This window comes from Apodemus sylvaticus, chromosome 2 (assembly GCF_947179515.1).
Source record: "Apodemus sylvaticus chromosome 2, mApoSyl1.1, whole genome shotgun sequence".
Classification (NCBI taxonomy): Eukaryota; Metazoa; Chordata; class Mammalia; order Rodentia; family Muridae; genus Apodemus; species Apodemus sylvaticus.
Window position 1 is genome coordinate 122,047,259 of NC_067473.1, and position 55,566 is coordinate 122,102,824.

The 55,566-nt window shown below is 51.3% G+C and overlaps 1 protein-coding gene across 1 annotated transcript; it reads left to right on the top strand.

Moving 5' to 3' along the window:
- Positions 1-1,131: 1,131 nt before the first annotated feature.
- Hdac11 (histone deacetylase 11) lies at positions 1,132-18,190 on the top strand. Its single transcript, XM_052174325.1, has 10 exons — positions 1,132-1,207; positions 1,783-1,931; positions 3,563-3,663; positions 8,158-8,274; positions 8,825-8,867; positions 10,385-10,461; positions 11,991-12,053; positions 12,567-12,663; positions 15,660-15,838; positions 16,546-18,190. Coding segments are annotated over exons 1-10 (1,044 nt in total). The 5' UTR covers positions 1,132-1,205; the 3' UTR covers positions 16,762-18,190.
- The last annotated feature ends 37,376 nt before the right edge of the window (positions 18,191-55,566 follow it).

Sequence of the window (55,566 nt, forward strand, 5' to 3'; positions counted from 1 at the left end):
TGCCACTGTCTTATCTACTATGGTTCAAACTCTGTAACTCCTAGCACATAGGCTAGGTCACATGATATGGAAACACCCCCAAACCTCTAAGAACAAGAAATCATCTTTGTCCCCTGAACTGAAGGCAGTGTCTCCTTGAGTTCGGCTCACTACCCATGGCTGGTACACTAACTCCTGTCTGAGCTCACACTCCTATGGGCAGTTTTTCTCAGCATCTTTCAGAATATGTGTTCTGTTTTCTGAAAATTACCTAACAGTAGGCACATCAAGGCATTCTTCCAAACTGTCAGCCCACGATAGGACTTGGCTAGCAAGTACACATTGTGGGTGCTCATTCCAGAGAGCCTGAGTTCAATCCCTGGAACTTACACAGAGGTGGAGGGAAAAACTTGCCTGACCAGAGCTGACTTCTGATCTTCACATACACACTGTGGCCCTAAAACCCCAAAAACAACCACCAAAAATGTTGCTGGTTCCCTTCACATGACCCTGTGGCCCCTGGGCTCCCAGCTGCCATGTTAGTTCTTGGCTGCTCCTCTGGTCAGCTGCTCCTGTTTGGTTGATCCAGACAGCTGGGCCAACAGAGGCTCATTGTCTCTTCTTCTGACCTCCACTGTTGGGCCTCCTCCCAGGCTTCAGCCATATAGACAGCCCCAGCTGTCCGTCAGCTTCCAGGGTCAGGGTGTAAGGGGTATGGAGACAGGAGAAATGTTCAGATATTCACGACTGGACCCTAAAAATAGGATCACCAGACCTGTTCTACAATAGGGAAACAGGTTCAGGGCATTTTATGACAGGTGGGGGCGTGCTTATACCATGGTGAAATAGCCACAGATGGTACAGGATTGGAGAGCTGCATCCCAGGAAAGAACAGATAGCAGTGTTGGTAGGCCCAGAACAGACCCACCACCACCACATAGTACAGAGAAGCCCTTGGTCACATCACCTAAGCAAGTGACTGTTTATTTCTACCCTGGGAATGCGGGCGGAGCTGTGCATAACCACGCCCTCTAGGCGGCACTCCATTGGGTGCTTCTCCTTGGCCGGCGCCGGTCTGGTCGTTCTGTGACGCAGCAGCAGGCCAGAGCTCCACCCCCAGCTCCCAGCGCCATGGAGGCGTGTTCTGCGTAGGCCCTGCCCCTCTGCACCCCTCCCACCCCTCCCGGTGCGGAGTGGCGTCCAGAGCAGGCAGGGCCGGCTGCGGGATGTGAGTGTGCGGGGTCGCGCATGGGGCTAAGCATGGGTTCCGGGGATCCCCGTGGGCACGGCGGGACAGTTGGGGGCGGGTCGGGTGACCGTGCGGACGAACGGTGGGTCTCCCCCCCTGCAGGGCACCGCGGTGGGCTGCAGGGCTGCGATGAGGGCACAGCCTCCTGCAATCGCGGTTTACGCACTTCCCCCTAACCCCAAGCGCATTTTGTTCCCAGCTTCACAGATGCGTGAGCTAACTCGTGAGACAGCCACATTCCAGCCCCCTACACTATACACCCCGCCTCCCCCCTCCCCTCACCCTCCTCCCCGCCTCCCCGCGCAGGCCTTGGGCCTTGGCTCCAGTACTCCTGAGTACACCTGGCACTGGCATGTGACCTTGGGCACACCTGGTCCCCAGAGCTGCTGTGCGGACTGTGTTGGAAGCTGGTTTAGTCAAACCCAGCCAGGGCTCAGGAAGGAGCTGTTTTCATTCCTGTTGGTTGTCAAGTGACCTGGTGTGAGTGGGGAGGGGGAGACTGCTTTCCACAGGAAGGCTGTCGTCCATATCTGTGTCTCTTCTGCACATTGAAGGCCTCACGCAACACAACTGTACCAGCATGTACCAGAGAAACGCTGGCCCATCGTGTACTCACCACGTTACAACATCACTTTCATGGGCTTGGAGAAGCTGCATCCCTTTGATGCTGGGAAATGGGGCAAGGTGATCAACTTCCTGAAAGGTAAGAGCCCCCGTACCCCCGCACCCCGCACCCCTGCACCTGCCTCCTCCATTCCCCAGCCTCACCACCTCCTCAGACTTGCATCTACCTTCTCCATTTTTTCCTTCGCCCCATCCTTATCACCCCTTTAGACCTTCATCTGCCTCCTCCATCCCTGTGTTCATCCTATCCTCACCTGATTTCAGCCCCCAGACTGCCTTCTGCCCTCCTGTTAAAGGGTCTTCCCAGGCCGTCTGCTAAGCAAGATGGGCCCTGTCTTGTATTCCCTCCAGTTAGATTTCTATCTGCCATTCCTAAAAATCTAGAGCAAACTCCCAGCTCTGCATCGTGCAGAAAATAGGATCAAATTAGACATTAATAACACAGCTGTTTCTCTTGGGTTTGTTTTTGTTCCTCTGGTGACCTCCTACCTACGGCAAGTGGCACAGCTTACCCCTCCCCTGTAGGGAATCTGCCTGACCATCCGAAGGAAATGATGGACTAGAAAGCACACAGGTGGTGCGTGGTGGTGTTGGTGTAAGCCTGGGATGCTGGCCTTGCACATCTGTTGCCTGCACAAATGCTTTCTGGCTGCTGCTCTCCACCCTCACCTGGGCTCCTGCCTCTCCCAGTGGCACAACAGAAGGGCTCCTCATGCCCCTCAGCTGGGAGTGAGCAGCCAGTCTCTCTTACTCCTATGCCTCTGAGGATGAAGAGGGATAGGAGTCAGGACCACAGGGCAGGCTCCTTGGGCGCCCTGGCAGGAAGGGAGCAGGCTGAGTCTGGAGGTGGCCGAGGCCATGGGCTGCTGTGGGAGGGAGCCCTGGCCTGGATCTGTGTATAGATGTGGATGGCTGGTTGGTTTCTGAGCATGACTCATTGAGAATAGACCCTCAATTGGGAATCCTCTAGAACCAGAGCATCATGCCCCAGTCTCACTGTACTGTGGGGGACATTTCTGCTCTCAGCCTCAGTTTCTTTTACAAAATGAAAGGAAGGTGGGTAGCCATATACAAAAACCAGACACTGCAAGCCACTCAGATACCCCGATGCCCCCTATACCACTCCTCCTATGCTGACTGCTCATTTTTAAATGAGCTTTGAGAATTTTGAAAACTTTGTTTTAAAAGGAAACATCAGAATGGGAAAAGGCAGTTTCACTTGCCATAAATAGAAGGTCGTGGCAGGAAGATAGAGCTCTGAAAGCAACAGTTGTTCAGCCCTGGCTTCGGCTGCCTGCGAGCCACTGCTTTCCTTCCGTTAGCAAGGGCGATGAGCAAGGCTCAGGCGGAGGAAAGGCCACACCATCCCCAGCCACCTGTGGCGGGAGAGTTGCTCTGAAGAGCCTTTTCTCCCTGGAGAACATTCCTGGCCTTTGCGCTGTCTGCTTCTGGAAATCATCCAGTTGTACCTGAGCTCACCTGGCGGCTGTCAGCAATACGGAAGATATGGCGGCTGCTGTGTGTTTGGAGATCAACACCCTTGGACAGAGGGCCTAACCTCTGGCCACACTGGCCTAGGGAGGCAGCCATTCTCAGAATACCCACAAGTTCACTGCCAGTGGCTAGCCTGCAGCTCGAGGGAGGGCCTAGGGGCTGGGCCTGCTCTGAGACTGGAAAGGAAGCAGGGTCTTGCTCTGTGGTTCCTTCCAGAGGAGAAGCTTCTGTCTGATGGCATGCTGGTGGAGGCCCGGGAGGCCTCGGAGGAGGACCTGCTGGTGGTGCACACGAGGCGCTATCTCAACGAGCTGAAGGTACGGTGCTGGCATCTTCCAGCTGTGGCCGGGGGAGAAGCCCTAGGAGTACCTACTCCTGTCCCTCGCATGGGGTGGGGGTGGGGGTTCTTAAGATAAGGAGGAGGCAGTAAGAAGATATCTCTGGGTAGTTAGCTCCCCATTTTCAGGGCATGTGCAGACAGAGCCCTTTAGAGGCTTTGGGCATATTAGTGACTTTCAGTCTATGCTCTGGACATGGCTCGAAGACCACTGCTGGCCTTCAGTGGGAAGGGGACATTAGCCCTTATCCTGTCCTCTAGGCCACTTTATTCTGTCCTGTTTTTATAGTGGCCTGAGATGCTATTCCAAGGCCTCCCTGTAAATGAAGACTCTTGGGCTAAAATGGGTTTGAAATGCCCCTAGGGTCTAGAAGGGGACATAAAGATGGTGTTGAGGGGCAGGTGGAGGTGTCTGGGGTGAGCTGCAGAAGACCTTCCCCTCCCATATGGGCCATGTAGTTCGATGCTGCACTGCCGGGCCCGACATGACTACAGGACCTGCTTTTTCAAGAGAAGCCAGAATGCTGCTTATTAAATGATATTCTCAGATCTCTTAATTTTTTCTTTTCTTTTTTCTTTTTTGCCTTGGGCTTTTCAGGGGGTGCTTTTAGTTTTTAGTTTTTATGCTTATTATTGGGATTGAGTCTGTTAGGCAAGCACCCTACCATTGAGCCACAGCCCTATCCCCTGCTCTGATTTTGTATGTGTTAGCTGTAAGCTTTAAACTCCCAACTGTAGGCCACTCTGGGCTACCACTGTCTGCCCATAGAGCCTCTTTACACAGGAGACTGCAAACTCCTATTGGAAGTCAAGGTCTTTAGTACATCCTTTATGTGACAGGTTGGTGTTGGGGGCAGGGTTGCCAGTCTGCCCTGGCTGGAACTGCATCCGAGTGCCATTGATTCTCTGCCTCAAAGAACGGGAGTTCTGGTCCCCAAGTTTCCTGTCAGAGCCCATGGCTTCAGGACTCCACAGATGGCAGAAGTCAACAGGCTGTTTCACTCTGTCTAGAAAGACCTTGGCTCTGAAGTAGTCTGTACCTGCTTAAAATCACTTGGGGGGTGGTGGTGTTAAGTATGGGGAGGAAGGGTCCTTTCGGGCATCTGTTCAGGACTGGGCCACAGCTGCTGCCTCTTTCCCCTCCAGCCATGGCCTGAACTGTGAGAATTCTAGATGGGCCATGGCAGTGTGAGCTTGGGAAAGATTGCCAGGAAGACGCTGAGTCCTGGCTCCCAGGAGAGAGGTGTGAGGCGCTGGCTGGAAGCCCAGTGCCTGGCTGCCCTGGTTTCCTGGGGCCCAGACATGCGTGATTAGTCCACAGCCCAGAAGCCTGGCCAAGAGTCAGAGGGGGAAGGGAAAGCGGGGTAGGATGCTCTGAGTTTGGACATGGAAAGACCAAAACAGAGTGGGGTCAGGATGAGGCAGAGGCTGGGGGATAGTTACTAGGATTCCACCCATTTATAAAACCTTATGGAAAACGTACAGGGCACAGTGTTCTCAAAATCCGGAAGCAGTGTAGTCTGTGATTCCCAGATAGAAAATAAGAGCAGAGCAGGGGTGGGGGGTTGGGGGGGTCAGCTATATCAGCATAACACATAGCTGTTCACCAGGAGCCCCTTGGCTCAGAGCTCCGTGGGAGCCAGATCAAAGGGAGAAACATAATGTTTATAATATAGCAGGTCTCGGGTGGCCAGGCCACAGTGAGTGTGGCAAGCTGAGGAGGAAACATGGGTTTTATCCTGAGTACTACGAACAGGTTTGCAGTGGGGGAGAGATGGATGAGGTGTGGTTGCCATTCAGGTGAGGCCTATCTAATGCACACCCAGGCACACCTCCCCCATCCCATGTCTGCCTTGTCTGTCCCTTTCCTCTACTGGAGACATCCCAAGTGGTGTCTGGCAGATTTTTTAGGGCTCCCAGGGTGGTGGTTCTTGGGTCTTTCTGTGAGTGTTATGTACCATCCCCCCTCCACACTACCTCATCTGCTCTCTCCCACATACCTGTCCAGAATGGGAACCCTGAAGCACTGCAGCCTCCCATCCCAGGGGCCAGGGCACCAAAAGACAAAGACAACATTGGTCTATATTGTACAGCACCTACTGTGTGTACAGCCTAAGGCTGGACCTATTAAGACTGGAACCTTGGCAACATCAGCACTGTCCTTTACTTGCTGTGAACTCTGGGGCCCTGCCCCTGGGAGCAGGTCAGAGCTGGGCAGCTCCCAATGTCTGTCCCTGAGCACCATCAGCAAGTTCATAACCAACGTGCATACTATTTTGAGTCCTACAGGGGAGGGATGGAACCAGAGACCAAGTCCCTCTCCAGTGGAAAGCAAGGAAGAAATGTCACTGGCTGAACATGTATGTGCCAAGCACCTGCAGAAAGGGGAACAGCAAAGTAGGGTGTGGAGGGCAGTGAGCCAGCAGGCCTGAAGGCCTGAAAGTGAGGGAGGGACAGGCTAAGCATGAGCCACAAGTGCAAAGGCCCTGTGGTAGGGAGGGAGACTGATCTCAGGGCACCCAGAAGGCAGAAGATGGGAGAGGATGTAGGGGATGGGAACCTGGGTCTTTGACTTAGTTCTTCCCATCTTCCAAGAGGCCCATCTCTCCTTGAAAAAAATATGGTTAATTACATATTTCCCAATCCACCGTCTTAAGGTTCAGCTGCATCTCCTCCATTCATCTGTGTGATGTCACAATCTAGAGCTGTTCCTTTCACCCTGAGAGGAAACCTGATCCCACAGAGGACTTTCTCCCTGGTATTCCCCGTCCTCTGCCCAGTCTCCTCCCACTTGCTGCGCCTCCACAGACTCATGTACTTTGCACTTGACTTAGTGCAGATGGGATCAAACAGTGTGTGAGCTTTGGCATCTGGCTTGCCTCACTTACCACACAGCATACAGAACAGGTACCATGCAGTTTTCTTCCCCAGTGGCTGGGATTGAGAGCTCGAGTATGCAGGGCAGGCGCTCTGCCAGGAAGCTACACACCACCTGTGTACGTTCCTCTTCATGGATGCATAATACTCTGCCATGTGGTGTACCACATCTTGTTTGTCCATCTATTAGCATGTGCTAATGGCACATGTGGGCCATTTCTCCCATGTAGTGTTGCTATGCAGAGTCTCATACATGTTTGTCTCAATACCTAATTTCGCTTATTGGAGAGTATACACCAGTTCTGTACCAAGAAAATATCTAGCGTAGCCATGTGAATTTTGAATGAATGAGTTTATTAAGTTTCTAGCAAGCAAAATTAAATAACAAATAACAGGCAGAAGCAGGAGAGAGCCCAGGAGGACATCACCCAGCACAAAGCATTGGATTCACCTGATTGGTGGTATAGGAAAAAGTAACAGAGTCCAGGGATCCTGGGAGTTTAGGTTTGTCATCTGTCTAATCTCAGGCAGGCACTCAATTACTAAACTACATCATCAATCTCTCCCTCTTTAAAATATAATTTTAAAAAACTCGTTAATTTTGAGACAAAGTTGGTGTGAGCTGGTGATCTTTATCCTCAACCTCCTAAGCTGATAGTTTACAGGCACTGGCTTCTAGACCCTACAGTTTTATTTTAGATTAAGGATTGATAGTACTTGTGTACCTCTGAAGGGGATAGACACAGATGCCAGGACACCCAAGGATAGAGAGAGAGACTGTTGTCTCCAACGAAAGAGCAAGGAGCAGCAGAGGGAGCCAGATACATTAAAACCTGCCTCTGCAGAGCGAGCAGGATGGATGGAGTCAGGATTGGGAGTGCAGGAAAAATAACAAAGTAACTCACATCAGCTGGAGATGGGGCTGGGGAATCCCTGTAATTTTAGTTTTTAGTCCTGGCTCTCCTGTGCCTCGATACTGCTCTAGCAGTATGCTGTGAACCTGTGCTAGCAGACCAGGTCTTGAACCACAGAAGACCACAGAAGATGCTTCCTTGCCCTGCCCTGTCTCACTTCTGGCATTTTGAACTCAATACTTTGCCCTAAATTGTATCTTTGGCTTAAAGCCTGCATCTGGGGGACTCTTGTTCACTGTTTACCTTTTGTAGTCATTACCTTCTCCATGAGGCCCTCTCCCGTCCCATGAAGACTGGTACTTCTCTGTCATAGCACCTGCTGGCTTGTTAGCTTTAGCTACAAGTATTCCAGCACAAGACAGGACCCCAAGCCCATCTGGCTGTTTCATAGGCCCTAAGTACTTAGAAAGTGTTGACTGGCACTTGGCCTCAGAGACAAGGCTCATCTGTTAGTACTGGGCTGTGGGGAGCAGAGGAACCCCATGTAGTCTCAGCACAGCCTGCAGTTCTTATTCTAGACACAAGAGGGCAGACGAGTGCCTGAGAATGCTGCCATCAACTTCACTGTGCCCCAAGCACAAAGCTGGGACTCAAAGGTGGCTCCCAGCTGTCACTTTCTGAGAGAAAGAGAGGGGAGCCACCATGCCTGGCATCAAGTTTAACATCCACATCTCTTTCCACAGTGGTCCTTCGTGGTGGCTACCATCACTGAGATCCCCCCTGTCATCTTTCTTCCCAACTTCCTTGTGCAGAGGAAGGTGCTGAGGCCCCTGCGGACCCAGACTGGAGGCACCATCATGGTAGGCTGGCTGGGGAGTGCAGCTCCAGGCCCCTCCCCCACTTTTCCCTGTAGGGACGTCTTCCATCCAGTAGCAGCTTAAGTTACTGTGTTTGTAACCCAACAGCATTTGTTCTACAGTAGTGCTGCTGGGGAGCTAGCTGGTTGAGGGACACTTTGTGTCAGAATCAGTGAGGTCTGTCCCAGCCATGGTCACTGCACTCTGGCACTACCACATTTTGTATTTATTGCCATTCACCCCAAATGCCTGCAGGATTGGACGCATCAGCTTGTGGTGTTTCTTCCAGAGACCTTCTCTTTTTCCATTTGAAAAGTCATGTGGGAATCCTCAACTCACCTCACTTGAGTTTCTGATGTTTTCCCTGTAAAACTGGGAGCCCTTACCCACTCGGGCAGTTTGGGTTTTTATCCTGGTCGCCACTGGTCTGTTGAGGAACGAGGTGCTGCCTCGTTCTACCTGTGGCCTATTCCTGCCCCAGAGTTTACGTTGACTGCATGCCTGCCTGCCTCAGGATGAGGCCTGAACTCCTACCCTCTGCTTGTCTCCAAAGGCGGGGAAGCTGGCTGTGGAACGAGGCTGGGCCATCAATGTTGGTGAGTGCTGGCGCTTCAGAATCTCTGGCTGACCTGGTGGAGGTGGGAAGGGTGTGGGGACAGAGGAACAGGGAAGCCCTCAGAGCTGGCTTAGTAGCCTGGAGTAGTATGCAGCCTTTTTGTTCCTGTGTAGGCCCCACGGGTACCTCTATCTACTGTGAGGTAATTGTTCTGAGAATGCCCCCAGCCAACATGTACATATTCCAATGACAGGGAGTTCTCTTCCACCCAGAGAGCCTGTGCCATCCCTCAGGTAGGTTCCTGGACATGTCTGTGTGGAATTAGTTGCCTCCGTGTGGCTCTCCTGAAAGGGTCCATCTTTCTGGGGTCTAGGCCAGTGGACAGGGCTTGGTCATGGGATGAGTGGATAGGCCCAGGCTCGGTGCCACATCAGGGGTTCTGGGGGCTAGTGTTTTCTGCTTCTGTGTGGTCTCTGCAATCTGTCTTCACGGTCCTTGACAGTTGAGGAACCTTTTTCCTAGCAGCCGTTCCTTTGCTGTTGCATAGTTGTCTTATGAGGGAGCTGTTGGCTTATGCAGGACCCTGTAGCAGGATCTGATCCCTTTTGTGAACTCCGCATGGCCAGGAGCCGTGACTCTTCCTGCTTGCATCGCCAGGTACCCAGCATTAGACCTGGCATAGCCATGGTGTTAGGTGCCTGATTGGATAGGCACATGGGTAATTTATGCCATGTGTGTCCACAGCATAGTTCCCAGTCCATGAAGGACCTCAGTGATACTCCTATCATGGAAACTAGGACCTGGTTAGTTGAGCATCTAGGTCCTGATGAAGCCTGGATTTCACTAATGGTGCTGCTGTTTGCTTGTTATATTTTCTGGGCATGTTGTTGGTCCTCTCGGTACCCAGGGAAGCTCATCTATAAAGGTACTAGTGAGGATGAAGTTCTCTTTTGGCCTATAGAGACTTTAGCAAGTTGGGTGCCCTGTTAGGAGTTCCCAGTGAGTAGAAGAGGCAAGTTCTTCATCTGCACAGCCCCAGCCTCACACCGTCAGGGTGGGGATAGTTTTGGACCTCCATTTCGAAGGTTCCTATAACCCAGGATATCCAGGGATACAGGGGCTATAGCAGCTGACTAGTCATTTTAGCAGAAGGCAGGCAACAGCAGTTCTCTGTGGTCCAAAGCAAAAAGGACTCCCAGACTGTCTCAGGGTTTGGGATGGCATGGACAGCTATGACCAGCAGAGGGTGCCCTTCCCAGTCATCTCTGTCCACTATGAGGAAAACCCTCAAATATGCTGCTGCCCCTTTCCTGGCATGGGAACCCCGGGACAGCTCAGCTGGCTAACATGGCTGGGTCTCCTTGAAAAGTGGCTTTTGCTGTGGGGTGGGGTGGTTATGGCGTCGAGCTACGTCCTGGCCTGGAGTGATGACATGCCCAGGTGCTCTGTTTACTTGGCCAACCTGGAATTCCAACAGCAGGGGCATGCAGGGATGGTAGGGAGGTAGAGGGCACTCAGACCTGGTTCTGACCAATGTCGTTGTCTGGCTTTCTGCAGGTGGTGGCTTCCACCACTGCTCCAGTGACCGTGGTGGGGGCTTCTGTGCTTATGCAGACATCACACTGGCTATCAAGGTGTGTCTCTGAACCTGTGGTACCTGACCTCCAAAGACCGCGTCATCCTACTCTAGGGGAGGGAGGTGGGCTCACAATGGGGAGGGTCTTCCTAGCCAAATGGGACCTGGCACATTCCAGCCACTAGAAGGTGTCTGTGGCCGGAGGGAGTCATCACAGCCTCCCCAATGCTAGGAGTAGGTGTGGGTGGAGGGACAGGCAGGTTTCAGGGCACAGTGGGTATAAAGAAGGGTGTGGCTGAAGTGGGGAGAGGGAGGCAAGGACAAGTCAGGATCCTGGTGACAAGAGAGCTCTGCACAGCTGGTGTTGATTTCATACACTGACCTGGACCCAGCTCTGTCATTTGTTCCTCCCCTCTCTGAACCCCTGGGTATCACTCTGAGGAAGCCGGGTGAAGGGAGCTTGCCTACTCTGTGGTTCTGTGGAACCCCTGAGCCCCCAATGTGCTCTCTGCCCAGTCTCCTGGTGGGCACCAGGCTAATGGAGTCTCTGTTTTTTTTTTTTTTTTTGTTTGTTTGTTTTTGTTTCTTTGGGTTTTTGTTTTGTTTTGTTTTGTTTTTCGAGATGGGGTTTCTCTGTTTAGTCCTGGCTGTCCTGGAACTCTCTCTGTAGATCAGGCTGGTCTCAGAAATCCGCCTGTCTCTGTTTCCCGAGTGCTGGGATTAAAGACGTGCACCACCACTGCCCAGCGAGTCTCTGTTCTTATAGGCATGTAGATAGGCTATCAGCAGACCTGGCTGTTAGGACTTGGAGAGGAACAGGGAAGGGGCCTCCTAGTGGAGGAAGAGGCATCAGGATTTAGCATTATAGAATGAAGCAAAGTTTGGAGAGTTAAATTCTAAGACTGTGGGGCTAATCTGTCAACCCCACAATCCCCAGAGGATCCACGACTTGATCTTTTTTTTCTAGACATTATAATCTTTTTTTATTAGATATTTGCTTTATTTACATTTCAAATGGTATCCCCTTTCTGTGTTACCCCTCCAAAACCCCTTATCCCCTCCCCCTCCTCCTGCTCAATCCCCGTCCCAATTTCCTGACTTGCATTCCCCTATTCTGAGGAATCGAGCCTTCACAGAGCCAATGGCCTCTCCTCTCGTTGATGTCTGAAATGGCCATCTTCTGCTACATATGTAGCTGGCGCCATGGATCCTTCCATGTGTACTCTTTGGGTGGTGGTTTAGTCCCTGGGAACTCCGGGGTTACTGGTTCATTCATATTGTTGTCCCTCCTGCAGGGCTGCAAACCCCTTCAGCTCTTTGGGTCCTTTCTCTAGCTGCTCCATTGGGGACCCTCACGACCTGATCTCTTAACCTTCAAGCCATAATACACTCCCTGCCCCCAGAGCCCCCCTCTGTCCCCATCCCTCTCCAACCTTCACTGCCCACCCCCCAGTTCTTCCAGCACCCCAGCACTCCTGGGAAAGTGATGTTTTGTCCATTGTCCTCCCCCTCAACCCCTTTCCTTAGTCTCCAAAGGGTTGGGTCCTCTGGCCTGTCAGGTCCTCACATACCTTCTCTCCCTGTCAGTTCCTGTTTGAACGTGTGGAAGGCATTTCCAGAGCTACCATCATTGATCTCGATGCCCACCAGGTGAGCACTCTGCAGGAGCCCAGGCACCAGCGCCTACCGTAGCCTTCCGTTGGTGAGAGAGTCCCTTTCCCATGTCCCTGGTAGTTTCTGTCCTTGAACCTAAGGGGTCTCCCTGCCTCCTGTTGACACTCATATACCAGGCAGGAGGCTCTTCATAAGCCTGCACTACTCCGTCCCCCTTACTCAGCTCCAAGCCACACATAATCAGTCCTTTGCAGTTTGCTCTCCATGTCCCAATTCCACCGATGCCCCTGCAGAGCCCAGAGGGTCTCGAGGCCAGATCTTGCCCTGTTTCACAGAGAGGGTGAGAGACAGGGCTGGCCATACTACAGATTCTGAAGGAGGCTATGGGGTCATGTCTGGAGTGTGTCTGGCTCTGCTGCCTACCAGCTGTCTGACACTAGATCCCTAAGGTCAAGCCACCTGACAAAGCAGAAGGCAGTTCCTGTGGTGGTTGGAGTCCCCCACCTCCTGAGAGCAACTGCCTGCAGTGATAGTTGTGTCTGCATACAGGGCAACGGGCACGAGCGAGACTTCATGGGTGACAAGCGTGTATACATCATGGATGTTTACAACCGCCACATCTACCCTGGGGATCGCTTTGCGAAAGGTAGGTTTATCCCCGCCTCTGTCCTCAGTGTGTGCCTGGTGGGTACAACTATGCCACTCCTTTATCTGTAGTGTTCCCAGGAAGTGAGTGCTCCCACTATACCCACAAGCACATGGGGACCTAAGGGAGTCATCCACCCCCAGACTCCAAGACAGGAACACACACAAGGGCTCTTCTTCACATTAGAGGTGAGCGAAGATGATGATGATGGTGATGAGAGAGAGAGAGAGAGAGAGAGAGAGAGAGAGAGAGAGAGAGAGAGAGAAAGAGAAAGGGGGAGGAGAGAGTAAGCACAAGCACAGTAGAAACCATAAAGCTGGCAGGAGAATGCTCAGAGGATTTGTGCCTTAGTTAGATTTCTATTGCTGTGATAAAACACCATGACTAAAAGCAATCTGGGGAGGAAAACATTGACTTCAGCTTACCGTCTATATATAGTTCATTATGAGGGAAGTCAGGGAAGGAGCTCCAGGGAGGGTGAAGCAGAGGCCACAGAGGAGTGCTGACCACTGGCTCGCTCCTCCTGACGTGCTTAGTTTCTTTTCTTAAACCCTAGGACCACCTGCCCAGGGGTGGCACCACCTATAGAACACAGCACAATTGCCGCTGTTGTCATATGACGGACAAACATCACTATTCAGCCGCAGTCTTCCTCATTTGTCCCCAGGATGGAATGATAATATCACAGTATTAACTATTCCAACTTTGAAAAGTTCTAGTCTTGAAAAATCCAAGCACTTTAAAAGTCCAGTCTCTTTAAAACATTTAAAATATCTTTCTCAAAGTTCAAAGTTTCTCTACAATATCCAAAGTCTCTCTAAAATATCTGAGTCTCTCAAACTCCAGACTTGTTCTAAAACTCCAAAGTTTCTCTAAACTATCCACAGTCTGATAACTGGGTTCTTACAAGATCAAAATAAACACGTTTAAAAAACTCTTCGAGGGAAGAACCAGAACCAATTCACGTTCACAATCAAACTGAAAGGCCACGGTAAAAAGTTCAGTGCTTGACCCCTGGGATCCACCCACACCTCTCTGGCCGTCTCTCTAGTTCCAGCCTCTGCAGTACACACATCTTGTGTCCTAGGTTCCTGCCAGTTGCACTCCACAGCTGCTGCTGCCCTTGGTGGTCATCCATGGTACTAGGATCTTCAACTTCTGGAGTCTGCACTGGGTGCACCTTCCCTCCTCTGGCCTCTCTTAGGTCTCTTATCCCGCCACAGGGTGCCAAGCCTCAACTTTTCTCCACATACCCTTCATGCCTTTAAAACCAGGACCACGTGGGAGACCCTTACACATTTCAAAACTCAGCTGCCAGCACAGTATACAGCCTTGGCCTCCTCTGCATCCCTGCTCGTGTGTGCTGACCCCGAGTAAACACTTCCCAGAACTTTGCCTTAATGATGCTTGTCTTTTCTTAGTTATCACTAATTCTCAGTCCCACCTGACTAGTGTCAATTGTCCCAGAAAAGCAAGGGTTTTACTTTGGTGTCACTGGCCTCTTGCTAGTCACAGCTGACTCTTCACCTCCAGCTTACCAGAACCAAGACTCTCTTTTACTTTTTTTAAAAGATTTATTTATTTATTTTATGTATATAAGTACACTATAGCTGTCTTCAGACACCAGAAGAAGGCATCAGATCCCATTACAGATGGCTGTGAGCCACCATGTGGTTGCTGGGAATTGAACTCAGGACCTCTGGAAGAGCAGTCAGTGCTCTTAACCACTGAACCATCTCTGCAGCCTGAACCACACATTCTTAATACAAAACAGCACACGAATGGCCCTTGGAGCCCAGATTCTCCATGACACTTCACAACCCAAGCCTCCATTGCCTGCATTACTTTCCCATACTCAGTGGCTTTTCCACCCCTGAGTTCAAATGTTAACATAATATTCCTAAAATCTGTCACAGCCATCCTCCATAACCTAGTACCAAAAATGAAGGCTGGGGGAAATGCTCAGTTTAAAAAGAGCTGAGTTCAAGTCCCAATTCCCATATCAGGTGGCTCACAACCATGTGTAATTCCACCTCCAGGGGATCTGATGCCCTCTTCTGGTCTCTGCAGGCACTATACTAAAGAGTGCACTCCCATATATATGTAATTAAAATAAGATAAAATATAATAAAATGTTTTTTTAAAAACATCAGAAATAGGCTCAAGTGCAACCCAGAGGCTCTGAGACCAAGTTTGAGATCAGCCACCTGCCTGCCCCACTGGAGGACGAGTCTCAGTCAGCTTTCTGTCTCTGCCACAGAATATGTAGGATGGTTTTGAAGAAGCCAGAAACATGGGAGCACTACCGAGGTCAGCAGTAGCCTTGGAATGGAGCTGGCTGACAGCTTGAGAGGAAGAGGGTTTGCCTTGGCCCACGGCTTTAAGGTCCCTGTCTCTTTTCAGTAGGCCCTGTCACCTTGGGCTTATCATGTTGCAGGGTACCACAGCTGCATGTGTGGTAGGAGAAGTGTCTCATCTCATGATGACCGGAGGCAGAGACACATTCAGGGGCGTGGTCCTGATATATCATGGCCAAGGTGCATCACTTCCTTCTCTTGGCTCAGCCTCTTAAAGGTCCAGTCATCAGAAGCAGCATCATACAGTAGCACCATGGGCTGGGAGCCAAGCCTTCAGATGGGCCTCTCAGCACATTTGAGATGAAACATGGCAGGTGGTGCATGTATGCACCGCCACGTATGCACAGGTGGTGAAGTGAGGCTGCTGCTGACTCTGCCTAAGTTCACTCTGGACTATTAGGAGCCTGAGCTTGAATATGTGGGGTCTTCAGGGTTGGTAGGGTTCAAGGATCGGGTCTCTAGGCCCTCAGAGTTAGTGTCAGCTTTAATCACCTGTTCTCCCACAGATGTCCCTTTACCATTCAGCTTTGGCGCGGTGAGAGGCCAGACCGAGATGGAGTCCGTCCTGTTGTGGGTATCAAGTCCCCGCATCTATGCCATCCTCTGCCTCAGTTTCCCTGCTTTGTGTCTCCTTCCCAGAGGCCATCAGGCGGAAGGTGGAGTTGGAGTGGGGTACAGAAGATGAGGAATATCTGGAGAAGGTGGAGAGGAATGTGAGGCGGTCCCTCCAGGAGCACCTGCCTGACGTGGTGGTGTACAACGCGGGCACAGATGTTCTGGAGGGAGACCGCCTCGGAGGGCTGTCCATCAGCCCAGCGGTATGTCCTAGCACGGGGTCACCTGAGCATTCATCTGTAGCCTGGCCACAATCCGACCATATATCAGTCACTTTTCTGTTGCTGTAAGAGAATCCTCTGATAAACGTGGCAACTCGGAACAAAGGGCTCATTTTAACTCACAGTGCCTGAAGGAGTGCAATTGTTCATGGCAGGGAAGACATAGTAGCAGGAACATGGGGTTGGTGGGGTAGTCAGGAAGCAGAGAGGCCACATTTTATCTGCACAAGGGAAGCAGAAAGAGAACAGGAAGTGGGGTCCAGGCATAAAACGTGATGTACCTTCTCCAGCAGACTCTGCCAACTAAAGGTCTAGGACCTTCCCAGACAGCACCCCCAGCCCGGAGCAAATGTTCAAACACTTGCAAGCCTGTGGGGACATTTCATATTCGAGCCACAGAGACCCTAGGGCTGCCTAGGGCATGCATCTAGCAGCTCAGACACACGTGTTGCCCAGCAGAGGGGCATTTTTGGTCATTTGTCTATCTGCCAAGCTCTGTGTCCTGGCCCTGGTGGGGCAAGAAAGCCATGCTCCGAGGATTGGCAAAGTTGGAAAATATGGGCAGCCTTATGTCTGGAGGAGATGCTAAAAGCAGCAGCAATCCACATCAGGGCTAGACTTGCAGTAGTAATTTTTGATACCACAGGAACTCAGACCTATCTGAACTCACTCTCCTTGTCTTCCCCCAGGGCATTGTGAAGAGAGATGAAGTGGTTTTCCGTGTGGTCCGAGCCCATGATATACCCATCCTCATGGTGACCTCGGGTGGGTACCAGAAGCGCACAGCCCGTATTATTGCTGACTCCATCCTCAATTTGCATGACCTGGGGCTCATCGGGCCCGAGTTTCCCTGCGTCTCGGCACAGAGCTCAAGAATGCCCCTGCTTTCCTGTGCTGTGCCGTGACGGCTACTCACAGAACATTATCATACCTGCCCCCCCACCCCATTCACCCGCCCACCCGCCTGTGTTTGTTGCTGTGAAGACAGCTGCCAGTGAGCGTGGAGGGGCAGGAAGAGCAGGAGCCAGCCTTGCCGGCCGCTCCTCCACTCCCCACCAGGTGCCCAGGGGTCTCTGGGCCTTGGGGTGGAAGAGCTGAGTCCCGGGGAGGTGCCCGTGCGGGATGTAGGCGGCAGGCCATTGAGAGTCAGGGAGAACAGCCTAGCTCCAGCCCCAGGGAGGGACCTCTGGAGCAGAGTCGTTTGCTGTCCAGATCAGCCAGAAGACAGGCAGGCCCTCCCTGGCCTGCTTGGCTTACTTTCTCACTTCAGTGTGGGGAGGGTCTCCTCCTGGATGGTGGTGCCCAAGGGTCTGAGGAAAGTTTTCATAGCCAGCCTCCAGGGGGCACTGGGATCTCAGCTAGCAGGCAGTAGTCCCTGGTATGGATTTGGAGGCCTAAGAAAGGAAGCTAGGATTCTCCAGTTTGGGCCTCCCTCAATAAATCAAGGTCTAGACCTGCTTTCCCAAGCACCGCTATGGTGATGGGGTGGGACGTCGAGGATGCCCAAGCCCCCCAACTTTGACAGTCATCTCCTCTGTTCAGCATGGGATGAGTGTTTAGCTCAGGAGTGGCCCTCCAAATTGGAGTTTATAAGGGGCTGCTGACCAGGATGGAGAGGAGAAGGGGAGGCCCAGCAGACAGGAATGAGATGGAGGCTGCTGGCCAAATCAGCCCTAGGTTGGGCTTGCTAGAGGGAGGGCAGCAAAGGTAACATTTAAGTACAGTGGCCGCACAGACCTTGGGTGAGCTGGAGTCTCCATTAGGCTCACCCAAAGCACCCAATTTTCATCTCTGTCTGTGGCCCCAAGGTCTACCTGCTCTCTGGCCATTCTACCCTGAAGGGACAGCCAGGGCCCTCCATGATGTAGGCAGGAAAGCATCCACCCCTAGCCAGTGATTGGCAGCATAACCAAAGGCACAGGGATAAGAGGATGTGGGCCAGCTGGGTTTCCTCCTGCCCTGGATCTGCCCCAACTGCAGGACTCATATTCATTACCATGTGGGGTGTTCCCACAGCCTTCATGGCGTCCTTCATACTCCCGCTGCCGCAGTCGGGAGGATGCCAAAGTCACCAGTTGTCTAAACCACTGACCTGGACCAAACCCCACAGTGCTAAGAATGCAGCTCCACACCCCTCTGCCATGGCCTCTCTGCTTCTGACTGGAGGCCCCTCCCAGGACATTGGGGAGTGGTGGCAGCGCAGTTTGTTGTTGTGGAGTTTGTCTGAGTGCCCCACAGGCTCCAGGTTGTTGCTGTGTGTTCTGAGGTAGACAGACCTGCCTCCTGAGGACCACTGGAAATAAAGATTCAAAATTCACCAATCCAGACACTTAACCAGGGCAGCTGCCCAAGATGAGTGGTTGTTTGTTGTGTGTTGTTGTTTTTGTTTGTTTGTTTTCCATCATCGAAGTTCTGAGGATAACACAATTTCCATTTTAGCAGATAAGGAAATAGGCCCCAGAAGGAGGGTGAGGAGTTTGCCCCTGGTCACACATGTCTCTGAGAAATGAGCAGGGTTACAGCCTTGTTCTATCAGCTGTGGAAGCGTAAGGCTCATCATTTGCTGGGGTGTGGGCTAGGGGTTGCTTACTAATCAAAGGAGGTATGGTATCCTTGACAATAAGATCACCTGGGGTTGGGATCTGGGAAAGTGAGGGGTGACAGACCAGCAGATTTGGGCTGAGATGTTGGCACAGCGGGAGTGGCTTACTCTGCACAGTGGGCGGGGCCCAGCCAGGGCAGCAGGTGGGATCATACAGCTCTGTGAAGCAGTTGAAACACAGGGGGATATATTGTCCCAGGGTGGGCCTCCAGGCAGGCAGGGATGACAGAAACTTGTCAGCTTGGCAGAATGACCAGATGTGTCCCAGTGGCTCAGATGGATGTGACCTGTGATGAAATGCCAAGGGGGCAGGAGGGTGTGAGCACATGACAGAGACTGTCATTGGCAGAACTGCACAAGGTGCCAGGCACTGGTCTGGTGTGTCCTGGTGTCTCAGGATTACCTGAGAGCCTCCGGTTATGGTAAAAATTGTTTGGAGGTGTCTTAGGGTTTCCATTGCTGGGAAGAGGCACCATGACCAAGGCAACTCTTATAAAGGACAACATTTAATTGGGACTGGCTTACAGGTTCAGAGGTTCAGTCTACTATCATCAAGGCAGGAAGCATGGCAGTGTCCGACAGACATGGTGCTGGAGAAGGAGTGGGGAGTTCTGCATCTTGATCTCAAGGCAGCCAGGAGAAGGCTGTCCCAAGGGCAGCTGGGAAGAGGGTCTCAAACCCACCCCCACAGTGACACACTTCCTCCGACCAGGCCACAGCCACTCCAGCAAAGCCACACCTCCTAGTAGTGCCACTCACTGGCTCAAGAATATTCCAACCACCACAGGGGGTTTCTACTTTACCCTAGGTCATTTAGTTGCCAAATAAAAGACACAAAACCTTTATAATAAGCCTTAAACGCACTAGAGCTGTGCAGATGTCAACCTCTGTGCTGTTTTGTCCACTTCTCTGTCAGTAACCCTGCCATATTCTGCCTGGGATGCTCCTACTCCAAAAGCCAGTCCTCATGGCCACACGCTCATGATTCACCTACCCCATGGCGCCTTCTTCCTTCTTCCTGTTCTCTCCTCCTTATCTCTGCCTCAGACCCCAAGCCTGGGACCGAAGGCCCGCCTGCCTCTCCAGCTCAGCTACAGGCTGTAGGCCTCTTTATTCAACCAATGGCTTTAAGTTAAGGAGCAAGGTTTTCACAACAAAAGCTGCCGCACGTGAGTGAGAATTCACTCATCTTGAGGTGACTAGGCCTTGGGATACTGAATTTAGCGTTACAATACATAGCCACAGACCAAACCTCAACAGCTACCTATCACTCTGGAGTTAGAGCCATTTGTGTATCCATTTCACAGACACAGAAAAGGGAGTAGGAAGGGGCGAGTTAGCTCTTTGATGAAAGCACTGAAGTAGAAGAGTGAGGATCTGAACCAAGGTCTCAGCTCAAGTAGTTTGCAAGCTATCTCATTCTCGTAATGGGAGCTATGAAAAAGACTTGTCCAGATACCTCTGCATAAGTCACTGAGTTCTACCGCACCCAGCAGCATGTACTGACAGAAGCATCACGGCTACCGGAGACAAGTGTTCTAGCTGTGAGGCTCATGTACATAACTGTCTTGCTATCCCAGGGGAGGTGTGGGGTACAGCTCTGTCAGTAGAGTACCTACCTAACTAACAGGTGGTAGGTGGTACAGCTCTGTCAGTAGAGTACCTACCTAACTAACAGGTGGTAGGTGGTACAGCTCTGTCAGTAGAGTACCTACCTAACTAACAGGTGGTAGGTGGTACAGCTCTGTCAGTAGAGTACCTACCTAACTAACAGGTGGTAGGTGGTACAGCTCTGTCAGTAGAGTACCTACCTAACTCCCATGAGCCCCTAGGCTCCATTCCCAGTGCTGCACAAAACAAGGGTGGTTGCACACACCTGTAATCTCAGAACTCAAGGTGGAGACAGAAGAACCAGAAGTTCAAGATCATTTGGGTTAGTTCACAAGCTTGTGTGAAGCCAGGCTGGGCTTCAGGAGAACTTGTCTCATAGTAAGCAAAATACGAAATCATTGGGGTTACAGGTCCGTCACTCAGGTCCAGCACTCAGGAGACTCAAGAAGAATTTGATAGTGCAAGGTAAACTGAACTTCTTAGTGAGTGCTACGTCATCCTGGGTTATAGACCAGACCAGGTTGGTTTTTGTTTGTTTGTTTGTTTGTTTGCTTTTTTTTGAGAGAGAGGGGGGCAGGGAGGGAGAGAGGGGGGAGAGAGAGAGAGAGGAGAGAGAGAGAGAGAGAGAGGAGAGAGAGAAAAACAGCCCACAGAGAAACAGCCCACAGTTACATCGAATGCGTTACCTGGAAGGGAAGCTGGGGATGTATGGGAAGGTGGCGAGAGAGGAACAAGACCAAGACAACAGTTGCTGATCAAGGTCCCAAGGTTTAATGGAGGACTCAGAATTTAAAGTTTCAGGCGATACCCTTCCCCTAAATTCCAAGGTCTGTTCAGGAGAACTTGTCTTACTGTTCGGGTGGCTTAGCGGGTCACCTGCTTAATTCAGGGATTTGGAGATGTGGAGGAACAGTGAACTTCACCTTGGTCAGAGTGCTTCACCCTAGGTGGGGGTGATTATGTTAACATAGGTCTTAGAATTCCTGCTCAAGGCCTAGGAGGGGAAGATAGATAGATAGATAGATAGATAGATAGATAGATAGATAGATAGATAGATAGATAGATAGATAGACAGAGACAGACAGAGAGACAGAGACAGACAGAGACAGAGAGACAGAGACAGAGAGACAGAGACAGACAGAGACAGAGACAGACAGAGACAGACATGAGATGGAAATAAGGATTTAAAAGGAAATAATCCGAGGAGAATGTAGACTTTTGCAGAGGCTGATCAAGAGCAGAGACTGGCTGGAGGCCCAGGGCCCTGGGGAGAGAGAGGCCTGGAAAGCCATCAGTCCTTGGCACCCTCAGCTCACGGAGCTCAGATGCCACGTCTACATGTGACTGTAGATCCTGGGACCCCAACCCCAAGCCACACCCCAGTTTGTGGGGTGGAGCCCTCTGTGCCCAAGGGTTGGGCAGGTTTAGAGCCTTGCTCACTACCTGCCAAGTCCTGATGACCTGGGCCTGGTGATGGGGCTGTGGCTCTTGAAGAAGCCACCCTTCCTCAGCTGACTTGGTGTGTCTTTGCCCTAAGCTGGCATGGCTGGAGTAGCTGTGTGAGTCTGGGAGGGTGACGCAGGTGGCAAGCAGGGCCTGGCACTAAGTATGCACTGCCTGTATGCGGCCTCCTTAGACTCATTGCTGCAGCCTCTAGCACAGTGTCCTGCCTGGCTACCAGGCTGTGAGACTGGGAGAAAGGATCTCCTCTTTGGAGTCAGCTCTTTCTTCATATGGGGAGGAACAATAGAGCCCAGCTGTTGGAGCCCCAACAGGGTACCCCAAGTCTATTCTCACATAGCCCTAGTAGAGAGTTCAAAGACAAGAATGCTTCCATATTCCCAAGCCTTATCTGCACCATTTTCAGATGAGAACACAGAGATAAAGTAACTTGTTTAGGAATGGACCCATGTTATCCAACCCTAATATAGAGTCCTGCTCATAGCTGGTCCTCTGGCAAAATGCGTCTTGGTGAAACAAAGTCTCCTCATACTCCCTCTTCTGACCCCACCAGCTCCCAGCTTACCAAACATCCTAAGAAAGGCAGGTGGCAGCACCCCTGTAGTCCAGACCAGATGGGGGACCTGGGAAAATGTCAGTCATGATGGCATTGGGTAGAGATGGGAGTGACAAATCTGAGTGCAGGAGGCTGCCACTTTTGAAAGGTTCATGTGGAAAACATAGCAGTTTCTGAAGAGTGAACTGTCTGTCAGCCAGATGTTTTTCCAGAAATGAAGTAGGCAGCTGTAGGGTGTCCAGAGATGTCTTTTCACTATAATGCATGCGAAAGGTCACTTTCTCTCTACTTCTTTAATGTAGAAATTGGCAGAGTTGTTTCTCAGTTGGTAGCCTGGGCACCCCAGCAGGCTACAGAGCTGGCCAAGACCCCTGCCTCATACTCACCTGGGGTTGGGTAAGGCCTGGGCAGTTAGCAAGGCTGTCAGCTCTGGGGACAAGGACCTGGCCTCTGGCCTCTGGCCTCTGGGATGTGGGGAGCCTCTCTGAAGCCTGTTGTGACAATAACAGTCTCTGCCTCTGGTCCAGAGGACAGCTGTTTTCTGATACCGGTTACTGTGGTCTCAGTGATCCTAGGGGAATTCGAGTCTGAAGTCATACCTGAATTTGAACTTAGTTTTTAACCACTGTGAGCAAATGACATCACTGCCTGTGCCTCTGTCCCTACCCCACGTCCATTCCAGACCTCATCAATGAATGGTAGGTGTTAGCACCTTCATTTCCAGGTGTGCCTTGACAGTAGAGACCAGGCAGGCAACGCTTCAGCCTAGGTCCCTCACCCCATGTGCGGCTGCCATCCCACGCAGAGTCTACCATTCATGCTGCTTGCCCCGAGACAGAGGCTCCCTTTCAGAAGCAGGTGAACAGCGGATGAACATGTTGGGCAGCAGGCTCAAGTCTTTCAGGCAAGTGGGAGAGCTCTTGGTGCCTCACTTTTCCCATTTGTAAAATGGGGTCATGTAAGTGCTAGGTTGACAGGTGAGAAAACCCAGTTAGGTACCCAAACTGCATCGGACACCAGATCTTACTGTCACCAACATCCTAGGTCACTGACAGGTGAATCACTGGTCCTTACTTCTCTCAGTACAGAGATACCAGGCCCTGTGCTGGGTGTTGGGTGCTTGGTGCTTGGTGCTGGGTGCTGGGTGCTGGGTGCTGGACCATAGATGCCAAGTGTCTTCCCACTGTACTTTGTATCTCTTGAGGGCGGGAATCTGTCTGCTGCGTTGCGTTTTTAAGGCAACCCGAGGACAGGACAAGGGTCAGGCAAGAACCTAAACCTCTATGCTGGTTAGGTTTTGTCAGCTTGATTTACCCCGGGAGATGGAGCTCAATTGAGGAATCCTCCACATCAGATCGATCTGTAGATGAATCTATGGGGCCTATAAGTGTGGGAGGGCCTGGCTTACTGTGTGTGGTGCCACTCCTGGGCAGGTGGGCTTGTGAGAACCAGGCTTAGAAAGCCAGTCAGCAACATTCCTCTGTGCTCTCTGCTTCAGTTCTTGCCTCGAGTGTCTGTCTGTCCTGACTTCCCTTGGCATGGGCTGTGGCCTATGAGCTGAAATCAACCTTCTCTTCCTCAGATTCTTTTAGGCCACTGTCTTAGCATAGTGACAGAAATCAAGTGAGGACATTCTGCAAATGGCAACCTGAGACCCAGAGAGGCAGGGAGCCTTGCCCCAGGTAGACACCAGCGACTGACAGGAGGCTGACTCAGGGAAGCAGGGGCTGGGTTCTCCCTCACAGCCACCTGGGCATACCACACTGCAAGGACTCAGTTCTTACCACACTGATCAAGGATATCCTGTTTGGAGTGGGAGGGGCATCCTTATAGCTAGCATTTCCTGGAGATTATCACAAATGGGGTGATCTGGCTTTGATGTACCCCTGAATCTCAGGGGCCATATGAGGTGCCTTTATGCCCACTTAGTGGTAAGCTCTGTCTCACTGATGGGTTTCTGGCCAGGGTGGAAGAGCCCATGTGTCTTAGAGCTGCTGTGCTTGCTTTAGCCCTACCAAATCCCCCCCGCCCCCGGAGAGCATAGTGGGAGGGGGGCACTCCCCCACCCCCACCACCCGTACCACAACAAGCATGTCCCTGGAAGGTTTGGGCGTTTGGACCAATCTGGCTAAGCAGCTTCAAAAGCCTTTCCAGCCCCTTCACAATTGTGACTCTGCTGTTCTCAGGCTATAGTGAGGGGGCCATGACCAGGGGGCTCACACTGGGCAGAGGGGAATGGGCAGGGCCCAGTCAGAGGCTGATCCCCTCCATTCTCCTGCCAAGACACAGCCTGTTGGTCTGTTGTCTCCGTAACTGATATGTGGGCAGCCAGACACAGTTATGGCGTGTGTCTGCAAGGCTATTTTGTCTAATATACTAAACGCCTTTGGAAATTCCCAGAGCCCATCTGGTCCTAGTTACACCACAGTATTGCTGTCTCTTCAGCTCTCAGACAAGGACCACTTTTATTCCTTCCTTCGTAGCTTAGGAATGTACTTAAACACAAGCCGGCAGCCGCCCAATCTGCTCCCCAGTTGCTTGATCGTGGTCACGCCCATCATTGTTTTAAAGGAACTCTGTTTTTCCCTGCAAGGCCCCAGGACCCCAAGAATGCCTAGGGAGGGCAGATGCTTCAAAGGTGGCCCCTTTGGCTCCGGGGTGCTTCAGATCTCTGCCCAGTTTCTCAGGGGGTATCACAAACCTGAACAGGTTGCTTGGCTGGTCCAAGCCAGATCAGGGTAAAGTCACCCGAGGCACGTTAAGCTAATGATTATTCCTTATGCTGGTCATCCACAGCCACCCAAGAACCAGAGGTGCGAGCCAAACCTGGGCTCCATATCTAAAGCATTTGGAGGGGCCAGTGGGCTCCCCTACGCTGCTCTTGGCTGAGGTGTGTGTTTGTTCCTGCCCAGGAATTCTTGTCCCTTTGGGTCCCTTGGGGGTCCAGCTGGCCACAAGGTCCAGAGGCTGGGGAGCTATTCCATGATGTCTCTCATCCAGGCTGACCAACCCTTGGCTGCTGGCCTGGGCAGATGTCTGGGGCCAGCTGGCACCTTGTCCCTTTCTTGAGGAAGTTTCTCTCTGGAGGCCCAGTTTGGTCCCAGTCCCAGCCACCCCTGCTGTCACAGAAGTGTGGTGTAGTTCAAGACTGGTCTGATGTGGCTGGACACTTGTTTTATGAATTGTGAGCTCAGTTTCCCGTGGACACTTTAAGAGCTCGTGCCCAGTCCTGCATGTTCCCCAGTACAGGGCTGGGAGCACAATTCAAGTAGCAGTGCTGGGTACAGTGGGTCTCTGAGATCCCAGGATGAGGAAGCCTTCCAACTGAATCTGGGGACAGTAAAGAAACTGTCTGGGCTAAGGTGTCTAGGCTAAGGAGGCCTTGGGGTGACTTGTTACAGAGCATTATCTTGCCCAGTATGACTGATACATGCTCCTTGATTACAGTTTACAGATACATGGCCTGGACCAGAGTACTTATAAATCTTCTTTTCGAGATGGGAAAGGGGGCCTTGTCTATGGAGTTATTACATTTAGAACAACTATATTTCCTTCCACAAAGAGAAAGTCTGTCTTTGGTATGGATAGGTAAAATGCAAAGAGAAAAGGATACTGGTGATGTCAAGATAATGGCTGCTGTGAACAACTGCACGGGTCACACACTGCACAACTCTAGAAGCTGCTATTACCCAGGAGGCACAGTCCATTCGTGACTAGCACAGCGTTCCAGGAGAGGTTAGGTAAGTGTCTTAAAGAAACCCTCACTACCTGGCCCCAAATTGCTGTTCAGGCTGACAGCCATGCCTGCGAAGCCTGCAGTTTCAATCACTGTATGGCCCCAGAGCTCCCTAGCTTGCTAAGCACTTGCCAGGGTTTATTCGAGTGATAAACACCCTCTGCTGTTTACTCACAGTGGAGATGTTGACCCTCCAGTCACCCCAGGTAGTTTCTGCTGGTGCTCTGCTTTCCAGGGCAAAGAAATAACAGTGCAACAGTAGCAAAGGATGCTGGGCAGCCTCTCAGAACCCAGGGCTTCAGTGACTGGACAGTCTGGTTTGGATGTGGCGATCATCCTCCAGGGCAGCGGTTCTCAATGTGCCCAATATTGTTATCCTTTAATATAGCTCCTCATGTTATGGTGGCCCCCCAACTATAAAATTATTTTCATTGTTACTTCATAACTGTAATCTATCTACTGCTTTGAATCTTAATGTAAGCATATCTGTGCTTTGCTATGGTCTTAGGTGACCACCATGAAAGGGTCAGTTTGAGCCTCAAGGGGTCATGACCCACAGGTTGAGAAATCAAGGGCTCCTGTATAGGAGGTGCTTAGCTGGCTGTATGGATGTGGTGGAACATTTGTAAGGTAGAGTCTTAGCAGGGGAAGCTGAGATTCCTGGAAATGCTGCCCTCAGAAGCAACTGGGGTAGGTCTTATGGGACCCCCAAATGGTTCTTTTGAGAACCTGTCTCCTGAATCACCCTCTGGCTGCCTGGCAGGTGGTGTGACCTCTCTGTATTGTCCTCAGTCATCCCAAAGCTTCAGGACTGTGACCCTAATCAAGCTTTTTTCTTTATAAAGTTGCTTAGCTTTGGGTATTTTGCCTTAATGTTAGGTGTACGTGGGACTCCAGAACAGAGCCAGTCTTCTGACAGCCAACAGGCCAAGCCCTGAAAGCATACTGCTGATAACCATCAGTGCATCTTCCATTGTTGGAACCACAGAAAGCCCTGGCCAAACAAAGCAAGGAAGTGGCAGGCCCAGGGACTGAGGGAAACATTTTAATAAGTATCCAGACAGACAGGTGAGCCTGATTGTGAGCATTTAGCAGCCTTTGGTGTGCTTTAGGACAGGAGCACCACTTATGCTCCAGGGAGGACCCCTGTGCTCCAGGGATGAGGGGGTGTTCTTCTGCTTCCCTACCAGGTCTGGCAACTCTTCCCCCAAACTCAGTTTTTTCATTTTTACTCTCTTTCCATGGCCATAGTCAGCCAATCAGGGCATCAGAATTCAACCGAGAGTGAAAAGGGGGATTTGCCTGAGATGGACTCATAAGAGAGAGAGCTCTCCACCCAGCAGCTCACACAAAGACCTGAGGCCTCTGCCTTGGGCAGAAAGAGCCATAGAACTATCTTCTAGACCGGTGCCTGCAAGGGGACATTCCTCTGTGGCCTCTGAAACTCCCGTGCTTCAGTTTCCAGCTTCCAGAAGACTTAAAACACTTTGCCTGGGAGACAATCTGTTTTAAGTTCCTTTACCTCAATTAATGTTATTGATCCTGAATCAGTAATGAAGTATCTCATTCGTGCTTACTTGATGCTGTCTGCCCACTGCATTCTGGGAGGAAAACGGGACAAGAACTCAGCGATGATCTCCATGTACCATCTCAATAAGAACACAAACTGGCTAATGCCGGGGCCCTCGATGTAGGTGTGTGAGTCTCTGCCACTTTCCCACATGGAGTCCCTGCTGTCCCATGCAGGGGCCTGACAAATGTCAGCTATGATCAAATTCTTTGGAAATACAGAAGAGATGCTGCATTGGCTTCGCCTCCTCTTGCAATTCTTAAATCATAACAGGGCTGTTGCTTAGAAGAAGGGGTCAGAATTATCTAGGGAGTTCACATGTGTGGCTGAGCTAGATAAATAACATACCATTGTTGAAGAGAAGATGGTGTCAGCCAAGGTCCAGCTCCCAGCTGTCCTCTGTGCAGGCAGAGTCCATCCCCTCCCCCATACACCCTCCAAGCCAGGGCCCTGACCCTACTGTGCCCTGCCAAGACAGCAACCTCTCATGATCTAAATGGTAGTAGGTTTCAGGGGAGATTTGGGTTTAGCTATGGGCCCTGGGGTCAGATGATTGGAAGCAGAGTCCATTGCCTTTCCCAGCCAGCTGGTCCCTAACCTGAAGCCTTAGATACTATTTCTCTGGCATTAACCATACTTGAGGAAACATAGGAGGGTCAGATGGGCATGGAAACAGTCTGGAGCACTGCAGGTACTTAACAAGACCATTTGTCATCAGCATGGCCCCTAAGAGCCCAGAGCATGCTGAGATGCTGAGTGCCTGAGGGTTTGACTCTGGGTACCTTGCTGGGCTCCTGTGGTGGCTCGTGCTCTCTGAGACGTGGCTTCATCTGTCCAGAGAGGATTTCTGGGGTGTTGGAAACAAGCACATTTCAATTACTTCTGGCTTCACTGTTTCTTCCTGTTAGATATAAGCAGCAGGCCAGGAGCCTGTGCCTTTAACACCCTTCCAGAACGAAGCGGCAGATACTCAGTAGGTGCTTAGTAAACACCCTGTCATCCATTTGTTGGGGGAGAAATTAGTTGGTGCATTTTGGAGCTCCCTACTTTCCTGGCTGTGGGGAGGCATCTCCTTCAGATGCATGTGGCTACTCCCACGCTTGAGCAGGCCTCCCACCTCCCTCTTTCCCTCCCAGGTTTATCAGCCAGGCCTGGCACTGCAGGACTTGGAGAAAAAGACCCCGGTCCTCCAGCCACCCCAGCTCAGCCAACACCACAATTGTTTTTCCACCTGCAATGTCCAAGGAAGCACTGGCAGGCAGGAGAGGGCTCAGCCTGAGATGCCAGCAGGCACAGGAGGAGTGTGATTTTCCTCTGTATGCAATGGCGCTTGGGCTGGGGTGGCTGGGCTAGTGGCTGCTTGTGACCCTTGTCCTTTGGCCTTGAACTAGGGATTTGCTCTTCCCTAGTCTCAAGGTTCCATCTTTAAGAATATTTGTGGCTATTTCTCAATCAGCTGCTCCACAAGAAACATGGGAATATGCCTGGTACAGTGGATGTTCTAGGGACCAGCGGTCCTCATGATTGGTCATCACAGCCTGGGAGCTGGTTCTTACCCCTGAGGGTGGCTGCTAAGTGATGTAGGGTCAGGTCAGGTCCCTTCTTATTCCATGAGCACCCACAGATGTGATGGCCCCACTCAGAAGAAGTCAAGGAGCGGGGGATGTTTCTTCCTGTCCTGTAGCCAGGGAGAGTCCCAGAGTAGGGGATAAGACCAAACAGTGGCAAGAACTGCCTTGTTCCATCTCCCATTACACAGGAGAAAAGCAGCTGGGCCAGGGTGGCGGAGTCACTGATGCAGCTGGACAGTGTAGCTAAGGTGCGGCCAGGCCAGGCTCCCTGGGGTTCTGCTGTGGGAACAAACTGTCCTGACTTCTGCAACAGCAGCCCTCGCTGTTGTTTGTCTGAGCACTCAATTTGTTACTCAGCTCCTGCCCCACCCTCTGAGGCGACCTGGATGAGCCCTGAGACTCTCCGGCTGCTACCTTTTACCTCCACCAAGAAAGCTGGAGTTCTGAGTCCTTTCATTTTCAAGGTCAGCGAGAGGACAGTGGTCTAGCTTGGGGATAGGACAACACAGGCTTTGAAGCCACTAGAGCCACCTCAGAATTTTCATGACCTTGGGTAGAAACAGATACTGTAGTGACTGGTGCTGTGCCTGGGATGGTGGTCCTGGGTTCTATAAGAAAGCAGGCTAAACAAAGCCATGTAAAGCTAGCCAGTAAGCAGTACCCCTCCATGTCCTCTGCATCAGCTCTTGCCTGCAGGTTCCTGCCCTGTGTGAGTTCCTGTCCTAGCTTCCTTTAGTGATGGACTACAGTGTGGCAGTGTCAGCCAAATAAACCCTTTCCTCCCTAAGTTACTTTTTTGGTCATGGTGTTTCATTGCAGCAATAGTAACCATAACGAAGACAGATGCCCTGACCATGTGGCTCCCCTGGCAGTAGGATGTCTCCCCCAAATTGGTGCGCAGCCCACCTGTTCCACTCCAGATTCATGCTTACCCAGAGTGGGTTGGAGGGGGGACAGGTAGAGTTCATTTGGTCCCTAGGCTGTCAGTGGGCTGTGGTCTCTAGAAAGAGGGACGAGGAAGCAGGGGGTCTTGTGAAAGGGAACAGAGAGGTTTACTAGGTTGGCTTGGCTGAGGTGGAGCCTGGCTAAGCAACACGGCAGAGGCAGGAGACCATATGAAGACTGTCCTCTGGGGCCTGGAGGAACAGCAAGACTCAAGCTTCTAGTCATCAAAGGAAACCAATGTAGAAGCAAGGTATGGAAGACCCAAGGACTCTTGACCACTGTGTGCATAGTGGCCCCACTGCCCCGGCATCTACCTCTAGCTCCCCCTACTGGCAAACAAGAGGTCTGCTCACATGAGACCAGGCTCTGGGTAGGGAGGGCTTGGGGGTGTTGAGTCTGGGTCCTGGTTTTGCAGCCTGCCTTAAGGCGCTTCTTGACCACATGACTGCGGACAAGATGACTCTCCTTTCTTTTTTCCATTTTCTTTCTTGAGTGGAAACTAACAATCCCAACAGAGTGCCAGAGATGAATAATCTCAGATGCAGGACTGACCGAAGGCCAGAATATAGCCAGGGTTCTCACAGAGGACATTGGAAAAGGGAAGTTGGACTGTCCAGTGGCTCCGTGTCCTTAGACACCTCCTCCAGGCTGCTCCTGGATACCTTTGGAAAACAATACCAGCCCAGGAGTTGACTGTGTATATGGGAACTTGGATCTGTCCCAGGGATGCAGGCCAGACTGTGGAAAGGAGAAAAGGCAGGGCAACGGCTTAGCTAGTACTCTGTCAAAGGGTCAGCATGAGATGGCAAGTGGGCAGAGGCCAGTGCCAGGGTGGGGGCTACTCACAAAGGGCTAGTCATGGGAGGCTGGGAGCCTTTTCCCCAAAGGATGTCATAAGAAAATGAACTTAGCCAGATCCCTGTGGTGGAAGAAGTTGGGATGTGCCAGAAGTGGCTGGGAGTGTTTGGTGGCTCCAGCTTAGTATCGGGGGCTACCCAGTGAGCTGAGAGTCAGAGCTGGGAACCAGGGCGCTGAGCCCATGCATCTGGCTCCAGGGCTAGACCTCATTGCTTGGGAGAGCTGGCAAGACCCAGGCAAGCCCTGTCTGGGGTCTCCTCGCCCAGGGCTCTAGGTTTATCCCGAGTTATCCTAAGCCATCACCAAATGCTTGTCTTGGAGCAGTGGCCTCCTGGGTTGGGAAGTAGATCCCATGCTTGTAGATCTCTGTCCCCATTCTCTCAACTGTGACTTCAGACCCATGTTGCCCCTGCTCCTGTGCCACCTACGGTTGACTCTTCAGAAAGTTTGTGAAGACCAAGGGGAAGAAAACAGGAAGGCAGGAGAGAGGACGAACTGAGTGCTGCTGGCCCTGCTCCCTAGGGAGCAAGCTTCTGCCTCCTCCCCACCACCCTCTGCCGCCTCTGAGATTCATGCCCTGCTTCTCCCCAGATGCCCACCCTTCTACGTCATGGAGCCCTGGGCACACTTCTTCCTAGGCTTCCTGGCACTCCACATCTGCCACCTCCTCCCCCTCCTTCCATGGCAGTGCTCAGTTGAGACAGAGTCCTCCTCTTTGATATCCCCAGGAACCAGGCTGAGGTCTCCAGGTCTCTGCCCACTTCTTGGCAGCACTGGATACATGACAGGAGAGGTGGGGACCCAGAACCTGGCTCAGCTGCTAAACCCCATGGGACTGCAGTTCTCTTGGCTGCAGGAATATTGGCGCCAAGTCAAAACTGGGAAGAACACACTCCCACAGGAATTTTCTTGGGCAGCCCCAGTGGGGCCAGAGCCAGTGGCTGTCTTTCCTCTGGAAAGGGTCCCTAGCTGAAGAAACTCAAACTTCAGTCCATTGTGGCAGTTCAGCAGAATCAATGTGCCCATGAGTCCTATAGAAGATCCCTTGTAGTCCAGGAGGGCTTCCGGAAGGAAGAGGCACATGAGCTAAGCCTTGAAGGGTAAATAAGGTATTCCTGTGTTAGGGACATTAACTCTGGTAGAAGGAACAGCGTATGTGAAATTCCACAGGCATAAAGATGCTTAGTAGATATCTACAGCTAAGCACCAGAGATTCTGAGGACAAGAGGAAGGGTGGGGTTTTCTAAAGTCCTTTTCCTTACTTCAATCCCTTCTAATGTTGGCCTTTCTGTCCCTACTGTCTCAAAGCTACCTCCTCTCAGGCAGCAGGTGGGGTGTGGAGTGGGGTCAGTAGACCTAGGTCCTTCCCTAGTTCTGCCGGTCACTAGTTACTTAGCTGAAACCACTTAACTTTTCTGAGTCTCTTTTTCCTTAGCTTGAGACTCTGTCCTCCCATAGCTGTTGTGAATTAAGAATAGTCTGTGCTCAGTGAAACACCTCTCTTGGCCTGACATGGAATAAGGTCTGAAAATGGACAATCTAGAAAAGCAATATCGTGAGCCTCCTTCTTGGGGCTCTTTGTCCCCCAGCAATCCCAGCCCCAGTCATGGTCGGGGTACAACACTTTAGGAATCTGATGGCTTTTCTATTGTAGCCTCCTTGTGTGCACTGAAAGGGAATCTGCTTTCTTTTTGAACCTCAGTTTACCCATCCATAAAATAGATATCACCGAGAAGAGTCATAAAGAGAATGTTTGAAAGGCCCAGTCTCACACCCTCCCTTCAGCTGGTGCCTCTCAGTGGTGGTCCCCCTGTCCCACATAGGAACCAACTGGGGATGCACCCCATCGCTGCTGTCCCAGTGCCTGGACACAGGGCTCATTGCTCTGGGCTTTATCCAGCCATTACTAGGTCAAGGCAACTGTTGTAACCCACAGCTTCCGGAAGTGGGCATCACCTGCTAGTTTTGAAGTTCCTTCCCAGACTTTGGATGTGGGAACTCTCAGCAGCTGCAAGTGTTTCTGCTCTGTGGCTTTGAGTGTCTGGATGCTGGGTTCTAAGGCTCAGCAGCACCCTGGAACTCCAAAGCCTGTCTCATAGCTGGCTTCCCACAGCATCTTTCTTTAGCCTTTGTTCTTGATGTCATCCCTGGTATCTGCAGGCCTCTGTCAATGCCCCAAGACCCAGAACAGTCCCTGGGAACAGGGCATGACTCACATCTGTGATCTTAGCTCTCAGGAGGCAGAGGAAGGCCCATCTCTGTGAGTTCTAGGTCAGCCAGGATTACACAGCAAAACTCTCAGAACAAACCAAATAAAGAATCCCAAAGCCAACATCTACTCTTTTTTTGTCTTGCTGACATTTGCAACAGGAAAAGTGTGAGTCAGGCTGTACACAGCTGTACTTTGTGTACGTGTATATGTGTGTCTGGGTGTGAATATGTGTGCCTGTGTCTGTGTGAGTCCTCCTCTCACTCTCTGCCTATTTGAGGCATAGTCTTTTCAGAACCCAGGGCTCATCTTTTCTTAGTGAGGCTGAAAGCCAGCCAGCCCCCGTGATCTTTCTGTCTCTGTTGCCCTTGGACCTGGGGTTCCAACGATAAGGTACCAGTGTTTGAGTGAAATTAAAATATTGGAAAATGTGTACTGGCTCCAGGCAGTGATGTGTAGAGACTAGTCTGTTGGCGAAGACATCACCTTCAAGGCTCAGAGGAGACTGGAGTGTGTCACCATTTGAACGCTGAGCAAATAAGGATTTTCTGAGTGTCGCAGGCCTGTTGTGAGACAATCCTGTGTGGGTGACGGCCATCTGGAGACCGAGATCAGTCTGCCAGTTTTCAGCGATCATCCATGAAAATGTCCCTCCAACTGGCTGACACAGCAAACTGCCGTTGGGGCTGAGGAAAGCGCCACTCACTGACTTTGGGTGCCACACTGAAGGAAAGCAGCTAGGATTATCAGAAAAGGCAGTGAGTGTTTACTGTTTTCTCACCCCACATTTGTGAAACACCAGATTTTCTTCACATAGGTTCAGCAAAAATCAGATCTCATGACAGACTGAAGAAGCAGCTGTAAGAATCCAGCTCTTCTTTATGAAGGTAGACTCTAAAAGATCTGTAAAAATGCAAAATAACCACACTTCTCATTGGCTTTCCTTCCTTCCTTCCTTCCTTCCTTCCTTCCTTCCTTCCTTCCTTCCTTCCTACCCTCCTTCCTTTCTTCCTTCCATCCACCCTTCCTCCCTTTCTCTTTTTAGACAGGGTTTCCTGTAGCCCAGGCTGGCCTCAGTCCTGATCTGTAGCCAAGGATGGCCTTGAACTCTTGGTTCTTCTGTCTCCAACCCCCAAGTGCTGGGATTACAAGCATGTACCACACCACATCAGTTTTTATGCACTGCTGGAAATCTAACTTCGTGCATACCAGGCAAGCACGTTATTACCTGAACTACATTCCCTAGTCTGTCACTGAATTTCTAAAAAACACTTTTGGAGGACTGGAGAGATGGCTGCATAGTTAAAAGCACTGACTGCTCTTCCAGGAGACCTGTATTTGATTTCCAACATGCCCATGACAGCTCATAACAGCTGTACTTCCAGTTCCAGGGGATCCGACACACCATTTTCTGACCTCCATAAGTACCAGACACTATTCATTCTCTCTCTCTCTCTCTCTCTCTCTCTCTCTCTCTCTCTCCTTGTGCTTGTGGATCAGATGTAAGCTCTCAGTTATTGCTTCAGTTCTGTGCCTGCCTTCTGCCATATCTCCACCATGATGGCCATGGACTCTAAGCCTCTGGACTGTAAGGCCTAAATTACCCAAATTAAATGCTTTCTTTTCTAAGTAGTATTGGTCATGGTGTTACAGGAATAGAATAGTAACTAAGTCAGTTTAGGAATGAAAGGAGATCGCCATCATGACCATGTCTTCTCAGGGTTACAGCAATAACCCAGCAAGTCATATGGGCAGGAGGAGTCAGGCTCCGGGCTACATGAGCATTCGGCCTTGAGTTTGCAATGGGCTTGTGATGTTGAGGACTGTCAAGAATGACCTACTCTTCTTAGATCTGTTCTGGGAAGGAAAGCATCTGGTTCAAGGAGTGGGCTTAGAACAGTGCAGGGATGAGCCCAAGTGTCTGCATCAGGACATGACAACAGGAGGGAGGCCACATCTGGCCCTTCCAGTCTCGTCTTACTGCACGATGGGGCTGCTGACCTGAGGTCTGTGGTAGGAGATGCTCTGCAGGAAACTTCCTTCCTGGCAGAGGACAAGGAAAGATGGGGGAGTGGGCAGAAGACCAGCCAGACAAAGGCCTCTTATGAGAGGAAGGCTTTGGAACTGGCCCTGTCTGCACAAAGGATTAGGGTCACCAGTGTGGTGAGAAGCATTGCTGATCTAGGGTCCCTGCTGGGCCCAGCAGCAGCATGCTGTGGGAGTGTCGAGCTCACAGCTATGCGAGCTGGGAAAATGAGATGGCAGATATGTTTTCCTGGGATGACAGGGCACACCCAGGGATCTGCTGGTCCTGGGAGACTTCTAACCTCCACTAGTGCTCTGACTCAGGATTAGGCTGTGTCACAGGCTGTACACAGGCAGGGTAAAGTCCAAGAGGATTTGGAGTCTCTGGCTCCCGGGATACATCTCTATGGAGGGGCAGCAGGAAAGACCACCCTTTGGAATTGAGAGGCCAAAGCCTCTAGTGCAGTGAATGGGAGTGGGCAGACATCTTTCCTAGGACAACCAATGGGGGTGGCTAGAGGGGCCTAAACCCAGAGCCGAGGCGGGGACGAGGGATGAAACAGAGGCTGAGATAAGGATCCAGGAAATCCCAAGAAAGGAGTTTGCCAAAACTATCTACTACTCCCACTTTCTATAAACAAGATCTCTGTTAAAGTGACACCTGGCTGCTGCTGCCCTGCTGCCACACTGCCCCACTGCCCCCCCTGCCCTGATGCCCTGCTGCCCCACTGCCCCCTGCCCTGCTGCCCCACTGCCCCACTGCCCTGCTGCCCTGCTGCCCCACTGCCCCGCTGCCCTGCTGCCCTGCTGCCCCATTACCCTGATGCTGCCCTGCTGCCCCCTACTCTGCTGCCCCGCTGCCCCACTGCCCTGCTGCTCTGCTGCTGCCCTACTGCTGCCTCGCTGCCCTGCTGCTCTGCTGATGCCCACTGCTGCCCCCGTCCCCTGCCCTTCTACCCTGCTGCCCCGCTGCTGTATGTGGTAACTGATTGGCCCCTGCCCTACTCCATTCACACCTTTTCTGCCCTCCTCCATCTGAACCTTAAGGTCAGGCAGTATGAACCCAGGCCTCAGGGACAGTCTAGCATTGACTGCATGTCCTCTGTGGCCCTCTGGTACCTTGCTCCCTGCTTTCTCAGCTGGTTTGTATCCTCTGGTTCTTTTCTAGGCCAGTCCACCCTGCCTCGTCATCCTCTTCCTTTTTTCTGCCGAGACCCATGTGGATCTCAGTCTCAGTGTGGGGGCACTCCTCTTGTTCAGAATCCCTGGCAGGCTCCAGCACTGTTTCTGCTAGACCATCCTCCCGGCAGCCAACCCTGGGCCCCAACCCCAATCTCTCTACTGGATTCTCCTTCTCTTCCTCACTGCTCTGGTTCTCTCAAGGGTGCTGCTTCTGCCACCACTGCTAGTGTATCTGCTTCTCCCCAGAGCCCAACCTGCAGCAGTGGCCCATCCTCGGCTCCTCCCACCCCATGCTATTTGCAGTGTCTCTTTCTCTCTCCTGAGCTGGGTTCTGCAGGATGAGTAGGAATTTTCAGAAAGAGTGATAGGAAAGGGCTCAAGGTAGAGGGAGGGGCATGGTGTGGATATGGGAAAACCACAGAGCCAGTTCTCAAGTCTGGGAAGACCAGGCTGGGTCACCCAGACTCTGGCCTGATGACATAGAGGGCATCAGAGCTTCTAGGCAGGAGGGTGTATACTTCTGGATGAACTTTCCCTGTGTCCAGAATCAGGCTGAATTTCAAATTGATTTGCAAGGATGAGGACTGTGTTCTGGGCCTGCACATCACTATCTTGGTATACAGACGTCAGTCAACGTGGAGCTTGCGGTCAGCATCTGGTTTTAAAGCCCGTTGCTTCAGGCTCTTCCATTTAGCCTCTGCCCTGGTTCTCCGAAGCTCAGGTAACAGCATGGTGTCAAAGGGCACTGGGGGGACATGTCTCAGGACATGGAGGTTCAGGCTCTCAGCTCAGCATAGGAAACTCAGGGAACAAGATCAGACAGCAGTTGGGCCAGATTAGGGCCATAGCTTGGTTCTGGCTGTGGGCATCTTACTCAGATGCACCCGTTAGCTTTTCAAGAGAAGCCAGAATATAGACTCTGTGACTCTCTTGACTTTAAAACTGTGTTGGACAAGCATGGGCACTTTGGTCCAGATCTGGATTGCTGTGAAGATGATATGATAAGCTAACAGCACAGGTTTCTCCTCCACATTCCTACCTCATCACGCTCCTCTCCTAGAAAATAGCATGCCTGCTTCTTTTGAAACTAGGGGGTTTTGAAGCCTCTGGATAGAGCTGTGTAGAAGAAAGCAGAAATCTATGTCCCCAAAGACATGATAGTGGAAATGCAAAGAGCAGCCTGCACACCCATGCCCATCACACAGTAACTGTGACAGCCCTAAGTGTCCGCAATGAACCAATGAGCACAACACATCTGTCAGACAATACAATAGGCACCCATGTCTTAAAGGAAGGGGACTGGAATCATGGATGAACTCTTGTTATTTAAATGAACAAACTGCCCATAAAAAGGCAAACTTTGGATAATTCTTCTTGTACGACATCCCTAAAACAGTTAAATTCAAGTCAGAAGGTAGCATAGCCTGTGCCAGGGGCTGGGGAGTTAGCTTTTTAAAGGGGACAGAGTTGTCATTTGGGAAGCATTCATTGGCTACAAGGCCCTGTGACCCTGCCTGACCCTGCCTCTTTCTATTGAGCTGCAGTAGTAGGTTGCATAAACATTATAGCACAAAAAAAAAATCTGTTTTTAAAAAGTGAGAGATGTTTATGGAGGAAGGGAGAGGCAGGTGCAGAAAGCTGTTCAGGGCTTCAGCACTGAGGGATCGCAGCATCCCAGAGCTCTGGAGCCAGTGGCATCTAGAGAAGCAAGGCTTGTCTAGGTAGGATCAGCTTCCGGCTCTTTCCATGCCTTCTTTGTAAGAGGAGTCCGGCTGCATCAAGCTCACTTTCCAGTTGGCATTAAGATGGCTGTGGCTCCTTCTGCTCCTCCTCCTTCTTTTTAGTATTTTGCTATGTTTGCGTTTAGATGTTACCTGCATGTACGTCTGTGTACCACATGCATGGAGGCTAGAATGGGGTGCCAGATCCCCTAGGACTGGAGTTATAGATGATTGTAAGCGCCCATGTGGGTGCTGGGAATCTGTCTTGGTTATTTTTCTATTGCCATGACTAGCGTGACTGTATTTGGGGGTAACAGTTTATGAGGGTTAAAGTTCATGGCTGTCATGGCGAATAACCTGACAGCAGGCAGGTAGGCATAAGGAGGAACAGTAGCTGAGGGCTTACCTCCTAAAACAACCATGGGGCAGGAAAGCTAACTGGGAATGGTGTAGGCTTTTGAAACTTCAAAGCCTAACCCCCAGTGACACATTTTTTTGTTTCCAACAAACCCACACCTCCTAATTCTTCCCAAATAGTTCCACCAACTGGGAAGCAACCATTCAAATACAAAAGCCTATGGGAAATAAAAGAGCCTATGGGGACCATTTTCATTCAGACCACTACAAAATCTAACCCAGCTTCTCTGCAAGAACAGCTCTAACTCCTGCTCCTAACTGCAGAGCCATCTCTCCCCACACTCCCTCTTTAAGAGTTATTTTATTTTATTTAACTGGATATGGTGGTGCCTTTAATCTCATCACTCAGGAGGAAGAGGCAAGAATAGATGGATCAGAGTTCGAGGCTAGTCTGGTGTACATAATGAGTTCCAGACTAGCCAGAGGTATATAGTGAGATCTGTCTAAAAGGGGTGGGGTGGGGCTGGGCTGTGGCGGTGCACACCTTTAGTCTCAGCCTTGGGAAGTGGAGGCAGACAGATCTACAGAGTGAGTTCTAGGATAGCCAGGGCTACACAGAGAAACCCTGTTTCGGAAAAAAAATTTTTAAGTGTGTGTGTGTGTGTGTGTGTGTGTGTGTGTGTGTGTTGTGCCCTGTATGTGCAGATGCCAAGGAAGCCAGAAGAGGGTATTGAGTCTCTCAAGAGCTGAAGTAATAGGCAGTTATGTGCTGGAAACAGAACTGGGTTCTTTCCAAGAACAGTCTCTATTCCTAACTGCTGAGCCAGATACCTTCTGGCCCTTCTGGGCTACCTGGCTCAAGAGAAGAGCTGTCTACCTACCTGCCTTTGCTGTCTTTTGAGAAGTGGCTGGATTAGCGAGTTGCTATTGTTTAGGAGGTTTCCCATCTGTCTGGTGAGGGTGGCCTGCCTGCTGCGTTTGCTAGGAGCATTTATTTGCTCAGTCCTCGGCCTCCCACACTCCCGACTGGACTCCAGTTCTCAGCCACCTCAGTCACCTCAGTTGGGTGTGTCCCCAAGCCTGAGTGCCTGTCCATAAACCAGGACAGAACTTCATGGGCATGAGTGGGCCTGCAAGGGAGAGGCAGCTCACTTGAATGGTGAGAAGCCGGTGGCCTCAGTGTCATTGAGGGAAGTGGATCCCTGCGTGAAGGGAAGCAGAGCCTTTCATAGTGGGTGGGGGCTGGGCCACAGCCTTGATTTCTTTTCACCCCAAAGTCCCCAAATGTCCTTTCTTGCTTTCTTTAGGCAGGACAGGTCCAAACATATATGTCACGGGTATACTGAGCAGCCTGGACTTTGCAGAACAAAGGGGAAAGAAATCTTTCCCTTTCCATCTGTCTTGTGGTGTCCTGGGCCGCAGGCTCCAGTGACCCATGCGTTAATCTCTGGGAACTCCCAGTGCTCAGACATAACAAGTCCAGCTTAGCCACTGCTAATGGAGACACCCCTGCCCCTCCCCACCTGGGACCATGAGTCCTGCAGTTCTGGAACAGGGAGGATGGAGGAGAAGGTATGGCCAGTCTTTTTCTGTGGGGGAAGATTGTGACCAGGCCAGACTGACTCTACTGGCCCCCCTGGACCTCCCAAGCTGCAGTGGCTGGCTATCTGTGATATAAATACCCTTGAAGAGGCAACCCTCTAGTACATTCTTTCAGAAGTCCTTACTACTGGTGGAGGCCTTCTCTCCTGGGGACTGGCTTGGGACTTCAGGCACCCGAGGGACCCATCTCACTCTCAGCATAGCCCCCTTCTGCTTCTGTGTCCCCATGTCTAGGAACAGACAAGGCAGTCCATACCAGACTTCCTATAGTGTAGCCATTTGACCTAAAGAAACTTTTGCCCGACAGCCCTCCCATTCCTCCTCTAGTCTTCAGGCTAGGACACAGAACTGTGACCACAGCATGGGATGACATCCCAGAGAGAGGAAGGCTGCTGCTAAAATTCCTTCCCAAGGGAAAGACAGCCTTCCCCCAAGGGCACTATTTTGCCAATTTGGCACTTACTCTAGGGAAGCAATGTGTTTATTGTATGTCCATACAGAGCATAGGTAAAGGGTCACCTGTAATGTTGTGAGTATTTCTCTCTTAACTGCTTGTATCTGGAAGCCTTGCCAGCAGGGATGAAGGTTTCCCAATAGTCACAGATGGAGCCCCCTACCCAGTCTTTTCCTGCCTGTAAATACTCTAGCTCCTTCCCAAGACCATGTGCCACCTGCAGTGTGCCAGGTGGGGAGCAACTGGCCACTCAGGCAAGACTCCCCAGCTTTACTCTACCTCTCTGTGTGGGGTATAAACCAACAAATCCAGCTGGGATGATCTTTTGTTAAGGGGGCTCAGCTGAACCCCCCATGATAGCATTTGCATAGCTTGGAAGACATTCATGACAGAGGCCCATCACCCCTCTTTGCAGGCATTTAATTTCCAGGGGTCCACAGACTGTGCCTGGTCCCTCTGTGGCTCCCTTTAGAAAGTTTTGGGATGGTTCTCTGTCCTGAGTTTAGGCCCACACTGCAGAATGGATGGTCTGTCCCTCAACATCCTGATCTGCTGAGTAAGACTCAGTGAAGGCTGGGGACTTGCCCACAATGCACCCTGCTTAGACCCAGCGCAGGCATCCTCCTTCTGATACCCACGTGTGGGTACAGACCATGCTCATTTTCTCCTGTCCCAACTCCAGGGGCACAGAAGATGTGGCCAGAGTTAGATGGAAACAGTTTAATGGGGAGATGATGGCAGAGAGCAGGGTGAAGCTGACACAGGATAAGGGAGGCGCCGTCTCTGCTGAGAGCAAAGGGCTCAGCGCTGCTGGATACTGGATGGCTCTGCAGGGCACACCCAGGCACATCCCAGCAAGCCCAGGCTTTAGGCAGCCATCAGCCCACTCAGCCCACCTCCTTGCTGGGAGCAGATCCAATGGCTTTTGAGGTTGTTCTGCCCATGGCCAGTAGGCAAGAGGCCAAGGGGTAGATCAGGAGGCTGCAGATGAGCTCTGGCTCTGGGACTGAGGATAAAGGAAATAGAGCCAGGAAGCAGTATGCAGCAGTGTGCTGCAGTGTGCAGCAGTGTGAAGCAGTGTGCAGCCATGTACAGTAGTGTGAAGCAGTGTGGAGCAATGTGCACCAGTGTGAAGCCATGTACAGCAGTGTACAGCCATGTGCTGCAGTGTGCAGCAGTGTGCGGCAGTATGCAGCAGTGTGCTGCAGTGTGTAGCAGTGTATAGCAGTGTGCAGCCATATACAGCAGTGTGTTGCAGTGTACACCAGTGTGCACCAGTGTGCAGCAGAATGTAGCAGTGTGCAGTAGTGTGCAGCAGTATGCTGCAGTGTGCAGCAGTGTGCAGCCATGTACAGCAGTGTGTTGCAGTGTGCACCAGTGTGCAGTAGTGCACAGCAGTGTGCAGCAGTGTGCAGCAGTATACAGCAGTGTGAAGCCATGTGCAGCAGCAGTATACAGCCATGTGCTGCAGTGTGCACCAGTGTGTAGTAGTATGCAGCAGTGTGTAGTAGTGTGCAGCCATGTACAGTAGTGTGTTGCAGTGTGCGGCAGTGTGTAACAGTGTGCTGCAGTGTGCAGCAGTATATAGCAGTGTGAAGCCATGTACAGCAGTGTACAGAAGTGAGCAGCAGTATACAGCAGTGTGCTGCAGTGTGCAGCAGTGTGCAGGAGTATGCAGCAGTATGCTGCCATGTACAACAATGTACAGCAGTGTATAGCAGCCTGGTACTTGCTAACTCTCTAGGCTCATGTCTGCAATGTTCTGCTTCCTCATGATCCAAACACCCTCCTGTACTTGACGCCCTGCTCCCCAGCCAAGTGGCTCTGATGATACCCACACCTGGCTGTAGAACCCAGGCATCAAATATGCTAGGCAAGGGCTCCACACCGATGCCTAACGGTTCAGAACATTTTCCTATTGTGGGATTTTACAGAATACTCACTTTACAGTGCCATCATTTACATCTGGCTGCTTGGAGCCCGTCCTGGTGCTGCTTTCTTTCCATGTCTGTCTCCGGGATGGAACTCAGGTTCTTGGGCTTGGTGGCAAGTACCCTCACCCACCGAGCCATCTCGCCAGCTCTGACAAACCATTTTTCCCAGTGACTGTCCCCTTTGAGCTCCCACAGCAGTGGGAGAGAATCCCCACTGCTTCCATTTAATGCCCACTCGCTGGGTTCCATCTCACTCCTGTGATGCCAGCAGGCATGTCCTCAGCTTACACACACACATACACACACACACACACACACACACACACACACACACACACACACACACACACACAATGTGTTCCATGCCCCCTGCTGCCCTCATTTGCTTTGCGGGAATTAAACCCTGAGGGTCCCTCATTGCTTTAAAGCAGCTGGTGGGTGGCAGTTCTGCCCTTGAGCTGGATTCTGCAGGAGGTCTTCTGCCAGCTGGCTTGCTCTAGGCCTGGGGAGCCACAGCAGCGCTTAGCTGATCCCCGGGGACTGATAGATGGGAACTTAAACTCACTTCTCCCTTGAAGTTGTCCCACAACTGTGGCCTCTGTCCCTATGAGACAAATCGGGGTACCACCCCTCCTTTAGTTGGTAGATATCATTTTTCTAAATTAATTCATTACTTTTTTCTTTTGCGAGATACTAGTAGGTGAAGCCTGGCAGTTGTAGCACTCACCTCTAATGCCAGCACTCAGGAGGCAGAGGCAGGTGGATCTCTGTGAGTTCGTGGCTAGCTTAGTCTACAGAGTGAGTGCCAGGACAGCCAGAGCTACACAAACTCTGTCTGGAAAAACAAAACCAACCAACCAACCAACAAACCAACCAACCAAAACAAAACAAACAAAAAATCATAGTGGGCGCTGCTGCTAATGCGGATAGCAGGCCTCTGCTCAGAGCACCCCCTTTTATTGTGTATGTTTTCTTTAAATAAGCTAAGATGTGGGCTGGGCCAATTTGCATTGATATCTGACACTTCCTTGGTATTCGGGAGGATGCACTGCCTTCTTGGTGCCCTGGGTTGGGGGTACAAGTAATGCTTCTCCTGGTACCCAGCAAGAGGTCTGTGATTGGTGAAAAACACAGTCCTTCATTTGCATGAAGGATTGTACTCTGATAGGTGCAGACCACCTGGCCATGCCTCTTTCTTGCTTTGTAAGCTCACCTGGGCCTCAGATGAGGGACATGAAGGGCTGAGAACAGCAGGCAGCATGTCAGAGAGTGCTGTGTACAATCAGCCAGGAAGAGAGGGAGCAGAGACTGCAATGGGTGAGAAAAGAGGAGAATGGGATAGAGCCTGTCTGAGCTAGAACTTGCAGGAAGCTGCCGAGTCCTAAGGATTCAGGGTCTCAGACCTTAGGACTAGAGCATTATGATAGGCTGAGGGTGCCCACGGCCTGCCTGTTTAGGAGCTAAGGAATACCACAATAGCCCAGTGCTGGGCTGCAGAGCTTCAGGTCCAGGCAATGAGCCTCCAGCCCGAACTCCTAGAGCACCGAGTCTCTGACTTCTATGGTCTGGAGCAACAGGACACTGGCTGGCTGGGTTTGTGCTGCAACCCCTGGCTGTGTCAATTCAGTCTCTGGGCCTCTGACTGCCAACACTGGGGATTGTCTCCTTGCCTCCTCAGATTTGTACCCATGGGGTGGGGCAGAAGGATCCAGCCGGCTGACCTCCTGTGAGATGAGGCTCACTTGTGCTGTCCTCTCAGAGGAAGTCAAGGATGGGCAATAAGGTGGTACCATCTGGATGCTTCAAGTCATTTGGAGCTGAGCTTGTGGGCTGGGGACCATGACGTCTAAGGGTTCCCAGCTTCTCATCTGTACACAAGCCGGCTAATGTTACCTTTCTGGAGGTTTGGGCGTGCCTTGCATAAGACCAGAGGGAGCAGGGTTTGACTGGCTCCCTTAGCCTGGGGAAAACAGGCAGAGATTCAGACAAGGGCCTGGTGCCACTGGGGCTGTGGGGAAGGGGAACTCTCTTTAGAGTCCATGGCATCTGGAGTTTCTGGCAGGGGCCCAGACCTTGAGAGGGGTCCTGGGACGCTGCCCGCCCTCTGCCTCCTCCCACATGTTGGCATCTGGTTTTGTTCAGCTGGAGCCAAGCAGGGAGGCGGGCGGGAGGGTTTGGGGGTGGGGGAGGTTCCGGCAAAGAGCCGGGGGAAACAAGGCCCCTTTGTCTGTTCCAGGGTCTGCCTGTTCCCTCTGCCTAGAATTGTGGGTTGGGCCTCAAACAGGCTATTAGAGGCACTGTCTGTGATAGGAAAGAGGCCCATAGTTCCTTAGTCAGAGGGGAAACTGAGGCAGGAAGGACAAATTACCTGTTCAGAAAGATGTGTGTTACCGGCAGAGACAGGACCGACACTAGCTTACTGAGTCCAAGCACACAGCCTTCCCTTCCTGTACTCTCCTCTGGTCTCCTTGTGGCTTCCAAGTCCTTCCTGGGGCCTTTGTGGAAACAGCCATGCCTCTTGACCAGCTCCAAGCTTTCCTGTCCCTCCTTCTGTCAGGCCCATCTTTGGGAAGGTGTAGAGGTGGCCCTGTGCAGACACATGTCCTCCGAATAGTCACGACCTTGGCTTATGGGAAAAGCCTGAGGAGCCTGTTGGTCATACAACCTGGGGACAGTGTCCTGAGGTATGACTGCCAGGTGTTTGGGGAGAGTTGGGGAAGTGGGGACAGGAGAGCAGAGTAGAAGGCTCCCCCCCAAAATAAAGGATATTCCAGCTGAGACCCAAAGACTGAGGGAGTAGACAAGTGGGGCTGTGGGGTGACTGTTCCTGGCTAGTGGATAGATAGCATGATCCCCAACCTGGAGGGTGGCAGAGAGCAGGATAGTGCAGGCACGCGGAGGAACCCTAAAAACCTGAAAAGGGGAGGGGAAGGGGAGAGGGAAGAGTCAGAAAGCATCTTCTACTCAGAATGGAGACACAATTGGAGCCAAACCACCACAAGGCCTTGCCGGCCAGGCTGCTGGGTGTGGGCTCTGAATCTGGACTCAAGGGAACCATGGGAGGGCTTCAGGGCAGGGAGCCACATGGCTAGGTTGCGCTTAGGAAAGAGCAATCACAGAAAAGAAAACAGCATTTTAAGGCAAAGCACACGGGCAGAAACTTCAACAGAGAGGAAAAGCAGATGGCTGAGAACGTCTAAGAGGGTCATCTGCATGAAAACCACACAGAGACACCAGTTAACACCTACTGCATGGGCGCATGTCAGCAAGGGGCGGGAAGGGAGGCAGCCGCTAGCGAGGTCACACATGGGTAGGGACATTCGGAAACAGCAGTCTGGCCTGGGCTAGTGAATTCCATCAAGTGTAAACTCCATGACTCAGCCCCCGATGTCCTGGATGGCTGCCCAAAAGGACTCCTACGGATGTCATAGGGAGATAGAAAGAAACTACAAAAAGTGTTGAGGCAGGGTTGTAATGGGGACCAAAAAAAAAAAAAAAAAAAAAAAAAAACAAAAAAAAAAAAAACCAAAACAACCTAATTGTTTTCAATAAGAGACTCATTCAACATATTATAACTGGACTTTGGAGTATTACTAGGTATTGAAAAGAGACAAAGAAAAGCTATAGGTGTTCATATGGACACACCCTATTTTCAGTGCCGTGAGGGTCCATATTAAGTTTAGAAACATTGTGAAATCAGATTGTGAATGTGTTCAGAGAGTAACTCCATTAAGGAAACAGCAGGCCATCCAGAGGCCCCAGGAGAGGAGATCTGGGTGGGGTGTGCCCGCCTGCCACAGGACTCCCTTTCTTTATGATCATGTAGCTTCCATCAGCCCCCCCACAGCCCAAGTCATTCTCTCTCCTGCTGGCTACATTTTTGTGATGGGTGTAACGTGATTGTCTATTAGTCATCAACCACAGACAACTGGCTTTACTACCAGACCCACCAAGTTCTGCTCTGGTCCAACTTAAGGTGGCCAATGGAAGTCCATGGGAGAGGTGATCCCTGGGTTCTGATTGGCTGGATTGCTAATGAGTAAAACTCCCCTGATGGGAACCAGCCACTGAGAAGCTGGTGAAGTACTTTGCATTTGTCCGGAATTTTGCCGAGAAAGTACTTCTAAAATGTGTGTTAAGTAATTAATATCCTGCCAGGTCTGAATCAGAGATTCTGTTCAAAGCCAGAACCATCAGGGCCATTCATGGATTCCTGTGAAGCAACTAGCATTAGGGGGCTCATCCCCACTCAGCTGACTTAGGTCTTTGGAAGAACAATGATCTTGAACTGAGTTAATCCACACAGCCCATTCCAACTGCAGTAAGTGGCTCAGGTCTGGGTACCTACCTTAAGCTTAGGACTATGCTTGGTGACACAGGCTGATTTTTGTCACCAGAAGGAATGGCCTTGGGGGAAGTGGAGTAAAGATCCAGTATGAGAGGTGAGAGTAAATACCCTAGTGATGTGTCTGAGTACCTGGATCCAGCTGCTGTGTTTGAGTCAATTACTCTGTGATCTGAAGTAGAAAGTTTTAACCAGCTGTCGGGGGGATGGTTTTGTGAACTGTGTGTTCAGATGCTGATTATTGAGCCTAGAGATCTGGTTGCAGTCAAGCACCTCCTGTCTCAATGTTGTGTAACAAAGTTTTCCATCATCTCTGGTTGGTTAATAAAGAGCTGATCAGCCAACAGCTGGCCGGGAGGGAATATGGCAGAACTTCTGATCCCAGCGAGAAGGTCTCTGTAGAGACCAGAGAGGAATTTGCCATGAGGTCACGGTGAGAGAGTCACTATGAGGAGAGGACAGATGGAGCAGGAGCAGCCAGAGCAGGCCTAAGATGGCTCAGCACCTGCCCAGCTATAGTGCAAGGAGCTCAGAATAAATATACCAGTCCCCATGTCATTATTTCAGAGCAAAGAAGGACATAGACAAGTCCTGCACATATACAACCAACCCCTTCCCAACTCACCAATGATGGCTCTGTTCCTGAACTGACGACTCCACCCCTGCACCTCCCTTTTCCAGCTCCCACATCACCCCCATGTGTGCCATCTCTGTCATCAGCATCTTCCCCATCCTTCTTCTTCCCAGAAGCTGCCATGGTCTGAAGTTCATAGATCATCTCTACCTGTTCCTTTGAGCAGACCTCTTGCCACAGTTCCCTTGGTTCTCAGGAGAAACACAAGCTCTTCCTACCTTCATCCTCTCTTCTCAATCCTCCCTCCAAATGACTGGTTTTCATCTCCCTTGCTCTGGACCTAGCTACTGCCTAGGGCACCTTCTGCAGCTCTTCTTCTAGCTGGCTCATACATTCATCATCCCAACATGGGGTCATCCCAACATCCTAGAGGGGACAAGGGGGTCTGGAGAGGGCAGATCTGTCTAAAGAGAGTCATTTGGACCTCTGGGTTGTCCTATCTTGATGCTTCCTGGTGCTTCTCATGGCCTATGTCTTCCTAGTGCAGCTTGAGCTCCACATGGACAGGGAGGGATGAGTCCTGGTTATTGCTGGCACCCACAGGGCTACACAGAGCTAGGCACAGAATGGCCAGATATTGCTTGATATTGAGCATTTTCTTAATTAGGGTTTTACTGCTGTGAACAGACACCATGACCAAGGCATCTCTTGTAGGACAACATTTGATTGGGGCTGGTTTACATATTCAGAGGTTCAGTCCATTATCATCAACGTAGGAGCATGGCAGCATCCAGGTAGGCATGGTGCAGGAGGAGCTGAGAGTTCTACGTCTTCACCTGAAGGCTGCTAGCACAATACTGGCTTCTAGGCAGCTAGGATGAGGGTCTTATAGCCAACATCCACAGTGATATACCTACTCTGAAAGGGCCATACCTTTTAATAGTGCCACTCCCTGTGCTGAGCATATACAAACCATCACAAGCATTCACTATGCACAAGTGGTGTCCTGAGCAACACACACACACACACACACACACACACACACACAGTCTCTCCTGAATATACAGTGTTTTCCATGGAAGACTCCAGTAGCTCTAGTAGGTCCTCTCAAAACTAACCAAGTTTCTCCACTGTGAAGGAGAGACAATGTCTCCAGGTCACAGGGTCACGAGTTAAGAGTGTGGGCTTGGACCTGCAGCCAGGCAGCCTGGCCACAGCCTGGCCTGTTCCCTCCATGCTCTTCTGTCCTCGTGGGGATGGATGGTGGACAGATGCTGAGGCTGTGCTGCTTTGGGGGGTCTGGAGCAGTCAGCAGAGTGTCAGACTGAGCAGAGCCCAGGCATGCAGGAGCCTATGCTGGGCTGAGAGTGATGAAGGACTGAAGAACCCACCATGGGCTCCTTGGCTTCCAGGAGCTGGAGCCAGCTGGTCAGTGTGAGCCCCTGTGTATGCGTCCTTGCCTGACACCTGATTTGGGCTTTAGTATGAGGAAGAAGAGGCTGAAACAGCTTCCAGGAGGAAGCTAGTGGGAACAGACCAGAAGGAAACTTAGTACAAACAGCTAGGACAGATATATGGACTCATATGAGTTGTCAACTCCCTTATTGGAGGCTGGCATGTCTGGTGCTTTAACACAGTCACCCCCAAACTACTACCAGCTTGGGTCCTATCACCTAAAGCTTGCAGTGTAGGAGGAGGATTTTTCTTTCTTTCATTCATTTCTTTCCTTTTCTTTCTTTCTTTCTTTCTTTCTTTCTTTCTTTCTTTCTTTCTTTCTTTCTTTCTTTCTTTCTTTCTTTCTTTCTTTCTTTCTCTCTTTGTTTTTCTTTCCTTTTCTTTCTTTCTTTCCTTCTTTCTCTGTTTTTTCTTTCTTTTCTTTCTTTTCTTTCTTTCTTTCTTTCTTTCTTTCTTTCTTTCTTTCTTTCTTTCTTTCTTTCTTTCTTTCTTTCTTTCTTTCTTTCTTTCTTTCTTTCTTTTTGGATTTTTGGTTTTTTCGAGACAGGATTTCTCTGTATAGCCCTGGCTGTCCTGGAACTCACTCTGTAGACCAGGCTGGCCTTGAACTCAGAAGTCCACCTGCCTCTGCCTCCCAAGTTCTGGGATTACAGGCATGCGCCACCACTGCCTGGCTATGGGGGAAGGATTTTTCATAGCTGTGCAGGCCATACCAGAGCCCTGTTCTGCTCAGTCCATAGCATAGCCTGGGTCAGGGCAGGCTAAACTGGGGTCATTGTGGCTCATCTAGGAAGAAACAATCATAAGAGCCCAGGCTGAGAAGGAGCTGGCAGAGGACCAGAGGGCAGGTCTGAACTCCAAAACAGAGTTGCCTCGCTGTGTGAAGAAACTGTCTCCCATCACTCGAGTTTCTGAAGCACATGAGACTGAGGCCCTCCTGCCTTCATCTGACTCCTTCCTCTGGACTTAGTTCAGTAGGGAGCCCAGCTGCTTCATGCACACCCAGGGAAGGGGATTTGCACCTCTGTCATGCATTCCTATGTTCCCCTGGTCCCCGGGCTGTCAGAGTTGAGGAGATAAATGTTACTGGGTTGACCTAAGACCAAGGAGCCTGAGATTCCAGAGGGTCCTGGGGCATAGAGCCTCAGTTTTTCACCTGGGAACTGGGGGCATCGTGCTTAAGCTCCAGTGTAGTATGATGAGACCCGAGACGCCTGTGCTACAACATGGACTCTGTGAGCGTCTGCTCCTGTCATTGAGTTTGACTTGTTGTGAGTTTGACTTGTTGTGTTGCCAGAAGAGATATGGCCAAGTGAATCAGATGGTGCAGAGCATGTGAGCCTTGGGAAACAGGAGAGGTGCTGTCAGCTGCATAGCTCTGACACATGTTGTGCTGGGAGACAGAGGCTCCGGGAGGAAGGCCGGGAATGGAGCGCAGTTCCAGAAGCTCTGCTAGACTGCCCGGCCCAAGGAACTCTCCTGACATTTGCTGGAGTTCCCGTGTTTGTGCCACTGTGCTGCCATTAGCTGGCAGCAGCTCACAGGGGCCTCGGTTCCGCTGCAAGTGCGGTGGTGGAGGGGGTCTGTCACCTCCGAGGAGATGTGTTCCTGTGGCCACTACAAACCTTAGACGCTTATAACCCCAAACTCATGAACTCCCAAAGGTAGATGAGGCAGCCTGTCAGGCAGGTAGAGGTTGTTTGCAGGAGGATCTCTGCTTTCTCATATTCCTGCAGACTCCCTCCCCTCATCCTCAGGCACTGTGCTAAAGGCCAAACACCAGCGTGTAGAATGGGGCTGGGGGGCTGGGCTCAGGCTTAAGAGCAATTCAGTGATGGATGGATGGATGGATGGATGTGAGAATGAGGAAGCCGTTCCGAGCAGAACCTTGGGGCCCAAAGCCTGAGAGCAGTGCATTGAGAGCCCTTTAGGAGGTCAAATGAGCTTCTCACAAGAGTAGCATATCAGATACTTACATTATGATCCGTAACAGTAGTGTAATGTAAAAGTTACAGTTATGAAGTAGCAACCCAAATAATTTTAAGATTTGGGGTCACCACAACATGAGGAGCTATATTTAGGGTTGCAGCATTAGGAAGGCTGAGAACCACAGCTTTAAGGAAAAGTATTGGTGGGTTCATTACATCAACTGAAAAAAAAAATAAAACCTTATATTAAAAAATCACATGATCAAAGTACAGGAGGGTCTCAGAAAAGGGTGAAACCCCTTCTGTGCAAAGAATTTTGGAAGGACAGTTTGATACAGATGATGAGGCACTCTCCCAGGGTAAAGGCAGCCTGGAGGCTGGGCACCCTGTGCCAGGAGTGTGGCTCTTGGTGGGGTGGAGGAAATCATGCAACCTTTAGGGGGCTGTCGATACAAGCTCTAGGGGTCTATTGACACAAGCGTCAAAAGCATCCGGAGATGCACGTGCCCTGTGCCACAAAAACTTCTTGGAGTTGAACAGGTGCCCACATCTAAATCTAGAGATTCTCTCCAGATCATTTTTTAAATGATAAGGACGTTTAGAAATGGTTAGGATTGGATACATTTGTATAAAACAAAAGTGACTGAAACAGATTATTCCGAGAAGACATCATCAGCTGGTTTGGTTAAAAATTCTCAAATGTATTTATTAAAATTAGAGCTAGCCTTTAACATTTCACAGGTGAAAAAGCCAAGGCTTGGAATAGCCAGAGGCCTGCTTCTCAACTGCCTGAGTTAGTCCCTGAAGGTTGTGTTGTTTGGTCTTTGGCAGTTCTCTTCCCTCTCTGGGCTTTTCTGAAAGGTGTGTGTGTGTGTGTGTGTGTGTGTGCTGGGGGGGGGGGTGAGACTCTAGGTATCCCCAGCTTGCTTTCTAACCCATGGTAAGATCCTCACTCTGAGTTCAGCGCCCTGCCCCCTCACCCGCCCCTTTTCCCCAAGCCAGGAAAGCTGGCCTGGATGGCCAGGCTGGGCTAAGTTTTGTCCTGTGTGACCAGAATTTCTGAGAAGTGCCAGAAATTTCATCACACCAGACGGAGGGAAGGGTCAGATGAATCAGTAATGAGTTGGGCCACAGAGGTGGAAGTCTACCATTCCCAGACGCAGTCGTCAGGCCTCTGGCTTCCTGGAACATGCAGGGGACTCATGGAAGAGCAATGGCTCCTCACCTTCCCAGGGGTTCCATATGCTTCAGACCCTCTGAGCGGCTTGCCAAGGGGCACTTGGTCCCCGTTCACAATGTGAGGTGGATAGAGGAGGGGGGGGGGAAATGAGCTGATTGTATGGGACCCTGCCGCTCTGCTGAGCCTCAGCCTCTTCAACTGTGAAGCAGGACCGGTGATGGAAATCTGGACATTGGGAGGTGTGGGGAGGAGCCGGGGAAATGCATGGGGTGGGGGAGTGGCTGCACATGGTAGGCCATTTTGTCTCACGGAATCAAGTTTATCAGCCAATTCCTGCAGGAGAATTTGTGAACAAGAGACTCCTGTTCACACTGACCAAAGTCCCAAGTGAAGCAACTAGCTCAAAACTGCAACTCAGATTGGCAGAAGCATCCAGAAGCAAGTGTGTGCAGAGTTCCTATAGCGGAAGCCTGAGACTGGATGGCTCTAGGCTGAGAGCTTTAGCATCTGCCATCGGGAGGCACTCCTGGGTTCCAGTGCTGCTCAGAGCTGCTCTCTGCTCATTCCTGGCCCGTCACACCTTAGGCAGTGACCACAAGCTCAGGCTCCAAAAAGCACCAGGCACAAGTGTCCTCTTTGGCCTTCTTGATAGAGCCCTTCTTGGTTACCTCCCTTCCCTGATTTAACCACTGAAGCCGGGGTGGGGGTGGGGTGGGGGGGTAGACTTCTCTCGCAGGCCACACCTGGGCCAGGTGCCCAGCCAGGAAGTGGGGGATTCTCCCAGTCCAAATGCATTATATGGACCTAGGATAGAGACGGGAGGGTTCTGCTGAGGTCCCAGTACCTGGGAATGTACCTGGGTAGAAAACTGAAATATAGACTGCATAGGTCTTATAGGCTATACAAGCCCCACCCCTAGCTCACCCTATCCCCATGGGAGATTCCTGTGTACACCATGGTGCATCTAGGCTTCTTAGCACAGGTCTTAAGTTAGTTAGGTACAGGCCAGGCTGCTATAACAAATGCTATACCTATGTTTTGGTGCATTTCCGAGGGAAGGGCCAGGTCAGGTCAGGCCACCAGTGATACCCAGCCACGCATGACCTGTGTCAAGCTACCCAGAAGTGAAAGGAAAAGGCAGGCTTGTCCTTTCTTGGAGCTGGTCATATCATTCCTGCTCCTCTCCAGTGGTCCAGAGTGTTTGTGGCTGTGGCAGTCAGAAATGCAGACCTTACCTAGGCTCCTGGGGACATCTGAGCTTCCTGTGGGTGGATTCTCATCAAAAAGTGGGGAGGGGGCTAAGTCCTGCCACAGGTGGAAAGGGTTGACTGGGTAGACAAGATCCGTGGCGAGCTGAAAGGCAGAGAGGTGGGGATGGTCCCAGGAGGGCCAAACAGCATCTTACTGTCAAAGACCACAGCTCTAGCCTTGAGGATGGGGTGTGTGTGGGTGAAGGGCTAGAGCTGTGGAGATCCAGATCAGAGAGAGCCGGAGCCAGACCCTAACCATTGGCTGTGTTTCTCTGTATTCAGGCCTTGCTCATGTCAAATGCTAGTTCCTGCCTGGGTATCCCTGAAGCCTGAGATGTGTAGGCTGGAGGGCAGCCACTCTGGGGAGTAGGCAGGGCACAGGAAGGACATGTACAGGCAGGAATTCCAGGTGCTGGTGAACCATCCTCTAGAAGGCTGGGGGAGGGAGGGAGAGCCTCAGGGCTCCAGGTGGCCGTTTTGCTGCAGACTCTCTTTGGGGAGGGACAGAGCTGGGAAGGCCTTCTGCTCAGCATGGCTTAGACCTGTCAGGTGCCTAAGGATTACTAAGAATTCAGACACTCCACTCCACCCACTGGAAAACTGGATTTAGGCAGAATATGCATTTGTATTTCAGATAAAAATGTAAAGTACTGGAGTATTCAGTTCATTGTCATACACTGCTGTCTGGGGGTGGTGCTGCCAACCATCTTTGTGGGACTACAGAATGGGGGAGGGTCACACCACCCCTGGTGGGTGGAGTGGCCTCTGAAAGTCTCTGGCGATCCTTGTTGAAAGTTATTTTCATTCAGTTTCTGCTGCTGTATGAAGAAAAGAGTCTTCTGTAGCTCAGAGTCTAGGAGAGCTATTACTGGGCCAGAATCCTGGGGAGGGCCCCTGGGCTGTACCACATCATGGCGGAAACTCTGTGAGAGAGACAGATCACATGTCCAGACGGGAAGTCAGAGGGGGTGGGGGGCAGGCAGGCTGGGTCTTTACAACAACTTCTCACTGAGCAGGGCCTGAGAGGGACTCATTAATCCCATCTGAGGGTGGAGCCCCCAGAACCTAGCCACGCTCCACCAGGCCCACTTCCTGGAGATCCTATCGCTGCAACATTTTACCCTCTAGATCACCTCACCCCAGAACCTCAGGGACACTCAGGGCTCAGGAGCCTGAGGGCTTTCAAAGGGTATTCAAGGCAGAGCAGCCTCTTCTGTGTTGGGGAGCCAGCAGACTGGTGCTCCTGCACTGTGGCTGCAAAGTTAAAGGGAGGGCAGGAGAGACAAAGAGGCAGAGTAGGAGGGAGTATCAAGGAGCCTTCTGGTGGTTGGAAGTCACATCAGCCCCCAGAGGCAGGAGGACAGCTCTCAATAGGAGTCCTGGTTCCATATAACCTACACCAGTATGACAGCAAGATTTGGTCACTACGGTTGCTCTTTTCTCTCCAAGTTCGAGAATCAGGGACATTTATGATACATCTTCTCCCACAGATGATACAGGGTGAAGGCTTGCAAAGGATATAGTAACAAACACGAAAGCAAGGGCTTAGCGTGTCCAGTCGCCACTTCCACCATGGTCTGCACAACTCCAGTGTCTCCATGAGGACACTGAAGCTAAGGCTGGAGGCCACTCAGAAAGGCTGTCGAGCCTCTGAGCCTGCCTTCCCAAGCCCTTGGGTGGCGTCTTGTGCTATTACAGAGGGGGCAGTGGTCATATAGCAGGTACAGCTGCAGTCCCCTTCCCTAAAGGCTGTGAGCCTTTCTTCCCAGTCCAGTTGGCCAGGTGGTGTTAGGTGAGCCCCACGCCTGCTGGCTCTGGCGCCTCCATGCCCAGGGAGGCCGTGAGATCGGAACTGGTGTGAATAACACCTCTGCCCCCTATGGCACTCTGTCTGGACCTTATCAGCCTATAACTTCCCCCATCTCGACGTTGAGCCAAGCCCCGGCCCCAAATTCCTGGTGGGTGATGCATACCCTGTCTTGATAAGAGTCCTGGCAGGCTCTGGGCGAGTCAGGACTCTGGCTCAAATGACAGAGGTGGGAAACAGCCTCTGCGTTATCTGGTGGAAAGACAGCCAGGCCCAGGCTCCTTGTCTGCAGCCTGAGCCTGGATTTTGGCTGCTTGCCTTCCTTCTCTCCTTCGACCCAGGACTCGGGGTGGGGAAAGGGTCTGAGCTTGCTGCAGTTCTGTTCGTGGCCACAGGGAAGGGTTTCATCTGCTCTTTATTCTCATATACTATTTTCTGAACACACCCCTTCTGGGACTTTGGGATTTCAGCTCAACCCCTGATGTAGGCTTTGATGGTCTATTGTTTAGTTTGCAGCTGAGGAAGTAAGCCAAAACTCAGAGGAAAATGACTTGCCCAAGGCCACACAACCGCATGGGATAGAAGTTTTAGCTGCTAAGTAATTCTACAAACAATAATTTATAAACCAATCTCAGAAAGGTAGCCAGGGAGAGAACACAGCCAAGTGGCAGGATAGAGGGGTTCTGATGTGGTCTCAGAGAGGGAATATGTTAGCTGTATTTCAAAACAAGCATGAGCCAGCTCCCTAGGCTCCTGGGGGAGAGGTGTTTAGGGAGA

What these genes read in the sequence shown, in the direction of transcription:
- Hdac11 (XM_052174325.1), top strand. An exon ending in AGACTGGAGGCACCATCATG is followed by an intron (nt 8,275 to 8,824) that starts GTAGGCTGGCTG and finishes TTGTCTCCAAAG; the next exon opens with GCGGGGAAGCTGGCTGTGGA. An exon ending in TGGGGATCGCTTTGCGAAAG is followed by an intron (nt 12,664 to 15,659) that starts GTAGGTTTATCC and finishes TCTCCTTCCCAG; the next exon opens with AGGCCATCAGGCGGAAGGTG.